This window comes from Arachis hypogaea, chromosome 9, assembly GCF_003086295.3.
Source record: "Arachis hypogaea cultivar Tifrunner chromosome 9, arahy.Tifrunner.gnm2.J5K5, whole genome shotgun sequence".
NCBI classification, from domain to species: domain Eukaryota; kingdom Viridiplantae; phylum Streptophyta; class Magnoliopsida; order Fabales; family Fabaceae; genus Arachis; species Arachis hypogaea.
The window spans coordinates 53,555,863-53,627,951 of record NC_092044.1 but is presented as its reverse complement, the minus strand read 5'-3'; positions in this window follow the sequence as shown (position 1 = coordinate 53,627,951).

Genomic DNA, 72,089 nt, shown 5'->3' with positions numbered 1-72,089 from the left:
CCAGTTGCGTTGGAAAGCTAACGTCCGGGGCTTCGATTTGATATATAATTTGCCATAGCTGCCCCAACGCCAAGCGACACGAACGCGTGACCTGGCAGGAACGCAACCCGTGCGGCCGCGTGAGCCATGCGGCCGCGTCACTTTTCCGCGACCTGTACGGACCAGAAAGCGCTGGAAGTGATTTCTGGACTGTTTCTGACCCAGTTTTCGGCCCAGAGGACACAGATTAGAGGCTATAAAGTGGGGGAATGCATCCATTCATAATCAGGCACTCATAATTCACTTCTCATGATTTAGATTAGTTTTGAGAGAGGTTCTCTCCTCTCTCTCTTAGGATTAGAAATTAGGATTTTTAGAAACTAGGATTTAGGACTTCTCTTGGTTTTTAAGAGTGACTCTCGATTCAGGTTCAATGTTCCTTTTTATTTATTTTTCCAATTAAATTTATGAACTCTTCCATGTTACAGATTACTCTTTTAAATTAATGCTATTTGAGATATTTCAGATCTATGATTGCTTTCTTTAATTTATGTTGTCGGTACTTATCCAAATTATTTTCATTCGAGTAGATAGTTTTCCTTTTGGCTCTGGTTAAATAACTGGCGACTCTTGAGTTATCAAACTCATTGTTAATTGAAAATTGGAATTCATCCACTTAACTTACCTTCATAGTTAGAGGTTAACAAAGTGGGAGAAAAATCCAATTCTCATTACAATTGATAAGGATAACCAGGATAGGACCTCTAGTTCCCATACCTTGCCAAGAGTTTATTTTACAGTCATTCATTTACTTTTATTGCTTTGAAAATATACCTGTGCCCATTGCCCAACTAACCTTTTACCTTGATCCAAAAACCCCAAACACACTTTTTCATAACCAATAATAAGAACATACCTCCCTGCAATTCCTTGAGAAGACGACACGAGGTTTGAATACTTTGGTTATCAATTTTAAAGGGTTTGTTACTTGTGACAACCAAAACGTTTGTACGAAGGGATTTTTGTCGGTTTAGAGACTATATCTACAACGCGACTATTTTTATGAAATTCTTTACTGGCAAAAATCCTAACGTCAAAATGGTGCCGTTGCCGGGGAATTGCAAACGTGTGCCTTATTATTGGTTATTGTAAATATTTTTCTAAAAAAATTATTTTTCTTTTACCTGTTTATTTGTTTCTCCTTTTTCCCCTTTATTTCTGATAACTACTATGAATTCTCACCCCTCTCGCTTTGAGTTTGGTTCTAACTTTGTTAAAGGAAATAGAAACCACAGTAGGAATATGCATCAAGGTCAGACCAATCAAGGATGGATGGAGCCAAGAGAATCTAATCAACCCTTTAGACAACAACACCATCCTAGATATCATGGACTACAATGCATCCCAAGCTGATAGATATGGTGGACCACCTTGTAGCTACCAACAAGCCCCACCCTATGCTCAGAGATCATCCTTTCAACACAACCTCAACCCACAAAACTCACAAGCCCCTTTCCGCCATTCACCTCCATATGACCCTAACCCTCAACCACCATACCAACCACCTTATGAGCCATATGAACCATATATAGAACCACCCCAATTTCAACCCAATTACTCACAAGTGGGAGCTCCTCGAACCAGGCTCCCTTTGCATCTTGTAACCTCTGCTTCAGCGCAGCCAGTGTGATTTTATTGGCCGCTTCGGCTTGTCCATTGGCTTGGGGATGTTCAACGGAGGTGAATTGTTGTCTTATATTCAAGTCGGCTGCTAGCTTTCTGAAGCCTGCATCTGTGAACTGAGTACCATTGTCTGTGGTGATGTAGTATGGAACCCCAAACCTTGTGACGATGTTTCTATATAGGAATTTTTGACTTCTTTGTCTATTCCCACTATGAGGAATTTGACTTGTCTTGATCCTTGAGGAAAGGGTCCGAGAAGATTGAGTCCCCATTTTACGAACGGCTGATGCCAGGGCATTTTGGCCAGTTTCACTGACCTTTTCTTCACTGTTTTTAAGGTAGTTTCATGTATTTTCTTAGGAAATAAGCTAGTTTTGGGTAGAATTTCACTTACTTCTTGATTCAAGTATACATTGTGCACTTTACGTGATTTCATGAGGATTTTGCATGAATTATATGATAAATTGGATGATGCATGATCCCATGATTAAGAGCAAGACTTTGATGCACTCTATTTGTTTGATTTCAGGCAAAAAGAAGCAAAGAAGAGCCACGTTAGTAGCTATGTTAGTTACACTAACGTGGGCACTAACGTGGAAGGAAGAAAAGTTGGAACGTTAGTGGCATTAACTTTGAAGAAAGGAAATGGAGCCAACGTTAGTGACACTTAACATTATCACTAACGTTGGACCAAGCTCATAAGTGGCCACGTTAGGGTCCACGTTAACTAGGTTAACGTGGCCTCTAACGTTAAAAGGGGGAAGGAAGCCAACGTTAGTGATATTCAACATCGTCACTAACGTTGGCCTAAGTGCAAAATGCAACGTTAACTCCCACGTTAACTTGGTTAACGTGGGAGCTAACGTAAGAGGCAACGGTGGTCAACAACGTTAGTGACACCTAACATTGTCACTAACGTTGAAAGCAACCACACAACCCCCAAGGAAGCCACGTTAACTTCCACGTTAACTTAGTTAACGTGGAAGCTAACGTGGATGAAAAAAGGTGATGGCCAACGTTAGTGACACTCAACATTGTCACTAACGTTGGAAGGAGCCACACAAGCCACAATGAGCCACGTTAACTCCCACGTTAACTCAGTTAACGTGGAAGTTAACGTGGGCAAAAGTCCCACCTGGCAACCTGACCATGCCTTCTTCAAACATGCATAACTTGAGCCACAAAGCTCCAATTGAGGTGATTTCAGTTGCGTTAGAAAGCTGACATTGAGAGCTTTCCAACGATAGATAATACTCTATAGTGGGCATGAAATTGGAGCACAAACAAGAGGCATCTTTTAAGCCCCAAAAATACCAACTGGGCAGCAAGTGCAACGTTAGCCACAATAACTTTAGCACTAACGCCACACTCGTATCGTTAGAGTGGCTAACTTTAGCACTAACTTTAGCACCTGGACCCAACTTGACTCACTTTTCTCTCAAGTCCACTTCAAAGCCCAAGCAAGCAAGCCCACAATTGTCAACCAATCAAGACCACAAGAAGCATCTAGAATAGGAATTTTCATTTAATTGTAATTTGCTTTTAATTTCATTTTGTAATTTAGGAGAGCCTATATAAAGGCCTTAGTCTTTACATTGAAAGCATCCTGGAATGGAGGGGTCTTCGGACTCCCTCCCCTCACAAACTTTTCTTTCTTTTCTTGTACTTTTCATTTTATGAATTTTGAAGTTTCAATTTCAGTTTTAATCTTCATCTCTACTTTTATGCACTTTCTTTCTTTTTTATTTTGTTAGAGCAATGACCAACTAACTCTTTTCATTGGGTTAGAGAGCTCTTTTTTGATTCAATGGATTAAGTGTAGTTCTTATTCTTCTTCTTCTATCTTTTCTCTTGATTTTACTTGAAAGCTTTCGATCTTCATCCAATTGGGTAGTTATCTTGGAAAAGAAGCTATTCATACTTGGATCTCTTTTGAACCTTGAAAGAGGAATGAAGGGATCAAGCTAGAAATGCTTTCTCATGCTGGACCAAATTGGGTTTGGATGGATATGTGACTATAATCCTCTCAACACTTGATTTGGGAAATGCATGTGGTATAATCAGTGACCATACTTCATCTCTTCTCATGAGCAATTGACCAAGGAATTGGCTAATGATCAAGATTTGAGAGATTGAATTACAAGAAATTGTAATTCAATCACTTAAGATTGCCAAGGAGATCAATGAGTGCATTGATTGAGGAAGAGATGAGAATGAACTTGATCCGGAGGATTGCAATATCTCTCGATCCCAATGTTCATCTTATTTTTAGTTCTTACATTTACTTTTCTTGCCATTTTATTTTTCTGCACTTTTATTGCTTTCTTTACTTTTCTGTAAATTTACAATTCCTGCTGCTCATCATCCAAATCTGAATCGTCTAACTAGGATAATCAATTAACCATTGATTGCTTAATCCGTTAATCTCTGTGGGATTCGACCCCACTCTATTGTGGGTTTTACTTGACGACAAATTCGGTACACTTGCCGAAGGAAATCTGTTGAGAGACAAATTTTCCCCCGATCAAGTTTATGGCGCCGTTGCCGAGGATTAACTGTGATTAACAAACTGCCAGTTGATTGATTTACTAGATTAGACACTTTTCTTTTATTTTTGTCTTTCTTTTGTTTCTTTATTTTCTTTTGCTAACCAACTGTTTGTGATATTGCCTTACTGGGAATTTCCTCATCTGTGACAAGGGAAATTCCAAATCTCCTTTATCTTGGTGATCGTTGTTGATACAGAATATTTTGTAGAAAAATGGAGTATAGATCATCCTTTGGTCAATCAAATTTCAGCGGAAACTCTCCACCACCACAGAATGATTCACTTTGCTATGCTCATGGTGGATGGGAGTATCAAGAACATGAAATAGGGTGCTTCCCAGGGTCACAAAATAGTCCATATTCTGATGACTTTGATCACTACTCAAGTTGTGCCTGTGAAGATCAAAACCAAAGAAATTTTACTTATTCACAGCCCATTCATCAAGAGCCATCATCCTTTAATTATTCAACCTCACCTCCTAGCTTTTCGCATCAAAACCCTTCACCACTTGGATATGCCTCAACACAAAATTCCTTCCCACATCTGTATAATTCATCTCACCACTCACACAATTCATGCCATTACACACAAAACTCTTCTCACAGTCCACAAGACCCATATCATTACCCACAAAAGTCATACCACTCTCAAAACATAAAACCACAAAACAACCAATTCCATTCACAAAGTAGCCACCCTCAACCTCCAAATTTCACCCCAGCTGCACACCCTCCCCTAGAGGATAAGCTATCAAGGATAGAGAACCTACTGGCAATGCTCTTGGAAGAATCTAAGGACACAAGGACTTTCCAAGAGGAAGTAAAAACCACTATGCAGAACCGATGGGTTGCCATTAAGAAGCTTGAGGCATAAGTTGGGTGTCTATCAAAGGAAATCACTACCCACAATTTTCTCAGTGGTACCATGGCAAACCCAAGGGAGGAATCAAAAGAACAAGAAAAAGAGGCACCCATACCAAGTGAGATTCATATGAAGGAAGAGGAGGTTGTGAGAATATATAAGCCTAAGGCTCCATACCTACAAAGGTTACTAGTGGGGACAAAGGAACATGCAAACTCACTCCCAAAAGACTCAATGCAACATCATGTAGAAGAAAGGGAGGAAGTCAATCAAGGGAGCCCACACTCCAATGAAACAGAGAGTTGCATAAAGGGTGAGTTCATTGAACCACCAATTCAAGAAGCTCTTGATGAAGAGGATGCTCCGACCATCATAAAACACCCAAGTACTGAAATTAAGGTGGTGAAGGCAATCAACATGAGCACTAAAAAGAGGATGGTGACCAAGAAAAGAAGGACAATATCCATGAAGAAGAAAAGGTCAACCAAAAGCCATCCCACCCCTACCCCAACAAGCAAGTTTACACAAGCTAACAACAAAAGAATGCTTGCTGGGGAGAGGCACTCAAAACAAGGGTCATTAACTGGCTCGTCTTTCCTCTTGAGGTCATTCCTCTTAACAAACTGGAAGAAGAGGAAGAAAGTCATGAACAACATGTCAAGCTAATGACATTAAAAGAGCACTTGTTGGGAGGCAACCCAACCGTAGGTAACATTTCCTTGCTTTGCTTAGTTTGCTTTCAATAATTTGGCATATGATTGCATTCTAAGTTTGGTGTTGCTATGCAACAATTTGATTTTCAATCTTCACTGGGTACTTGCAACATTCTAAATTGATAGTGGCACACTAAGTTTGGTGTTGCCACTTAACTTTCAAGCAAGTACCATGCCAACACCACTTATTAATGCAATCAAAATGTCTCTGTTTGTATCTCTTGTGTCTTTATTGTATCCTTAACCTTGCTTGCTGAAACACATGCATACTCACACTTCATTCTAAGACATTCATGATCCATCATGGACCCCATCACCACTGTTTTAATTGTTGCTTGAGTATAAGCAATCATTCTATGTCTGGTGTGGGAAGGGGAAGAATAGGAGGAAAAGGGTAACAACAATGAAGATAAAATACAAGGTGGTAAAGTTCCTTTCTCCTCTTACTTATTTCCAGCACTTTAATTTGCATGATTGTCTTCTAAGTTCTTTGTATGTATGTGTGCTTGCTCCTTGTGGATAAGCATGTCAATTCTGTCTTTTAAACATTTTATTGATTAAGGCTGTGTTTTCTAGTCTGAATTTCATTACTGCATCCTTACTTTGCTTACTTATATGCTTGTCCCTTTTGAATTAAATGAAAAGAGAATGAGTGTTTTATAAAAGACCAGAGTGGAGTTCATACTATGGAGTAAGTTCTTGAGTTTGTGGTGTGCTCATAAGTTGGCTAAGTTGGTTCAACCACAAGGTGGGATGACAACTATCTGTCATGAATACTATGCTGGAGACACACCCCATGAGACTAACTAAATAAGAAGATCCTAAGAAGAAAAAGGGAAAGAACAATAAAGGTTGAAAAACAAAAGAAAAAGAGTAAGCAATAAGGCTAGGCACCAATGGTTTTGAGCTTGAGGCATGTGTCTGTGGTGCTCATGTGTGAGGGATCTACTTGGATGAATAAGCTCTTTGGGGTGCCTTATCACTTGGTAACTTGGGTTAACTAACTCGGGATTATCAGCTGAAAGTCCACTATCAAGAGTAACCCTCACTACAGAGCATTTAGTAACCCAAAGAGGTGCTGGACACCAAGGTCTCAAGAAAAGAAAATAAATAAACTATATGCCTGTGGTGTGTATGTATGGGGGAGAGACTTGAGCAAGTAAGTCCTTAGGGGTGCTTCAACACCTAGCACCTTGAACCAACTGGTTCGGGAGTGTTGGCTAAAAGCTTATTTTAAAGAGTTGCCCCCTTACAGAACACCTAGCCCAAGAACACAAATAAATCCTGAATTGACAACAAAAGGATCAATTAATAAAAGTCTCATGGTATGCAGTCACAGTGAGTATTCTAGGACATGATAAAGGTCTGAAAGCCAGGAATGAACCTAAGTTGCTATGCATGAAACCACCATAAAACCAGGGACATGACTTCCACAAGAATGACTCATTACTCTTGGCATTCCATTCATCATTCTCTTGTTCCAGTACTTGCTTAGGGACAAGCAAGCTTTAAGTTTGGTGTTGTGATGCCAGGGCATTTTGGCCAGTTTCACTGACCTTTTCTTCACTATTTTTAAGGTAGTTTCATGCATTTTCTTAGGAAATAAGCTAGTTTTGGGTAGAATTTCACTTACTTCTTGATTCAAGTATACATTGTGCACTTTACATGATTTCATGAGGATTTTGCATGAATTATATGATAAATTGGATGATGCATGATCCCATGATTAAGAGCAAGACTTTGATGCACTCTGTTTGTTTGATTTCAGGCAAAAAGAAGCAGAGAAGAGCCACGTTAGTAGCTACGTTAGTTACACTAACGTGGGCACTAACGTGGAAGGAAGGAAAGTTAGAACGTTAGTGGCATTAACTTTGAAGAAAGGAAATGGAGCCAACGTTAGTGACACTTAACATTATCACTAACGTTGGACCAAGCTCATAAGTGGCCACTGATGTGTGGAAAGCGATCCAACACAAAACTCACCGGCAAGTATACCGGGTCGCATCAAGTAATAAAACTCACGGGAGTGAGGTCGATCCCACAGGGATTGAAGGATTGAGCAATTTTAGTTTAGTGGTTGATTTAGTCAAGCGAATCAAGTATTGGTTGAGTGGTTTATCATTAACAGAAACTAAATTACTTGGAATGTAAAGGGAGAGGGGAGAATTGCAGTAAATTAAAGAGCAGGAAAGTAAAAGATGCTGAATCTTAAAGAACAAGTAATTAAATGACTGAAACTTAAAGTGCAAGAAATGTAAATTGCAGTAACTTAAAGTGCAAGAAATATAAATTGCTTGAATGAAAAAGGGATTTGAGGACTGGGATTTCAGAATTCAAACGAGGAAAATTAATGTGCAACAATTAACTAAACAAAAGATGAATTGAAATAGACTAGATCTCAAACAGAAATGGAAATTAAATTGCAGCAGGGGTTCACAGAAGAACCAAAAGGAAAATGAGATCTCAGGGCTCCAGAGACTAGACAGCAAAGTCTAGATCTCAATTGTCTTCCCAGATCCAAGTTCACAAAGCAATTAACAAGAAATTGAAGAAGAAGTAGTAAAGGAAATGGAATTGGAATCAATTATGCAGAAGAGAAATTAAAGAGATCTTGAATGGAGATTGAGACAGAAATTCCTCAATTCTTCACACCCAATACTCAACCAAGAAAAATAAAAATGCTCAAACAAGAACGAGGAAGAAGAGAGATCAATTCTCCTCCCCAATTCTTCCAAATCTCAGTTCCTAGCTCTCAATGAAGTCTCTAAGAGAAGGTTCAAAAGCTCAAAGTAAAGTAAAAATTCAAAAGCTCAAAAGAAAGGTCCTAATTACATCAAACTATCTCCTATTTATACACTTTCTATTCTTGGATCTTGGGATTTGGATGGGCTTTTGATTTGGTGAAGAAATGAATTAAATTGGATTTTTAATTCAATTTTTAGCCCATGAAAAATTGGCTTCTAGAAGGCTGCCCTGCCCTTGTGGAGGGCAGGGCAGGAAATTGTGCGTGCGGCCTTGTGCATGCGTGTTTGGTGCGTGTGGTGCTGCAGGATGCTGCCCCGCCCTTGTGGAGGGCAGGGCAGAGTTTTTTGGTGCGCCAGATTCTGCCCGTGCGTGCGTGCTGTTGCTGCCGAGAGTCCTTGGTGCGTGCCAATCTGGTGCGCTGGCTGTGCACCACAAAATGCTGCCCTGCCCTCGCGGAGGGCAGGGCAGTGTTTCCAAAAGTGAAGCCCCGTGTTCGAAGCTCGTTGGAAGCACACGCTACTTCTTTTCCTTGGTTTTCTTGGCACCAAATTAAGGCCTAGTTCCTTGCTTCCTCATGGTGCCGAGTTCGATCCTTGTGGCAAGCATTGGTAAGCTTTTTCCTTGAATTATTCTTGATTAGAGCCCGATATTGCCCTTGAGGAGGGCAGGGCAGTGTTGCTTCTCAAGCTTGTTTCATTATGTTGCCCTCCTGGAGGGCAGTGTGCCCTTGTGGAGGGCAATGTTTGCTTCCTCCCTTCCATGCGCCACACTCTTTTCTCCTTGGGCCACGCTTTCTTAAGCCACGTTTTTCTTTTTTTTCTTTCTTCACCTACAAGAAACCAAAACAACCACTCAAAGTATCTCTAAATTCACAAGGTTTATAATTCATTAAAAATCAATTAATTCTTGCTCAAACCTCATGATTTAGCATCAATTTAATGGTGGTTGCTTGATTTAAAGAAGTTATGCATTTTCATTCCAAATCACTTACTTAGGATGCAAGAAAGTGCATAAAGACTAATAAAACAAGTGAAATTAGCTTGAAAAATGGGTATATGATGACTTGTCATCACAACACCAAACTTAAATCTTGCTTGTCCCCAAGCAAGAATCAAAACTAAGAGAAAATGAAATGAACAAGAAAAGAAAACATATCATTATTAGGCATATAGCAGAACTTGATTCATGGAGTCTTTATGCAGACAATGATAACTCAATTATTGTTGCTGTTACAAAGTATACATTTTTTCTTAAAGGCTTACTAAACTTGCTGTTATAAGGTTTATTCTTTCTTTGCTCCCTTGCTAACTTTTCTTTTCTCATGTTGCTTAACAAGCTTATTATTCTTTTGGAGGCTTGGTGTCTAATGTTGCAGTGGTAGCCTTTGGCTTTATTTTTACTCAACATCTTTCCACCATAGACACATAACTCACTATTTCTTCCTAGGATCATTGATGCCCAGCATCTCTTTGGATAACTAAATGTTCTGTATCTAAGTTGCTCTTTATTGTGGACTTTCAATTGGCCATCCCAAATCAGTTGATCTAAGTGACCGGGTTTTAAAATACCCCTCAGAATTTACTTATCCAAGAATATCCTAGTACAAGAACACCACAGGCATGTGTCCTAGGGTCCAAGCTATTGGTGTCCAGCCTTTATTCTTTGTTTTTCTTGCCACATTGGCTTTTTCTTCTTCCTTTTCTTTCTGTTTTATTTTCTTTTGTTCTCAAGGGTTTTTCTTTATTGATAAGAACTTTTATAAGCTAGCTCACACTTCAATGAAAATGATACTATGTAGCAATTATTTCATGAGTTATGCATTTAATCAAACACATACACCACCATTAACTTCCATTTTAACTTATGCAACATTGGATGTTTACTTTTCAATTCAAACAATTCTCTTTTTGTCAAGCTTATGGGAAACAAAACAAAATTCAGCTAGGTGATGGATGACAAGCAATATGCAGATTTATCATACTTAATCAAACAACTTCACTTGCAACTAGATAAACACTTTAGCAAGATATATAATGGTTTCCATGTTCAAAATAATTCACAGCAGCAAGGATTAAGTTTAGATACAACCTTTGAAGTTGTAGCCCTTTGATTCTTCCTTCTGCTGTGTTTTCTTTGAGTTAAGATGCACAATATCTTCAATTGTTGACTCATGTCCTGCATAATTCTCAAAGTTGCTTGCTTCTCAAGCCCTTAATTGCATGGTTAGTATGCATAAATTGAGTGTGGCTCTTGGATTTAATTTGGTGTGGGAACACCAAACTTAATTGTTTGCCACTGCCTCTGATGTAACAAGTTAACCATATGTGAAACCTTGTGTCCTTGCTAAAGGTTAATGAAATTAAAGCTAGAAAGCAGTTAAATAGTTGGATAATTTGTTTGATTGCTTAGAGCTAGCATCATGCAAGAGGTGAGAATGTGTTTTTAAATGAGATTTTTGGTGGAACACCAAACTTAGAATCTTTCATTCTCCCTTAAATTGTTTTTGATGTGCAACACCAAACTTAGCTCCTTGCAATCCATACCAATTATTCAACATTTTTATTGAAAAAGCTATGAAAAGAAAACTACCTCAGGTTGGGTTGCCTCCCAACAAGCGCTTCTTTATTGTCACTAGCTTGACATCCTCCATTCTGCTGATCATGAAGATTGAAAATCACAGTGCCTTAGCTTGTCTTTCTTCACGGTGAACTTCCTTCCGGTCTCCTCTTTGATGACCTCTATGAATTCCTGTGGAAGGATTTTAGTCACAATGTAGTGATCAGACAGCTGTGGGGACACCTTCATGGTTTGACTGTTTATCATTACTCTATCCCCTAGTGAAAATTTTCCAGTGGGGATTTTCTGCTTTTCTTTAATTCTATCCTCTGTCTCTCCTTGTAAGAATTCCTTGTTGTGTTTTTCTTGGCTGGTACTTTCTTTGTCCAAGGTTTTCTTACTTTCCTCTATGATCCTTTTCCATCCTTCCTTCTTTGCAGCATCTTCGTTGTTAGTTGGTTTGTCTTCAGTGGCTCTGGGGAGAGTATTTACCCTCTTCTCACCCATTTCTGCAAAGTGCTTCACTAGTTGAGCTATCTGCCCCTCAATTCTTCTGATTGAAATCTCTTGGTTCTTTGTTATCTCCTCTTGGTGTTTCATCATTCTCTCCATTAAGATCTCCAAGTTCGTGATCCTCTGAGAGTCTTGTGAGATTGGTTGGTTGTGGGATGTTAAAGGTTGGAGGGGTGGGTGTTGTGGTGGCATGTAGTGGTTGTTGTTACTATAATGATGTTTTTGTTGGTTTGTGAAGTTGGGGTTGTTATAATTGAAGTCCCTTGGTTCGTGATTTTGGTACTCGGTCCTTTTCCAGTTGGAATGAGTCTGGAAGTGTCAGTGTTGTGAGTATTGGCTTTGATTGGTATTAGTGGGTGAGTGATGTTGGTTGTTTGTGGTCATGGATTTGCCCTGGTTGAAACTTCCTTGTTCTTGGTGTTGAGACTCCCTCATTCTCAGATAAGAATGGGGTCTCCATGGTGGAAATTGGGCATTCACTGCAGCAGACTGCAGGCAATCAACTTTTCTATCTCTCAGCTCCATGTGTTGCTGTGTTTGATGGTGCATTTGTTTGTTCAGGTTCACGCATGCATTCACTCCTTCAAAATTCTTTACTTCTTTTTCTAGGATTGCATTTTGTGGTTTCTCATATGAGTGTTGGTTGTTGACTCCTTGGTCATTGAAATTTGCAATTCCTTGGGCAATTGTTGTTGCTTTGAGTAGGCCATCTGAGAAGTAGTCAACTGCTTTTCTTGTTTCTGGGGTTAATCCTTCATAGAAAGCTCGGAAGCCCACTTTATCAGTTGCTTTCTTGTATCTTTCCCATGCCTTGAAGAGTGGTTCTTCTTCTCCTTGTGTGAATGGACATTCCCCCTCTTCCAGCTTGATGATCTATCGGGGTGGGGAGAATTTGGCCAAAAATTTGGTGACCAAATCGTCCCAACTAGTGATACTTCCTTGGGGAAAAGCTTCAAGCCATTGTGCAGCTTCACCCCTTAATGAGAAAGGGAATAACAGGATCTTATAAGTGTCATGATCTAGACCATCAGTTTTGACAGCACTACAAGTCTTCAGAAAAGTGGATATGTGCTGTTGAGGATCCTCCAATGGATTTCTGTCGTAGGAACAATTGTTCTAGATCAGTGTAATGAGTGGTGGCTTCATGTCATGCTATTCTTCATCTGCAGAGATTTCTTTTCCAATGATAGTCTTTCTTCTGACTTCCCTATTTTCCTGTGGCATGCAAACAATCAAGAGGAACAAACAGCAGCACTCTTGAGAATTGAGTGCAGTTAGTTGAGACAAACTCTCAAACAGTTAGCGAGTTGATAGAGGCAAATTTTCAAACAGTTAGTGGGTTAGTCAAAAATTAAAGAAACAGAAAAGACAAAGTGCTTGATCTAGATCTCCACTTCACTTAATCATTGTCAATCTATTTCAATCCCCGGCAACGGCGCCAAAAACTTGATGTGTGAAAAGCGATCCAACACAAAACTCACCGGCAAGTATACCGGGTCGCATCAAGTAATAAAACTCACGGGAGTGAGGTCGATCCCACAGGGATTGAAGGATTGAGCAATTTTAGTTTAGTGGTTGATTTAGTCAAGCGAATCAAGTATTGGTTGAGTGGTTTATCATTAACAGAAACTAAATTACTTGGAATATAAAGGGAGAGGGGAGAATTGCAGTAAATTAAAGAGCAGGAAAGTAAAAGATGCTGAATCTTAAAGAACAAGAAATTAAATGACTGAAACTTAAAGTGCAAGAAATGTAAATTGAAGTAACTTAAAGTGCAAGAAATATAAATTGCTTGAATAAAAAAGGGATTTGAGGACTAGGATTTCAGAATTCAAACGAGGAAAATTAAAGTGCAACAATTAACTAAACAAAAGATGAATTGAAATAGACTAGATCTCAAACAGAAATGGAAATTAAATTGCAGCAGGGGTTAACAGAAGAACCAAAAGGAAAATGAGATCTTAGGACTCCAGAGACTAGACAGCAAAGTCTAGATCTCAATTTCCTTCCCAGATCCAAGTTCACAAAGCAATTAACAAGAAATTGAAGAAGAAGCAGTAAAGGAAATGGAATTGGAATCAATTATGCAGAAGAGAAATTAAAGAGATCTTGAATGGAGATTGAGACGGAAATTCCTCAATTCTTCACACCCAATACTCAACCAAGAAAAATAAAAATGCTCAAACAAGAACGAGGAAGAAGAGAGATCAATTCTCCTCCCCAATTCTTCCAAATCTCAGTTGCTAGCTCTCAATGAAGTCTCTAAGAGAAGGTTCAAAAGCTCAAAGTAAAGTACAAATTCAAAAGCTCAAAAGAAAGGTCCTAATTACATCAAACTATCTCCTATTTATACACTTTCTATTCTTGGATCTTGGGATTTGGATGGGCTTTTGATTTGGTGAAGAAATGAATTAAATTGGATTTTTAATTCAATTTTTAGCCCATGAAAAATTGGCTTCCAGGAGGCTGCCCTGCCCTTGTGGAGGGCAGGGCAGGAAATTGTGCGTGTGGCCTTGTGCGTGCGTGTTTGGTGCGTGTGGTGCTACAGGATGCTGCCCTGCCCTTGTGGAGGGCAGGGCACAGTTTTTTGGTGCGCCAGATTCCGCCCGTGCGTGCGTGCTGTTGCTGCCGAGAGTCCTTGGTGCGTGCCAATCTGGTGCGCTGGCTGTGCACCACAAAATGCTGCCCTGCCCTCGCGGAGGGCAGGGCAGTGTTTCCAAAAGTGAAGCCCTGCGTTCGAAGCTCGTTGGAAGCACACGCTACTTCTTTTCCTTGGTTTTCTTGGCACCAAATTAAAGCCTAGTTCCTTGCTTCCTCATGGTGCCGAGTTCGATCCTTGTGCCAAGCATTGGTAAGCTTTTTCCTTGAATTATTCTTGATTGGAGCCCGATATTGCCCTTGAGGAGGGCAGGGCAGTGTTGCTTCTCAAGCTTGTTTCATTATATTGCCCTCCTGGAGGGAAGTGTGCCCTTGTGGAGGGCAATGTTTGCTTCCTCCCTTCCATGCGCCACACTCTTTTCTCCTTGGGCCACGCTTTCTTAAGCCACGTTTTTCTTTTTTTTTTTCTTTCTTCACCTACAAGAAACCAAAACAACCACTCAAAGTATCTCTAAATTCACAAGGTTTATAATTCATTAAAAATCAATTAATTCTTGCTCAAACCTCATGATTTAGCATCAATTTGATGGTGGTTGCTTGATTTAAAGAAGTTATGCATTTTCATTCCAAATCACTTACTTAGGATGCAAGAAAGTGCATAAAGACTAATAAAACAAGTGAAATTAGCTTGAAAAATGGGTATATGATGACTTGTCATCAGCCACGTTAGGGTCCACGTTAACTAGGTTAACGTGGCCTCTAACGTTAAAAGGGGGAAGGAAGCCAACGTTAGTGATATTCAACATCGTCACTAACGTTGGCCTAAGTGCAAAATGCAACGTTAACTCCCATGTTAACTTGGTTAACGTGGGAGCTAACGTAAGAGGCAAGAGTGGTCGACAACGTTAGTGACACCTAACATTGTCACTAACGTTGAAAGCAACCACACAACCCCCAAGGAAGCCACGTTAACTTCCACGTTAACTTAGTTAACATTGAAGCTAACGTGGATGAAAGAAGGTGATGGCCAACGTTAGTGACACTCAACATTGTCACTAACGTTGGAAGGAGCCACACAAGCCACAATGAGCCACGTTAACTCCCATGTTAACTCAGTTAACGTGGAAGTTAACGTGGGCAAAAGTCCCACCTGGCAGCCTGACCATGCCTTCTTCAAACATGCATAACTTGAGCCACAAAGCTCCAATTGAGGTGATTCTAGTTGCGTTAGAAAGCTGACATTCAGAGCTTTTGCAACGATATATAATACTCTATAGTGGGCATGAAATTAGAGCACAAACAAGAGGCATCTTTTAAGCCCCAAAAACACCAACTGGGCAGCAAGTGCAACGTTAGCCACAATAACTTTAGCACTAACGCCACACTTGTAGCATTAGAGTGGCTAGCTTTAGCACTAACTTTAGCACCTGGACCTCAACTTGACTCACTTCTCTCTCAAGTCCACTTCAAAGCCCAAGCAAGCAAGCCCACAATTGTCAACCAATCAAGACCACAAGAAGCATCTAGAATAGGAATTTTCATTTAATTGTAATTTGCTTTTAATTTCATTTTGTAATTTAGGAGAGCCTATATAAAGGCCTTAGTCTTTACATTGAAAGCATCCTGTAATGGAGGGGTCTTCGGACTCCCTCCCCTCACAAACTTTTCTTTCTTTTCTTGTACTTTTCATTTTATGAATTTTGAAGTTTCAATTTCAGTTTTAATCTTCATCTCTACTTTTATGCACTTTCTTTCTTTTCTATTTTGTTAGAGCAATGACCAACTAACTCTTTTCATTGGGTTAGAAAGCTCTATTGTGATTCAATGGATTAAGTGTAGTTCTTATTCTTCTTCTTCTATCTTTTCTCTTGATTTTACTTGAAAGCTTTCGATCTTCATCCAATTGGGTAGTTATCTTGGAAAAGAAGCTATTCATACTTGGATCTCTTTTGAACCTTGAAAGAGGAATGAAGGGATCAAGCTAGAAATGCTTTCTCATGCTGGACCAAATTGGGTTTGGATGGATATGTGACTATAATCCTCTCAACACTTGATTTGGGAAATGCATGTGGTATAATCAGTTACCATACTTCATCTCTTCTCATGAGCAATTGACCAAGGAATTGGCTATTGATCAAGAATTGAGAGATTGAATTACAAGAAATTGTAATTCAATCACTTAAGATTGCCAAGGAGATCAATGAGTGCATTGATTGAGGAAGAGATGAGAATGAACTTGATCCGGAGGATTGCAATATCTCTCGATCCCAATGTTCATCTTATTTTTAGTTCTTACATTTACTTTTCTTGCCATTTTATTTTTCTGCAATTTTATTGCTTTCTTTACTTTTCTGTAAATTTACAATTCCTGCTGCTCATCATCCAAATCTGAATCGTCTAAATAGGATAATCAATTAACCATTGATTGCTTAATCCGTTAATCTCTGTGGGATTCGACCCCACTCTATTGTGGGTTTTACTTGACGACAAATTCGGTACACTTGCCGATGGAAATCTGTTGAGAGACAAATTTTCCCCTGATCAACGGCCAAGGTGAAGTCACGCTGATGAGTTTCTCTGGTGGGGTGATGTGGAAGTTAGCATGTTTCTGACATGATGAACATGTCTTTACAAATTCTACAGCTTCTTTTTGTAGAGTTGGTGGTGGACGAAATTGTGATTTGTACTCTTTATTGTTGTATGGAATTAATTCCCCAATAATGGCTCCAAAAACTTGATGCTCAATATCATGGTGTCTAAAATTTAATTCACAACTTCGCACAACTAACCAGCAAGTGCACTGGGTCGTCCAAGTAATACTTTACGTGAGTAAGGGTCGATCCCACGGAGATTGTTGGTATGAAGCAAGCTATGGTCATCTTGTAAATCCCAGTCAGGCGGATAATAATTGGTTATGGAAAATATAAAGAAATACTTGATTAGATAATAAAGGATAGAAATACTTATGTAAATTAATGGTGGGAATTTTAGATAAGCGCATGGAGATGCTTATCCCTGTTGAATCTCTGCTTTCCTACTGCTTTTATCCAATTTTATCACTCCCTTCTCTGGCAAGCTGTATGTAAGGCATCACCGTTGTCAATGGCTACATCCCATCCTCTCAGTGAAAACGGTCCAAATGCTCTGTCACAGCACGGCTAATCATCTGTCGGTTCTCAATCAGGTTGGAGTAGAATCCAGTGATTCTTTTGCGTCTGTCACTAACGCCCAGCCTTCAGAAGTTTAAAGCTCGTCACAGTCATTCAATCCCGGAATCCTACTCGGAATACCACAGACAAGGTTAGACTTTCCAGATTCCCATGAATGCCACCATCAATTCTACCTTATACCACGAAGATTCTAATTAAGGAATCCAAGAGATATGCGCCTGGCCTAAAGTAGAACGGAAGTGATTGTCAGTCACGCACGTTCATAGGTGAGAATGATGATGAGTGTCACGGATCATCACATTCATCAAGTTGAAGTGCAACGAATATCTTAGAACAGGAATAAATCGAATTGGATAGAAAATAATAGTAATTGCATTGAAACTTGAGGTACAGCAGAGCTCCACACCCTTAATCTATGGTGTGTAGAAACTCCACCGTTGAAAATACATAAGTTAAAGGTTCAGGCATGGCCGAATGGCCAGCCCCCATCTGGTCACAAGACCGAATGATCAAAAGGCTTCTAATAAACTAGTAAAAAGTTCTATTTATACTAAACTAGCTACTCGGGTTTACAAAGATAAGTAATTGATGCATAAATTCATTTTCGGGACCCACTTGGTGTATGTTTGGGCTGAGCTTGATGTATCCACGAGCTGAGCCTTCTCTTGGAGTTGAACGCCAAGTTGTAACGTGTTTTGGGCGTTCAACTCCGGTTCGTGACGTGTTTCTGGCGTTTGACTCCAGACAGCAACATGGAACTGGCATTGAGCGCCAGTTTACGTCATCTAATCACGAATAAAGTATGGACTATTATATATGGCTGGAAAGCTTTGGATGTCTAATTTCCAACGCCATTGAGAGCGTGCCATTTGGAGTTCTGTAGCTCCAGAAAATCTATTTCGAGTGCAGGGAGGTCAGATTCCAACAGCATCAGCAGTCCTTTGTCAGCCTTTTATCAGAGTTTTGCTCAGGTCCCTCAATTTCAGCCAGAAAATACTTGAAATCACAGAAAAACACACAAAATCATATTAAATTATAGAAATGTGAATTTAGCATAAAAACTAATGAAAACATCCCTAAAAGTAACTAGATCATGCTAAAAACTACCTAAAAATAATGCCAAAAAGCGTATAAATTATCCGCTCATCACAACATGAAACTTAAATTGTTGCTTGTCCCCAAGCAACTGAAAAATCAATTAGGATAAAAAGAAGAGAATATACTATAAATTCCAAAATATCAATGAATATTAATTCTAATTAGATGAGCAGGACTTGTAGCTTTTTGCTTCTGAACAGTTTTGGCATCTCATTTTTTTCTTTGAAGTTTAGAATGATTGGCTTCTCTAGGAGCTTAGAATTTCGGATAGTGTTATTGATTTTCCTAGTTAAGTATGTTGATTTTTGAACACAGCTACTTATATGAGTATTGGCCGTGGCCCTAAGCATTTTGTTTTCCAGTATTAGCACCGGATACATAAATGCCACAGACACATGACTGGGTGAACCTTTTCAGATTGTGACTCAGCTTTGCTAGAGTCCCCAGATAGAGGTGTCTAGAGCTCTTAAGCACACTCTTTTTGCTTTGGATCACGACTTTAACCACTCAGTCTCAAGCTTTTCACTTGGATTTTATTTCCTTGGGCCTTCCTATCCATTGATGCTCAAAGCCTTGGATCCTTTTTACCCTTGCCTTTTGGTTTTAAGGGCTATTGGCTTTTTTTTTCGCAAGCTTTTGTTTTTCACTGCTTTTTCTTGCTTCAAGAATCAATTTCATGATTTTTCAGATCATCAATAACATTTCTCTTTGTTCATCATTCTTTCAGGAGCCAACAATTTTAACATTCATAAATAACAAGATCAAAAATATGCACTGTTCAAGCATTCATTCAGAAAACAAAAAGTATTGTCATCACATCAATATAATTAAATTAAATTCAAGGACAATTTTCGAAATTTGTGTACTTCTTGTTCTTTTTGAATTAAAAAAATTTTTTATTTAAGAGAGGTGAAGGATTTATGGAATTTTATTCATAGCTTTAAGGCATATTTACTACATACTAATGATCATGAAGTAGAGACACAAAACATAAATAGACATGAAGCATAAAAATCGAAAAAAACGGAGAAATAAGAACAAGGAATGAGTCCACCTTAGTGGCGTCTTCTTCTTGAAGGACCAACAATGTCCTTAAGCTCTTCTATGTCCCTTCCTTGCCTTTGTTGCTCCTCCCTTATTGCTTTTTGATCTTCTCTTATTTCATGGAGAATGATGGAGTGCTCTTGATGTTCCACACTTAATTGTTCTACATTGTAACTCAAATCTTCTAAGGAAGTGTTGAGTTTTTCCCAATAGTTGTTGGGAGGAAAGTGCATCCCTTGAGGCATCTCCGGGATTTCTTGGTGATGAGCTTCCCCATGCGTCCCTTGGGCTCCATGAGTGGGCTCTCTTGTTTGCTCCATCATTTTCTTAGTGATGGGCTTGTCCTTCTGATAAACCACTATTTTATGGTTTATCTTGTGCTCAATTGAGTGGATTTTATCAACTCTTTACCCATTTATTCATAATATTTGCATAGTTTTATATTTCCTTCCTGATTTTGTACTATGATTGAAAACGTGCTTTTTTTATCTTATATTTGCTTATTATTAATCCTCTCTTATTACCATTAGATGCCTTGATATGTGTGTTAAGTGATCTCAGAGATTACAGGGTAGGAATGGCTCAGAGGATGGAAAGGAAGCATGCAAAAGTGGAAGGAATACAAGAAGTTGGAGAAATTGCTAAGCTGTCCAACCTGACCTCTTTGCACTCAAACGGCTATAACTTTAGCTACAGAGGTCCAAACGATGCAGTTCCAGTTGCGTTGGAAAGTTAACATCCGGGGCTTCGATTTGATATATAAATTGCCATAGCTGCCTTAATGCCAGGCGACGCGAACGCGTGGGTCACGTGGACGCGTGACCTGGCAGGAACACAACCCGCGCAGCCGCTGAGCCATGCGGCCGCGTCACTTTCCCGCGACCTGTACGTACCAGAATATGCTGGGGGCAATTTTTTGGCTGTTTTTAACCCAGTTTGTGGCCCAGAAAACACAGATTAGAGGCTATAAAGTGGGGGAATCCATTCATTCATGAGGAGGCTCTCATAATTTACTTTTCATGTTTTAGATGTAGTTTTTAGAGAGAGAGGTTCTCTCCTCTCTCTTAGTATTAGGATTTAGGATTTCTCTTAGTTTTAGGAGTGGCTCTCAATCCCAGTTTCTTTATTTATTCTATTATTTTATTTCAGTTTGTTAATGTTGGTTTACGAACTTCATGTTAGAATTGATTTCTTTTATTAATGCATTTTGAGGTATTTCAGATTATGATTGTTTTATTCTGTTTAAGATTGCTTTCAATTCAATTTAGATTTATTTTTCCCTTTTGGCTTTGGTTAAATAATTGGTGACCCTTGAGTTATCAAACTCATTGTTGATTGAAAATTGGAATTCTTCAAAAAATTAATTCAAGTTCCAATAACTCTAGTCTTTCCCAAGGAAAGACTAGGACCTGAGAAATCAGAATTAATTCATCCACCTAACTTACCTTCATAGTTAGAGGTTAACAAAGTGGGAGAAGAATCAAATTCTCTTTACAATTGATAAGGATAACCAGGATAGGACTTCCTGTTTTCATACCTTGCCAAGAGTTTAATTTATAGTTATTTATTTATTTTATTTCTTCTTATGCAACATACTGCTCCCTAATTTCTAAAACCCCTAATTTACAAACTCATAACCAATAATAAGAACATACCTCCGTGCAATTCCTTGAGAAGACGACCCGAGGTTTGAGTACTCGGTTATCAATTTCAAGGGGTTTGTTACTTGTGACAACCAAAACGTTTGTACGAAGGGATTTATGTCGGTTTAGAGACTATATCTACAACGCGACTGTTTTTATGATATTCTTTACTGGCAAAAATCCTAACGTCAAAATGGCGCCGTTGCCGGGGAATTGCAAACGTGTGCCTTATTATTGGTTATTGTAAATATTTGCTTTTTGATTTGTTTTTATTTTTTATTTTTATTTGCTTTTTCGTAAATTAAGAGGCTATTGATTTTTATTTTAAAATTTTTATCTTAACTTATCTTATTTCAAAAATCAAATTTAAAAATTTTCAATTTTCAAATTTCAAAAAAAAGAATTCAAATTTCAAAAATTAAAAATTCAAATTTCAAAATTTAAAATTCAAATTTCAAAATTTAATTTTCAAATTCAAAATTTAAATAACCTTTTAATTTCAATTTGTTTTTATTTTTGTTTTTAATTTTTTTTATTTGCTATCATGAACTCTCACCGCTTTGCCTATGAGTCTGGTTACAATAATGTTGCAGGAAGAAGAAATTACAATGAGAACAGGCATCAAGGTTGGAACAATCAAAGATGGGAGGAGCCACAAGGACTTGATCAATCCTCATGGCAACAACCACCTCCAATGGACTATCAACAAGAACCACCATATGCCTATGAACCCTTTCCTCAACATAACTTTGGACCACCAAACTCACAAGCTCTTTTCCGCCATTCACCTCCATATGACCCTAACCCTCAACCACCATACCAACCACCTTATGAGCCATATGAACCATATATAGAACCACCCCAATTCCAACCCAATTACTCCCAAGAACCACCACTTCAATATTCATCATCTCCATATCCATCAATCCAAGAGCACTATGATCCTACTTATGAAAGTCGAGTACATCAAGAGACAAAGGATCATTTCAAGGAAACAGTGGATCGATTTTAGGAAACCATTCAACAACTGGAGCAAGTAGTAATTCAATGGGTTTCTAGGTGCTTGTATAACTCCATGTGGACAGTCTACTGAAGAGCGTAGCATGACGGAGATACCAGAAACCCCAGTGGACAAGACAGAGAATGAATTCGTACTAGAACAAGTAGAAGACGCTGTCATTGTTCAAGAAGAAGAAGAAGTGGTTGAACACTTAGGAGATGCAGAACCTTCATGGGAAAGTCAAGACATAGAGCCTCCTTCCAAGACGGTTGAAATTGATGCTGAGGAGGGTGTACAACCTCTAAAGCATATCATAGTTGAAGACTTGGAAGAGGTTGATCAAGAGATGGAGATTCAAGAAGAAGAAGCACAACCTACCATGCCCTTGGAAAGCAATGAAGAGGAGATTGAATTGAAAGAGAGCTACCAAGAGGAAGAGGTTGAAATTGAAGAAGCTTGCAAAGAGGTGGTAATTATCAGAGAGGAGCACAAGGGAGTGGAGCTTGCAATTTCATTAAAAATACCTCCCCCTAAGTTGCCATCATCCTTCACAACATTCAAGTGGGTAAAATTCATATCCCTTAGCTTTCTAATCCCACTTGAATATGGGCTACTGGAGACGGATGGTCAACTTAGAGCTCTTTGTGGCATCAAGAGTAAGAGGAAGATGGTCAGTGGTAAGAATTGTCTTGCAAGGTTCATCATGGTTGGAAGCTTTAAGTTTAAACGCGAAGGTTGGTATAAAGCTCAACTGAATGGGTCTAGGAAGCTGTTTGGTCGCTGCAGTGAGAATTTAGATCACCTTTCACCCGGCTGGAAAAATGCAGATCGAGACAAAAACAGATGTAAAAGTAAAGTTTGGGATCCTGGAATCTGTTCTGGCATTTGTCACCCCGGGAGCCTAAGAATCTGTTTGAAGCTTCTTAAGGGCTTTACATGCTTAGTTTGGGATCCCGGAGGACACTGGAATCACAAACATTGGTGGAGATTCCTGGATGAGTTCAAGCACAAGCCACCATAACAGGAAGCTCACCAAATGTCCAACTTAAGGACTTTAACTAAAAGTGCTAGGTGGGAGACAACCCACCATGGTACGATCGTTCATTTTTCATTTTTATTTTGTTTTATTTGTTTTCTAGTTTTATTTTATTTTATTATATTGAACCTGGAGTTTTGCGTCACATTCATATTAACATTGCATTCTTCATTTTTCAAAAAAAAAAAGGGATTTACGCACGCGACGCGGCAGCGTCGCTGACGCGTCCGCGTTGTATGTGCGTTAGGAGGAAAAGAAATTGAACAGAGAGTTACGCAGGAGCAGGGCTGGAGGCGTGCCAAGGGCACAAATCGTCCCACGCGATCGCGTCACTGACGCAACCGCGTCATATGGGAATAATGGTATCCCATGCGACCGCGTCACCCACGCGACCACGTGACCTGAAATCAGCGTAAAAAGGGTGTATGGCCGAAAGTTGAGCTGGAGGTGGGCTGGACCCGTGCTAGTAGCACAAGCCCTGCCACGCGAACGCGTCACTCACGCGTCCGCATCATATTGGAAATAAGGCCACCCGCGCGACCGCGTCGACCACGCGACCGCGTCACCCTGGATTTTGGCAATACTAAGTTTTGAACAGAGAGTTGTGCGACCGCGAGGCTGCACTCGCGCCACTAGCACAAATCAAGTCATGAGATCGCGTGCCCCACGCGTCTGTGTCGCCTAACCTTATTGCGCACCACGCAACCGTGTCACCCACGCGACCGCGTCGCCAGCGTCGCACAACCTCTCCAGATTAGTGCCAATTTTCGTATCTTTTCTTCTCCGAATCCTTATTCTTCTTATCTTTTCTTATTTCTTTCTTCTTCCTTTCTTATTTTCTCTCACTTCCATTCTATTTTATTTAATTTATTTGCATACTTTCATTCATTGCATTTTTTTTATTTTGTGCATATTTTTATTTTCTTTTCTAAATTTGTTATTTTGGTGTTAAAAATTTAATTGGGAAATTATTTTCTTGTAAATTATTATGAAATTGTTTGAGAATTATATATTACTTTTTGAAGGGTTGCTTGCATGTTCAATTTCATACTTTCAATAGCTTATTTACCATACATGCTATGTGTTTGTGAAAAAGCCCATATGGCATTATGCACTTCTCTATTATACTTTATACTATTCAATGCTTGCTTTTCATAAACTCCCTTTACTATTTTATTAATTGAATATAATTGTCAATACAAACATGGTGATTTATTACAAGTGATGCTTGGTCTATGCTACTCATGCCCTTTGCCGGCATGCCAATAAACACCTTGCATTCACTTGTCCTTATATGCACTAGCTATTTTCAATTGATGGCTTTTCACATGTACTCGCGAGCATGTGTTAATGTCAATTACATCCTAATGTGCATCCATCACCACTCTTCCGTTCTCTTCCTTGCTATATATCTATTTGAATTTAATTTACTTTCTCTTCCCTTCTTCAGGATGGCCACCAAGGAAGGAAAGGAAAAAGCTACTACCAAACCGCCAGCAAGGAAAGGAACAAAAAGAGCTCAGCTGAGAAACCACAACCCCCATCCACTTGCACATCTCATCATGCACCGAGGACGGTGCAATCTTTAAGTGTGGGGAGGTCGATACCGATCTCCATGGGTTAGTTATTTCTTGACTCAACACCAAAAATTTTTTATTTTATTTGTTTGTTCATTGTTGCATTTGCATAATTGATTGCATATTTGTTTGATTTTTTGCATATTTTACCACTTGGTTGAAGTAATATTTTCTTTTCCAAGAAACCTTTTAAAGTATTTCACTAATTTGGATAAAATTTTTTGTTACACTTGTTTGAAGAAATATTATATTGGAACATGGTTTAGAGCTCGAACACACAAAACCTGTAAGATTTTTTAGCCTAATTGATTGGTTGCATTTTATCAACCAATAATTTATTTTTGATGTGTGTTTTTCTCTCTAAAATTGTGATCTTTGTCTTGCTTAATTCTATATTTCCATTATTTGATGTATACATGCACTTACATGATTGAGGCCTTTGTTTCACTGAGCTCACATACCCATATGGCCTTACCTTTCATTATCCCTTGCAAACAAATTTTGAGCCTATTATACCCATTTGTTCTTTATTTTAGCACATCATCAACTCTAAGCGAAAAACAATAATGTCCTTAATTTGAATCCTTGGTTAGCTTAGACTAGTGAAAGTGCTTATGATTTAAGTGTGGGAAAATTGTGTTTGGAAACATTTGGTTTGAGAATTGAGTATGTTAGAAATTTCTGAAAATGTGAAAGAAATGTTTAGGACATGTTTATGCATTCAATAATTTAATCATATGCATTGAGAAAAACAAAAGAAAAAATAATATAAAAAAAGAGAGAAAAATAAAAGAAAAAGAAAAGAAAAGAAAAGAAAAAGAGCAAATAAAAGGGGACAAAATGCCCCAAAGTGAGTGGTGAAAGCAATGCATATGAGTTGTACTTGAAATTAGAATGTATGAATATGTGGAAAACATAGTTAATGGATGGTTAGATGTTGTATTATGATTACATGGATTGTCTAAGTTCGGTGGAAAAGTTTAAGTTAATTAAGGATTAAGATTTTTAGTCCACTTGGCCAAATACAATCCTACCTTAACCCTAACCCCATTACAACCCTTAAAAGACCTCTTGATATGTGTATTTATGCATTAAATTTTTGTTGATTATTAGATGAAGAGCAAGCCTTAGAAAGCAAGGTTAGTAGAGAATTGAGAGAGTCCAATCTTAAACACTTTAATGATTAGAGTGTATACACTTCCAATGAGGGTTCGATGCTCGATTCTTTGTTCCCGGCTTTCATGAGCTATTTTCTTCTACAAGTTTACTTTTACTTCATTTTTATGATTTGAATCAGTGAAAATCCAGTTCATATATGCTCTTGAAAGATTTATTTATTTATAACCAAGTAGGTAGAAACATTCTGCATGTAGTTGCATTCATATAGATAGGATTGCATTTCATATTAATCTACCATTCCTCTTCATCTTTATAGTTTCTCTTGAGCTTAGCATGAGGACATGCTAGTGTTTAAGTGTGGGGAGGTTGATAAACCACTATTTTCTGGTTTATCTTGTGCTCAATTGAGTGGATTTTATCAACTCTTTACCCACTTATTCATAATATTTGCATAGTTTTATATTTCCTTCCTGATTTTGTACTATGATTGAAAACATGCTTCTTTGATCTTATATTTGCTTATTATTAATCCTCTCTTATTACCATTAGATGCCTTGATATGTGTGTTAAGTGATCTCAGAGATTACAGGGCAGGAATGGCTCAGAGGATGGAAAGGAAGCATGCAAAAGTGGAAGGAATACAAGAAGTTGGAGAAATTGCTAAGCTGTCCAGCCTGACCTCTTTGCACTCAAACGGCTATAACTTTAGCTACAAGGGTCCAAACGACGCGGTTCTAGTTGCGTTGGAAAGATAATGTCCGGGGCTTCGATTTGATATATAAATTGTCATAGCTGCCTCGACGCCAGATGACGCGAACGCGTGGGTCACGCGGACGCGTGACCTGGCAGGAACACAACCAGCGTGGCCGCGTGAGCCATACGGCCGCGTCACTTTTCCGCGACCTGTACGTACCAGAATACGCTGGGGGCGATTTCTGGGCTGTTCTTAACCCAGTTTGCGGCCCAGAAAACACAGATTAGAGGCTATAAAGTGGGGGAATCCATTGATTCATGAGGAGGCTCTCATAATTCACTTTTCATGTTTTAGATGTAGTTTTTAGAGAGAGAGGTTCTCTCCTCTCTCTTAGTATTAGGATTTAGAATTTCTCTTAGTTTTAGGAGTGGCTCTCAATCCCAGGTTCTTTATTTATTCTATTATTTTATTTCAGTTTGTTAATGTTGGTTTACGAACTTCATGTTAGAATTGATTTCTTTTATTAATGCATTTTGAGGTATTTCAGATTATGATTGTTTTATTCTGTTTAAGATTGCTTTCAATTCAATTTAGATTTATTTTTCCCTTTCGGCTTTGGTTGAATAATTGGTGACCCTTGAGTTATCAAACTCATTGTTGATTGAAAATTGGAATTCTTCAAGAATTAATTCAAGTTCCAATAACTCTAGTCTTTCCCAACGAAAGACTAGGACCTGAGGAATCAGAATTAATTCATCCACCTAACTTACCTTCATAGTTAGAGGTTAACAAAGTGGGAGAAGAATCCAATTCACTTTACAATTGATAAGGATAACCAGGATAGGACTTCCTGTTTTCATACCTTGCCAAGAGTTTATTTTATAGTTATTTACTTATTTTATTTCTTCTTATGCAACATACTGCTCCCTAATTTCTAAAACCCCTAATTTACAAACTCATAACCAATAATAAGAACATACCTCCCTGCAATTCCTTGAGAAGACGACCCGAGGTTTGAATACTCGGTTATCAATTTCAAGGGGGTTTGTTACTTGTGACAACCAAAATGTTTGTATGAAAGGACTTTTGAGGGTTTAGAAACTCTACTTGCAACGAGGATTTATCCGCAAATTTCTAGACCACGCAAAAGTTCTCTCATCACCTTCTCAACGAGGATGTCTCCTTCTATGATAACTCCAGCTGAGTAACATAGATGGCAATTAAGATGAGAAAAAGCTAGCCTTGCCAAAGTAGAGGACTTATCGGCTATTTTGTAAAATTCATGGGAGATAACTTCATGAACTTCTACTTCCTCTCCAATCATGATGCTATGAATCATGATGGCCCAATCCACAGTAACTTCAGATCGGTTGCTAGTGGGGATGATGGAGCGTTGAATGAACTCCAACCATCCTCTAGCCACAGGCTTGAGGTCCAGTCTTCTTAGTTGAACCGGCTTGCCTTTGGAGTCTCTTTTCCATTGAGCTCCTTCCACACATATGTCCATAAGGACTTGGTCCAACCTTTGATTAAAGTTGACCCTTCTAATGTAGGGGCGTACATCTCCTTGCATCATGGGCAAGTTGAATGCCAACCTCACATTTTTCGGACTAAAATCTAAGTATTTCCCCCGAACCATTGTAAGATAGTTCTTTGGATTCGAGTTTATACTTTGATCATGGTTCCTAGTGATCCATGCATTGGCATAGAACTCTTGAACCATTAAAATCCTAACTTGTTGAATGGGGTTGGTTAGAACTTTCCAACCTCTTCTTTGGATCTCATGTCGGATCTCCGGATACTCATTTTTCTTGAGCTTGAAAGGGACCTCAGGGATCACCTTCTTCTTGGCCACAACATCATAGAAGTGGTCTTGATGGGCTTTGGAGATGAATCTTTCCATCTCCCATGACTCGGAGGTGGAAGATTTTGTCTTCCCTTTTCCTTTTCTAGAGGATTCTCCGGCCTTGGGTGCCATCAATGGTTATGGAAAAACAAAAAGCTTATGCTTTTTCCACACCAAACTTAAAGTATTGCTCACCCTCGAGCAAGAGAAGAAAGAAAAGAAGAAGAAGAAGAAGAAAATATGGAGGAGAAAGGGAAGTGTAGGTTTCGGCCATTTAGGGTGGGTTTGGGTGGGAAAGATTTTTGAATTTTGAAGGTAGGTGGGGTTTATGGGGAAGAGTGGATGGATGTGAGTGGTGAAGGGGGTAATTGGGAAGAGATATTGAGGTGATTGGTGAAGGGTTTTGGGGAAGAGTGTTTATTGGAAAGAGAGAATGAATGTTGAGAAGAGGGGAGAATATGTTTGGTGGGGATCCTGTGGGATCCACAGATCCTGAGGTGTCAAGGATTTACATCCCTGCACCAATTAGGCATGTAAAATGCCTTAGCATACCATTCTAGCGTTTAAACGCCGAAGTGGTGCACGTTCTGGGCGTTCAACGCCCATGTGTAGCATGTTTCTGGCGTTGAACGCCAGTTCCATGCTTGTTACTGGCGTTCAGCACCAACTTTCCTCAGGGCACATTCCTGGCATCCAAACGCCAGGATGTTGCTTATTTGTGGCATTCAGCGCCAGATCCATGCTCTGTTCTGGCGTTGAACGCCAGCCAGATGCACCTTATAGGCGTTTAAACGCCAGTAAGTCCTTCCTCCAGGGTGTGATTTTTCCTCTGCTGTTTTTGATTCTGTTTTTAATTTTAATATTTTTTTCGTGACTCCTCATGATCATGAACCTACTAAAACACAAAATAATAATAAAATAAAATTAGATAAATAAAAATTGGGTTGCCTCCTAACAAGCGCTCTTTTAATGTCACTAGCTTGACAGTGGGCTCTCATGGAGCCTTAGAGAAGTTCAGAGCATGATGAAGGTTTCCCAACACCAAACTTAGAGTTTGAATGTGGGGTCTTCTCAACACCAAACTTAGAGTTTGGTTGTGGCCTCCCAACACCAAACTTAGAGTTTGATTGTGGGGGCTCTTTTTGACTCTGTACTGAGAGAAGCTCTGCATGCTTACTCTCCCTTGTTACATAAGGATAGCCGTGTGCCTTAAACACAAGGTAGTCCCCATTCAATTGAAGGACTAATTCTCCTCTGTTAACATCAATCACAGCACCTGCTGTGGCTAAGAAAGGTCTTCCAAGGATGATGCATTCATCTCCTTCCTTCCTAGTGTCTAAGATTATGAAATCAGCAAGGATGTAAAGGCCTTCAACCTTTACTAACATGTCCTCTACTAATCCATAAGCTTGTCTTACTGACTTGTCTGCCAATTGTAATGAGAATAAGGCAGGCTGTACCTCAATGATCCCCAGCTTTTCCATTACAGAGAGTGGCATAAGATTTATGCCTGACCCCAGGTCACACAGAGCCTTGTTAAAGGTCATGGTGCCTTTGGTACAGGGTATTAAGAATTTGCCAGGATCTTGTTTCTTTTGAGGTAAGATTTTCTGAACCCATGTATCTAGTTCACTAATGAGCAAGGGAGGTTCACCTTCCCAAGTCTCATTACCAAACAACTTGGCATTCAGCTTCATGATAGCTCCTAGATATTGAGCAACTTGCTCTCCAATCACATCTTCATCCTCTTCTGAGGAAGAATAGTTTTCAGAGCTCATGAATGGCAGAAGGAGATTTAATGGAATCTCTATGGTTTCTATATGAGCCTCAGATTCCTTTAGGTCCTCAATGGGAAACTCCTTCTTGCTTGAGAGACGTCCCAGGAGGTCTTCCTCACTAGGATTTTCGTCCTTCTCCTCCCTTGTGCATTCGGCCATATTGATTACATCAATGGCCTTGCACTCTCCTCTTGGATTTTCTTTTGTATTGCTTGGGAGAGTACTGGGAGGAGTTTCAGTGACTTTCTTACTCAGCTGGCCTACTTGTGCCTCCAAATTTTTGATGGAGGACCTTGTTTCACTCATGAAACTTAGAGTGGCTTTAGACAGATCAGAGACTATGTTTGATAAGTTAGAGGGGCTCTGTTTAGAATTCTCTGTCTGTTGCTGAGAAGATGATGGAAAAGGCTTGTTATTGCTGAGCTTGTTTCTTCCACCATTATTAAAGCCTTGTTGAGGCTTTTGTTGATCCTTCCATGAGAAATTTGGATGATTTATCCATGATGAATTATAGGTGTTTCCACAAGGTTCACCCATGTAAGTGACATCTGCCATTGCAGGGTTCTCAGGATCATAAGCTTCTTCAGAAGCTGCCTCTATAGTACTGTTGGATGCATTTTGCCATCCATTCAGACTTTGAGAGATCATGTTGACTTGTTGAGTCAACACTTTGTTCTGAGCCAATATGGCATTCAAAGCATCAATTTCAAGAACTCCCTTCCTCTGAGTCGTCCCACTATTCACAGAATTCCTATCAGAAGTGTACATGAATTGGTTATTTGCAACCATGTCAATAAATTCTTGAGCTTCTGCAGGCATTTTCTTTAGGTGGATAGATCCACCTGCAGAATGGTCCAATGACATTTTGGAAAACTCAGATAGACCATAATAGAATATATCTAATATGATCCATTCTGAAAACATGTCAGAAGGACACTTTTTGGTCATTTGTTTGTATCTTTCCCAAGCTTCATAGAGGGATTCACCATCTTTTTGCTTGAATGTCTGAACATCCACTTTAAGCTTGCTTAACTTTTGAGGAGGAAAGAATTTATCCAAGAAGGCCGTGACCAGCTTATCTCAAGAGTCCAGGCTATCTTTAGGTTGTGAGTCCAACTATGTCCTAGCTCTATCTCTTACAGCAAAAGGGAAAAGCATAAGCCTGTAGACTTTAGGATCTACTCCATTCATCTTAACAGTCTCACAAATCTGCAAGAACTCAGTTAAAAATTGATAAGGATCTTCAGATGGAAGTCCATGAAACTTGCAGTTCTGTTGCATTAGAGCAACTAATTGAGGTTTCAGCTCAAAATTATTTGCTCCAATGGCCGGAATGGAGATGCTTCTTCCATCAAATTTGGAAGTTGGTTTAGTGAAATCACCAAGCATCCTCCTTGCATTATTGTTGTTGGGTTCGGCTGCCATCTCCTTTTCTTGTTCGAAATTTTTAGAAAGGTTGTCTCTGGATTGTTGTAATTTAGCTTCTCTTAATTTCCTCTTCAGAGTCCTTTCAGGTTCAGGATCAGCTTCAACAAGAATTCCTTTTTCCTTGTTCCTGCTCATATAGGGAAGAAGAGAACAAGAAAAGAAAGAGGAATCCTCTATGTCATAGTATAGAGATTCCTTTTATGTTAGTAGAGAAAGAAAGGGAATAGGAGTGAAGAAGAATGAATAGGTAGGGGTAGTGATTTGAGATGAAGAGAGGTGAAGAGAAGTGTTAATAAATAAATAAATAGAAGAAGGGGAGAGGGAAGAAATTTCGAAAATAAATTTGAAAAGAAGTTAAATGATTTTTGAAAATAAAAGATAAGATAGAATTAAAATTAAAATAATTAATTGATTAAAAATAATTTTTGAAAAAGGGATGAGATATTTTCGAAAATTAGAGAGGGAAAAGTAATTAGGTGGTTTTGAAAAAGATAAGAAACAAACAAAAAGTCAAATAGTTAGTTGAAAAAGATATTAAAATCAAATTTGAAAAGATAAGATAAGAAGTTAGATAAGATATTTTGAAAATTTTTTTGAAAAAGATAAAATTTTGAAAAAGATATGATATAAAAGATAAGATAAGATAGATTTAATTTTTAAAATTAAAATTAATTACTTAACTAACAAGAAATTAAAAGATAAGATTCTAGAATTTAAAGATTGAACCTTTCTTAACAAGAAAGTAACAAACTTCAAATTTTTGAATCAATCATATTAATTGTTAGCATAATTTTCGAAAATTTGAAATAAAGTTAAGAAAAGATTTTTGAAAAATATTTTGAAAAAGATTTTTGAAAATTTTCGAAAAACAAAAGATAAAATTGAAAAGATATGATTTTTGAAAAAGATTTTGAAAAGATAAAATTTTAAAATTGAAAATTTGGCTTGACTTGTAAGAAACAACTAATTTTAAAATTTTTTGACTAAGTCAACTCAAATTTTCGAAAATTTGGAGAAAATTAAGAAAAAGATATATTTTTTGATTTTTTTTGAATTTTTAATGATGAGAAATAAAAAAAACAACAAAAATGACTCACAACATGAAAATTATGAATCAATACTCATTATGCATGCAAGAACACTATGAATGTCAAGATGAACACCAAGAACACTTTGAAGATCATATTGAACATCAAGAACATAATTTTGAAAAAAAATTTTGATGCAAAGAAAACATGCAAGACACCAAACTTAGAAATCTTTAATGCAAGGACTCTAACAAACGAAAAATGCATATGAAAAACAACAAACAACACAAAACAAGAAATCATCAAGATCAAACAAGAAGACTTTCCAAGAACAACTTGAAGATCCTGAAGAACACCATGAATGCATGAATTTTTCCAAAAAATGCAAGAACAATATGAATATGCAATTGACACCAAACTTAAAAATTGACTCAAGACTCAAACAAGAAACACAAAATATTTTTGGTTTTTATGATTTTATGATTTGTTTTGGTATTTTCTTTATTTATTTTCAAAAAAAGGAAAAAAAATTTTTAAAAATTTTTGAAAACAAAACAAAAAGAAAATTACCTAATCTGAGCAACAAGATGAACCGTTAGTTGTCCATACTCGAACAATCCCCGGCAACGGCGCCAAAAACTTGGTGGACGAAATTGTGATTCATACTCTTTATTGTTGTATGGAATTAATTCCCCGATAATGGCTCCAAAAACTTGGTGCTCAATATCATGGTGTCTAAAATTTAATTCACAACTTCGCACAACTAACCAGCAAGTGCACTGGGTCGTCCAAGTAATACCTTACGTGAGTAAGGGTCAATCCCACGGAGATTGTTGGTATGAAGCAAGCTATGGTCATCTTGTAAATCTCAGTCAGGCGGATAATAATTGGTTATGGGAAATATAAAGAGATACTTGCTTAGATTATAAAGGATAGAAATACTTATGTAAATTAATGGTGGGAATTTCAGATAAGTGCATGGAGGTGCTTGTCCCTGTTGAATCTCTGCTTTCCTACTGCTTTTATCCAATTTTATCACTCCCTTCTATGGCAAGCTATATGTAGGGCATCACCGTTGTCAATGGCTACATCTTATCCTCTCAGTGAAAATGGTCCAAATGCTCTGTCACAACACGGCTAATCATCTGTCGGTTCTCAATCAGGTTGGAGTAGAATCCAGTGATTCTTTTGCGTCTGTCACTAACGCCCAGCCTTCAGAAGTTTGAAGCTCGTCACAGTCATTCAATCCCGGAATCCTACTTAGAATACCACAGACAAGGTTAGACTTTTCGGATTCCCATGAATGCCGCCATCAATTCTAGCTATACCACGAAGATTCTGATTAAGGAATCCAAGAGATATGCGCCCGGCCTAAGGTAGAACGGAAGTGGTTGTCAGTCACGCACGTTCATAGGTGAGAATGATGATGAGTATCACGGATCATCACATTCATCAAGTTGAAGTGCAACGAATATCTTAGAACAGGAATTGGATAGAAAATAATAGTAATTGCATTGAAACTTGAGGTACAGTAGAGCTCCACACCCTTAATCTATGGTGTGTAGAAACTCCACCGTCGAAAATACATAAGTTAAAGGTTCAGGCATGGCCAAATGGCCTGCCCCCATGTGGTCACAAGACCGAATGATCAAAAGGCTTCTAATAAACTAGTAAAAAGTTCTATTTATACTAAACTAGCTACAAGGGTTTACAAAGATAAGTAATTGATGCATAAATTCACTTTCGGGGCCCACTTGGTGTATGTTTGGGCTGAGCTTGATATATCCACGAGCTGAGGCTTCTCTTGGAGTTGAATGCCAAGTTGTAACATGTTTTGGGCGTTCAACTCCGGTTCGTGACGTGTTTCTGGCGTTTGACTCCAGATAGCAACATGGAACTAGCGTTGAGCGCCAGTTTACGTCATCTAATCACGAATAAAGTAGGGACTATTATATATTTCAAGAAAGCTCTAGATGTCTACTTTCCAACGCCGTGAAGAGCGCGCCATTTGGAGTTTTGTAGCTCCAGAAAATTCATTTCGAGTGCAGGGAGGTCAGATTCCAACAACATCAGCAGTCCTTTGTCAGCCTTTTATCAGAGTTTTGCTCAGGTCCCTCAATTTCAGCTAGAAAATACCTGAAATCACAGAAAAACACACAAACTCATAGTAAATTCTAGAAATGTGAATTTAGCATAAAAACTAATGAAAACATCCCTAAAAGTAACTAGATCATGCTAAAAACTACCTAAAAATAATGCCAAAAAGCGTATAAATTATCCGCTCATCAGTTGGCCAATAAAATCCTGCCCGAAGTACCTTTTTGGCGAGTGCCTGTGCTCTAAGGTGATTGCCACAAATGCCACTGTGTACTTTTTCTAGGACGTCTTTTGTGTTGGAAGTCGGCACGCATTTTAATAATGGTATTGAAATCCCTCTTTTGTATAGAGTATTATTTATGATAGTATAATATTGTACCTCCCGTTTCAACCTCTTTGCCTCTTTTTCCTATGCGGGGAGCACTTCTGTCTTGAGGTAGTTTATTATGGGGGTCATCCATCCTTGATCCTGACCTGTTATAGTCATGACTTTTTCTTCTTCTGAGATTGATGGATTTTGTAAGATTTCTTGGATAAGGCTTCTATTGTTGCCCCTTGGCTTGGTGCTAGCTAGTTTTGAAAGTGCGTCAGCTCGGGTATTCTGTTCTCGGGGTATGTGATGAATCGTATATTCACCGAGTTGTCCAAGCTGTTCTCTAGTTTTGTCCAAGTATCTTTGGCTTGGTAGCTTCCCATTATTTGTGAAGTGACTACTTGTGAGTCGCTGAAGATGATAAGTTTTTGAGCTCCAACCTCCCTAGCCAGCTTCAAACTAGCTAGTAGTGCCTCATATTCCACTTGATTGTTTGAGGCAGGGAACCCAAATTCAAAGGAGAGTTCGATTTGGGTTCCCTGGTTGCTTTCAATTATCATTCTACGCCGCTTCCAGTTTTGTTTGAGGAACTGTCCACGTAGAGATTCCATTTTGTGGGGATTTCTGGTGTGTCGGCCAGGTGTTGTGATTTGATTGCTGTCAGAGCTTCATATTGGAGATCAAATTCGGACAACTCGACTGCCCATTGCAAGATTCTGCCCGCCAAGTCTATTTTCTGTAAGATCCCTTTTATGGGCTGGTTGGTCCGAACTCTAATGGTGTGAGCCTGGAAATATGGGCGAAGTCATCATGATGTTAGTTTGAGAGCGTAAGCGAACTTTTCTATTTTCTGGTAGTTCAGCTTGGATCCTTGTAATGCTTTGCTGATGAAGTATATGGGTTGTTGCTCGCTGTTGTCTTCTTGGACTAGCGCTGAGGCTACTACCCGATTTCCTACCGCGAGGTACAATATGAGTGGTTCTCCTTCCTGTGGCTGAGTTAGTATAGGTGGCTGTCCAAGGAATCTTTTGAAGTCTTGAAAGGCTTGCTCGCATTTCGCTGTCCATTCAAACTCCTTTTCCTTCCTTAGAGTGGTGTAGAAGGGGAGAGATCTTATTACTAATCCGGCCAGGAATCTGGACAAGGTTGCTAACCTCCCGTTGAGTTGTTGTACCTCTTTGACACAAGTCGGACTTTTCATGTCGAGTATGGCCTGCCATTTATTCGGGTTTGCCTCGATTCCTCTCTGTGTGATCATAACACCCAAGAATTTACCAGCTTCTACTTCGAAGGTGCATTTTGCGGGATTGAGTCGCATGCCATGACGTCTTATGGTGTCGAATACTTGGGTCAGGTCGGATAATAACATCTCATCATTTTGTGTCTTTATTAGCATGTCGTCCACGTAAACTTCCATGATTTTTTTGATGTGATTCGAAAAAACCTTGTTCATTAATCTTTGATAAGTGGCTCCCGCGTTTTTAAGACCGAAGGGCATGACAATGTAACAGTAATTGGCTTTTGGGGTTAAGAATGATGTTTTTTCTTGGTCAGGTGGGTACATTAGGATTTGGTTATATCCCGAGTATGCGTCCATAAAGGAGAGGTATTTATATCTAGAGGAGGCATCTACCAGTGCGTCGATGCTTGGGAGTGGATAAGGATCTTTTGGGCAGGCTTTGTTGAGATCGGTATAGTCAGTGCATATTCGCCACTTCCCGTTTGACCTTTTTACCAATATGACATTAGTAAGCCATAGTGGGTATTTGACTTCTCCTACAAAACCTACCTCCAGTAGAGCTCGCACCTGTTCTTCTACAGCTCGAGAGCGTTCTGGTCCTAGCTTTCTACGCTTTTGTTGTACCGGCTGAGATCCTGGATATACTGCTAGCTTGTGGCACATTAGCTTGGGATCTATGCCTGGCATGTCTGCGGCCTTCCATGCAAAGAGGTCGACGTTGTCTCGTAGAAATTGTATGAGTGATTCTTTTATGTCTCCTTTCAAGAGTGTGCCGATATTGGTCGTTTGATTCGGGGTATTCCCGATCTGGATTTTCTCTATTTCACCTTCAGGTTGTCGGCGGAGCTCTTCCCGCCTCTGAACTCCACCGAGCTCGATTGTGTGGAATTCTTCTCCTCTGCCTCTGAGGTTTAGACTTTCGTTGTAACAGCGGCGCGCCATCTTCTGATCTACTTTTATCATAGCTATCCCTCCTGCAGTTAGGAACTTCATGCATAGATGCGGAGTCGAGACTATTGTGCCGAGCTGATTTAACATTGTCTGACCTATTAGAGCATTGTAGGCTGAACTCACGTCAACTACGATATAGTCTATTTTGAGTTTTCTTGACTGACTTCCTTTTCTGAAAGTTGTGTGGAGCGAGATGTATCCTAACGGTTGAACTGGGGTATCTCCTAGCCCGAACAGGTTGTCCGGATATGCTCTGAGTTCTTTTTCTTCCAGGCCGAGTTTGTCGAAGGCAGTTTTGAATAAGATGTCGGCGGAGCTCCCTTGGTCTATCAATGTGCGGTGAAGATTTGCGTTTGCCTGGTCATCACTGTTATATTGGCAAACGCAAATATCCACCGCACGCTGATAGACTAGGGGAGCTCCGCTGACATCTTGTTCAAAACTGCCTTCGACAAGCTCGGCCTGTAAGAAAAAGAACTTAAAGCATATCTAAATAGCCTGTTCAGACTGGGAGACACCCTGGTTCAACCACTTGAATACATCTCACTACACACAACCTTCGGAAAGAAAATCAGTCAAGAACACTCAAGATAGACTACGTCGTTGTCGACGTGAGTTCAGCCTACAATGCCCTAATAGGTCGGACAACATTGAATCAGCTCAGCGCAATAGTCTCGACTCCACATCTAGGCATGAAATTCCCAACTGCAGAAGGGATAGCTATAATAAAAGCAAACCAAAAGATGGCGCGCCACTGTTACAATGAAAGTCTGAACCTCAGAGGCAGAGGAGAAGAATTATACACAATCGAACTCGGCAGAGTTCAGAGGTGGGAAGAACTCCGCCCACAACTCTGCAACAAAGGAACCCAAATTGAACTCTCCTTCAAATTCGGGTTCCCTGCCTCATATAACCAAGCGGAATATAAGGCACTACTAGTTGGCTTGAAGCTGGCTAGGGAGGTTGGAGCTCAAAAGCTTATCATCTTCATTGACTCACAAGTAGTCACTTCACAAATAGCAGGGAGCTACCAAGCCAAAGATCCCACCATGAAAAAGCACTTGGACAAAACCAGGGAACGGCTCGGACAACTCGGAGAATACGAGGTCCGTCACATACCCCGAGAACGACCTCATCCTAATCCGAAATGACATCGGAACAACTCGACCTGGAGAAGGAAAGTTGGCAGCAAACTGGAAATGACCCTATCGAGTCATAGAAGTACTTGGAAAGGGCTACTACAGACTGTCTGAACTCGATGGGTGAGAGCTTCCTAGGTCAAGGCACGCCTGCAACTTAGGAAGGTACTACAGTTAGGGATGATAAAGGATCTTAGGATAAGGCGCACTCTTTTTCCTGAAAAGTTTTTTTAATGAAGCGCCAAGCCAAGACCGACAAATCACCCGACATAGAGGGATAAAACACCCACATGTATATATTCTCATTTTCTTTTGAATAAAATCTGCTTAGATCTTCTACAAATTCTCAAGCCGCATTAATCTGAAATATTCATCGTCCGATTATAAAGCGACAGATCGGCAGAAAGTGAAAATCAAATTCACTACACGATCACGATAAAGACCAACAGAGATGAAAAACAAATTCATTAAAAGGTCGACCAAACGAGGATTAAACCCAATTTCTACGAAATCGGCAAATATGAAAATAGAATAATGCAAGAAGTTATCGAAAGTTATCCATAGAAAGGACCTAACGAGGTCTTAATAAAATGGATTGCTAAAAAATAACTTAAAGACTGGCCGACATAAAGAAGTCAGACCAGTCGCAATAACCAAAGTTATAAGTAAATCCCTGGAAAGAGGTCTGGCCATCCCTATAAAAGAGGATTACTATAACTTAGAAGGGCTCGACATGATGAAGTCGGCCCAAAACATAAAAGTTATAAAAGTAATCCCTGAAAGAGACCTGAACAAGGTCCAAGAAAGAGGATTACAAAAATAACTTAGAAGGGCTCGACATGATGAAGTCGGCCCAAAACATAAAAGCTATAAAAGTTATCCCTGAAAGAGACCTGAACAAGGTCCAAGAAAGAGGATTACAAAAATAACTTAGAAGGGCCCGACATGATAAAGTCGGCCTAAAACATAAAAGTTATAAAAGTAATCCCTGAAAGAGACTTGAACAAGGTCCAATTTGCCCTCCAACTCCTTCTCCAGCTTGGTCACTTTTACCTCAAGCTCCTCCTTCAAACCTTTCATCCGATCAAACTCCAATTTAGCTTCCTCCATAAAAGCTTTTGTAGGATGAATATGAAGATCTTGGGCTGTCCGATATAAAGCCACACCCATGTGTGCCATCTTGACACTGCTCCGAGTAATGAAATCCAAATGATGTAGAAGAGAAACATTGTCAGTGGGCATGGTACCATAAGGGTCGATCTGCTGGTCCACAAACTCGACGGCGTCAAAATCCGGAGCATCAAGGTTAAAAGGCTCTGCAATTTTTTGCTTTTTCGGAGGAGGAGCGCCGGTAGAAGAAGAGGTAGCTGCAAAAGTCTGTGAAGTATCGGCCAAACGAACCCGAGGAGTAGGGATCATCCTCCTCGGTCCAGGAGAGTTCAGAACAGATGGCTTCGACAAAACCTGGGAGGACCCCTCCCCAGCCACCTTGGCCGGGACATTCTGAGCTGTAGTAGCCTTCCTCGCCTTCTTAAAGGCCTTCATCGAGTCATTATTTTTGGACATCTCTGAAGAATAAAAATACAGCAGTTTACAAGCCAGAAAAGATGGCAGAAAACAAAACAAAAAGGACGCAGTTTATAATACCCAGCACGGTACGGATTAGGGATGAATCCCCCAAAAATTTCTTGGTCTTAAGATGGGGAGGCTCCCCCAAATATCCTCTAAGACAGCCACAAAAGCCTGCTCAACCTCGTCCAACATTTTCCATGTATACCTAGATACCACTACATTCCTCTGCCATTCTAAAGGGAAACGAGGCTCGCCATTCTCATCCAAAAAGAAAGGACGAGCTCCTTTAACAGCTCGGATCTTAAAGAAGTAATTCTTAAAATCTCGGAAAGACTCATCATACATGGAAAAAACCTTATGTCCCTGGGCCGACCTAAAAGAAATCCAAGAAGCTTTCTTTTTGGTAGTTCCAGGCTTGGTCAACACAAACACGTATAGAAAAAGAGTTAAAGGGGGCATAACACCAAATTCATGACAAACCAACTGAAAAATCTTAATGAAACCCCAAGAATTCGGATGAAGCTGAGATGGGGCTACATTACAAGACTATAACAGGCCGGTCTCGAAAGAAGTAAAGGGAAGGGTAATGTTCATCTGGCTAAAAAAGAAATCATATGCGTAAAAAAAGGGACGCTCCCCCTAGGTCGGACCAGGAAAGCAGACCCTTTCATCAGAATCAGGTGCTATCAATTCATAGTTGCTTTCTTGATTCTTACTAATACATATTTGATGATGTTTCCTAAGCTCCACACAGAATTCCGAGTTAGCTAGATATACACACAGCAACACAAGGGAGTCCAACCAGTCGGACATCCCCTCAAGAACCTTAGAAGACGCCTCGACAATATTTTTGCGAGAAGACATGGCCAACTAATCCTACAAACAAAGAAAAGGAAACGGATTACTAACCCAAAAACAAGCTCGGGCAATATGGAAACAACTCGGATAACATGACTTTGAGCATACAAACAGTAAAAGGAAGACCCCAAGACGCACAACGAAGTCCAGAGGCATCCTTTGGAGGCAGTGACAGAGTAAAGGCTCGGAAAAAATCTACAAGGCTATCATCCCAATAAAACTCTCAGCAAAGAAAATAACTCTCTTCCAACAAGCAATGTCCTGAGAAGAAAAAGACGAAAATCAAAGGAAAGTCATCAAAAAATCATCGTCTCTATCAAAGAAAACTATCATCTTCTGTACTAGTCGGAGCTGTCACGTCCGACTTGATGGACTTGGTGATGGTGCTAATCCTTCATCACCGGAGGGTGGTGGTACCTGCAAGGGACTTCGATGCTTAAGTTAGCAAGGGTATTAAGCAGGTTTTTAGTAGTATCAGAGTGTGAGTTATATCTGGGTACTCCAGCATATTTATAATGGTGTAGAGAGACCTTCCTTGGATAAGATAAGTTAGTTATCTTATCTTATCTTTATCTTCGAGCGAGGTCATCTTATCTTTAAGGGAACTGCCTTTATCTCTATAGGCTTGGGCTGCCCTTGGATTCGGGTCGTGTTCCTCTGTTTGGGCCCTTTATTGGGCTTTCCTGGTAGTTTGGCAGAGCTCTTTGAGAAGAGGTCGAATTGTCCTTGACCTGAAGAGGTCGGTCGCTTTGTCGGTAGAACATCCCGGGTCAGACAGCTCGACCCAGGGTATGAACAGTGCCCCTTCTCGAGCTCAGTCTTCCTTTTGAGGTCGAGTCTTTAGTCTGTCAGACTTCGGACCTTCTCGGGTAAAGCCGAACTCGAGAATTTTGTCAATTTCTTCTTTGTAGAGTTCTCCTTTGAATGCGGAACATTTCTTTTGAATTTTATTCTTTTGAAAACGCACGTCTCCCTGCTTTGGGAATGCGCGAGGGTTTAATAACCTCCTTAATTCTTTTAATGCTCCGTCTCTTCGTTCATTTTGAACTTTTTCACAAAAACGGTTTCTCTTCTCTTGCTTCTTTGCTGTAACTTCCCCTTTTCTTTCTCCCTTTCTGTTTTCATCTAAAATTTGCCTTTTTGCATTTCTGTTGTGACGTCTTTTGGTAATTGTTGATGCTTTTTCTTTGAGGAACGTCTTTCATCGCTTCGTCTTTCAGCCTTTCCAAGCTTTTCTCCTTTCTCCAGGTTGGTTCTGCTTTCTGCTCCATTACTTCTTTTGTTGTTTTACCTTCGATTTTTTATAAAGCTTTGATTTTTAAATACACGCTAGAAAATTTGATCCTTTTCGTATCATTGTACGCCTGCTTGTTTATTGTTCGGGGGTTTTTTCTTGCTTTTGAGATGGTCCATCTGTATTCTAGGGTTCATACTGCTTGTTTTTCTTCTTTTGCGAACTGCGTGAACCTGCTTATTTTTCTGGAAGGTTGCTCCTTTGATGTTTTTCGTCATGCTGAAAGCTTTCTTTGCTGATGAATCCTGTAAAAGAACTTTTTCTTTTGGTGGGTTATTTGATTTTCTTCGTGTTGTTTTGCTTTTTTTTGTTGATAAGCTAAGACTGTGAATTTGGAAGGTAGCTATCTTGATGGCCTTCTGGTGGTAATGACTTTCTTTTTTCTTTTTGGGATGTTGCTTTCTGAGAAATGATTTCTCTTTTGTTCTTGCTGCGAGTTTTTGTTGGGACATTAGCCTTGTAAATTTTCCTGAATCTTTGTTCCCTGATTTCCTCCAAAGGATGCCCCTAGACCATTTTGGTGTGGGTCCTGGGGTTTTCTTTTGCTGCTTGTACTGTGTTGGACTGTGCTGGCTGAGTTGTTTTGATTTCGTCCGAGATATTTTTAGTAATCCAATCTCCTTTTCTTGTTTGTATGACTAGTTGGCTATGTCTTCTCACAAAAATATTGTAGAGACGTCCTCTAAGGTTCCTGAGGGTATGTTCGATTGGTTGGACTCCCTTGTTTTGATGTGTGTTTCTGTGGTCAATGCCGAATTCTGTGTGGAGCTTAGGAAACATCACCATCTTTGTAAGAGTAGAGATCAAAAGAAGAATTATGAGTTGGTGGCACCTGACTCCGAGGAGAGGGTTTGCTTCCCTGTCCTGACCTAGGGGGAGCGCCTTTTCTTTTATGCTTACGACTATTTCTTCAGCTAGTTGGACATCACTTTTCCTTTTACTTCGTTTGAGACCGACTTGTTGTGGTCGTGTAATGTAGCTCCGTCCCAGCTTCATCCAAACTCCTGGGGCTTTATTAAGATTTTTCAACTTCTTTGTCAAGAATTGAATGTTACCCCTTCTCAAACTCTTTTCCTTTATTTGTTTGTTTTAACTAAGCTTGGGATTTCTTCAAGAAAGAAAGCCTCGTGGGTTTCTTTTAGATCTGCGCAATGATATAAGCTTTTTACCATGTATGACGAGTCCTTTAGGGACTTCAAGAATTATTTTTTCAAGGTTCAAGCTGTTGAGGGAGCTCGTCCCTTTTTTCTGGAAGTGAATGGTGAGCCATCCTTCCCTTTGCATTGCCAATAGACTGTAGTAGTATCCCGATATACGTGGGAAATGCTTGATGAGATCGAACAGGCCTTTGTGATAGTTTTGGAGGATCTTTGGGGGGAACCTCCTCATCTGGATACCAAAAAATCTTTGGGAGACCCCTCCCTCGTCCGAGATGTATTGGGTATTGCTTGATATATACAATTTCTTGTTTTTGCTTTTCTCCTTTTTTCCTAGTCTGTAAAATTGTTGTTTTCATTTTTCAGAGATGGCTAAGAAAAATGATGCAATGAAGGCCTTCAAAAAGGTGAGAAAAGCTACTGCAGCTCAAAACACCTCGGCCCGGGTGGATGGGGAAGGGTATTCTCAGGTCCCATTGAAGTCGTCTGTGCCGAGTTCTCCTGGCCCGAGGAGAATGATCCCTACTCCCTGGGTTCGTTTAGTGGATCCTCCACAGTCTTCCACTACTGCTGTGGTTTCTTCTTCGGCCGTCGCTTCTTCCAAAAGACCTCGAACCGTTGAACCTTTCAATCTGGATGCCCCTAATTTTGATCCCATTGGCTTTGTCGACCAGCAGATTTCTCCTTATGGTGCCCTCTCCATGGATGATGTTTCTCTCCTTCATCACTTAGATTTTATAACTCGAAGTAGCGTTAAGATGGATTACATGGGAGCTGCCCTGTACCGAACTGCTCAAAATCTTCCTCTGCATGCTACCAAAGACTTTATGGAGAAAGCAAAGCGAGAGTTCGATCGGATGAAGGTTCTGAAGGAGGAGCTCGAAGTGAAGGTGACTAAACTGGAGAAGGAGCTGGAGGGGGAGAAGGCCAGCTCTCTTGCCTTGGTAGCTTCTGTGCAGTTGGCTGAGGATACGGTATTGAAGCACAAAGACAGCTATGTCACGACCTACCGAGAAGTGATGCGTCTCACGGGGAAGTTAGAGTCGGCCCGGGTTGATTATTCTGAGCTCTAGCGTAACTGTTGCTTATGAGAACCTGAAGGAGCAGGTTCAAGTTCTTGCCCCGGAGGTCGACCTTGCTTTATATAGTTTGGATAATGTTGTGAAGGATGGCAAGATTGTCCCCGATGATCCTGATGATGATGATGTTGAGCCTCCCTCTGAGCCTGTCGCCAAAGCTTCTGTTGTGTCGGCTTCCTTAGCTCCTGCTCATCCCGAATTAGATCCTGATTGCCAAATATTGAATCGGAATGACAGGACAGTGGACACAGTGCCTCTCTAGACTCGCCCTCCTTCACCCTGTGCTGATGCTGCCGAGAAGCCTTCAGGTGTTTAACTGATTTCTGTAATTACTTGTGTAGATACCCCGGCTTGTGGGCTTTTGAACTCTTTATTTTGCTGACTTTTGACAATTTTTTAGTTGCTTGTTTAGCAACTTTATTTTGATAAACAAAGTAGTTTTCAAGATTTTTGGGCTGAACTTGGTGGCCTCTGAAGCTGGCTATTATTATAACTTTGTGTTTTTATATCATGTCTGTCTATGCTTGTCTTGGTATCTTCGTAGGCTTTGGGAGTGTTGGAACTTTGTCTGACATTATCGGCTTGATTCCTTTACCTGATGTTGTTTTCAGCAATTCATTTTATTTGAACTTTGTTCAGGTCTTTGTTAGGAATTATAATCTTGAGGTTCCCGATTACTTCATGTCGGTTTTTGTCCGAGTTGTTGTTTGTAACCCTCTTTTTTGGACCTCTTTTAGGTCTCTTTCAGGGGTTACTTTTGTGGCTTTATGTTTTGGGTCGACTTCATCATGTCGGGTCCTCCTAAGTTATTTTGTAATCCTCTTTCTTGGACCTTGTTCAGATCTCTTTCAGGGATTACTTTTATAACTTGTATACTTTGGGCCGACTTCATAATGCCAGGTCCTTCTAAGTTATTTTGTAATCTTCTTTTTTGGGCCTTGTTCAGGTCTCTTTCAGGGATTACTTTGATAACTTGTTTTGTGGGAGTCCGACTCCATCATGTTGGGCTCTTCTAAGTTATTTTTGTAATCCTCGTTTTTGGACCTTGTTCAGGTCTCTTTTAGGGACTACTTTTATAACTTGTTTTGTAGGAGTCCGACTTCATCATATCGGGCTCTTCTAAGTTATTTTTGTAATCCTCTTTTTTGGACCTTGTTCAGGTCTCTTTCAGGGACTACTTTTATAACTTGTTTTGTAGGAGTCTGACTTCATCATGTCTGGCTCTTCTAAGTTATAGTAATCTTCTTTTATAGGGCTGGCCAGACCTCTTTCCAGGGCTTTACTTATAACTTCGGTTTATGCGACTGGTCCGACTTCTTTATGTCGGTCAGCGTTTAAGTTATTTTATAGTAATCTATTTTATTAGGACCTCGTCAGGTCCTTTCTATGGATCACTTTCTATAACTTCTTGCAATATTCTGTTTTCATCTTTGCCGATTTTTTAGAGATTGGGTTTTAACCCTCGTTTGGTCGACCTTTTAATGAATTTGATTTTCATTTTTGGTCTTTATCGTGATCGCATAGTGAATTTGACTTTCACTTTCTGTCGATCTGTAGCTTTATAATTGGACGATGAATGTTTCAGATTAATGCGGCTTGAGCATTTGTAGAAAATCTGAGCAGATTTTATTAAAAAAGAATGCAAATATATATGCGGGGGGGGGGGGGGGGGGTCAATTCCCCAAGTCGAGTGATTTGTAGGTCTTGGCTTGGCGCCTCGCTAAAAAACCCTTTCAGGAAAAAGAGTACGCCTTATCCCAAGATCCTTTATCATCCCTAACTATAATACCTTCTTAGGTTGCAGGCGTGCCATGACCTAGGGAGCTCCCACCCATCGAGTTCAGACAGTCTGTAGTAGCCCTTCCCAAGTACTTCTATGACTCGGTAGGGTCCTTTCCAATTTGCTGCCAACTTTCCTTCTACAGATCGAGTTGTTCCGATGTCATTTCGGATTAGGATGAGGTCATTCTCAGCAAAAGCTCACTGTATTACCTTTTGATTATATATTGAAGCCATTTGTTGTTTTAATGCTTCTTCCCTAATATGGGCTCCTTCTCAGACTTCCGGAAGTAGGTCAAGCTATTCCCTTTGAAGTTGGGAGTTGGCTTCTTTGCTATAGTGGATCACTCTAGGCGACCTTTATTCAATCTCTACTAGGATCATTGCCCCCATTCCATACGCTAATCGGAAGGGTGATTCCTTTGTGGTGGAATGTAGCGTTGTTCGATATGCCCATAAGACTTATGGGAGCTCCTCGGCCCAGTCTCCTTTTGCGTCATGTAATCTCCGTTTCAACCCAGCCAGTATGACTTTGTTGGCAGCTTCGGCTTGTCCATTGGCTTGGGGATGTTCTACGGAAGTGAATTACTGTTTTATATTCAAGTCGGCCGCTAGCTGTTGATACGTAAAATTAAGAATTCACGTATTTACCAGCAAGTATACCGGATCGTATCAAGTAGTAAGACTCACTAAGAGTGAGGTCGATCCCACGAGGATTGGTAGACTAAGCAACTTTAGTTAAATGGTAAGTTTAGTCAAGCGAACATGATTTTGATTTTATGAGCAATGTGACTTTTGAACATAATTACAAGAATTTAAATGGCAATTAAGAACAAGAATATGGGAATAAAATGGAAGTAAATAACTGAAACTTAAATTGCAAGAAACTTAAATAACATCAAAGATAAATGGCAAGAAATTAAAGGGTGTAGAAATTTAAAGAGCATAAGGGTAAGTGGCAAGAATTAAAAGAACAAAATGTAGATGACAAGAATAATAAATTGACAGAACGTAAAAGGGAATTGGGTTATGGGTAATCAAACAACTAGAAGTAAAAGAAATAAGAGTTGATGATGGAGAAGATCATTAGGGATCAGAGATGCTAGTGTTCATGAATTGGTGTTGGTCAAATCCTTCTCAATCATGGGTATAGATCCATGGCAATTGGGTAATTGAATCCCAATCTCTTGGTGATTCAATTTCTCTCAACATAACCAAATGCCACTCTCGTGATCTATTTGTTCATGAGAAGAGATGATGCTCAAACTTAATCCAGCCACACAATTCCCATTGTCTCAACCAAGGAGAGTTACATCTCACATACTAACCAAGGTGTGTTGATCAAGGAAATTATGAAAGGATGAACTCTAAACTGAATTATGTGGCTCATTCCTCAAATTCACCACACAATTCACATAGATTAACCCCTCTCTCGATGGTGGTTGAATCTTTGAAGAACAAGAGTTTCCTCTTTAGATCAACCACTAGAATTGAGGAGGAGAAGATGAATTCACCAACACATTTTAACTAGCAGAACTCTTCCCCCTAATGAAAATGGGGTTTAGTGAGTCATTGCTCCAATTTCAACAACAAATGCCATTAACAAAAATTAAACTAAGTGTAAAGGAAGATGATGAAGAAGAAGAAAAATGCTTAAAGCTTAAAGAAAATGAAGAAGAGAAGTTCCAAGATGAACCAAGCGTAGCTCTCTGGGTCCTCTCTCGGAAGTACCAAAAGAGTTTCCAAATACAAGTGCTAAAAAGTGTAAAAATAACTAAGTGTAAAAAGTAAAGTAAAAGTGTAGAAAAATCCAAAAGTCCCCTACAAGTACATCAATCTCTTCTATTTATACTACTCCTAAAACTCTTCAGAGATCTTCAATTTGGGTTAGCAATGTGGGCTTTCTCATTGTTGAATTCTTGGCTCAATTGGAAGTGTTGCTAGACTTGGAATGGAAGAGTTCATTCATCCTGTTTCTGGCCCATTGGCTTGGCGTTATTGGCACTAACTCCAGGCCAAATGCACGTTGGCAACGTGCTTGACATTTTCCTGGAAGTGAAGTATGAGACTTGGGCGTTGCTAGCCCAAGTTGTTGCCAACAACTTGCTTCTCCTCTTCTTAGCTCTACTTTCATGCTAAATGTAGCCCAGAATTTGAGTGTCAACCTTCTGCTTCAATATGGACTACTATACATCATTGGAAAGCTCTTGATGTCTATTTTCTAATGCCACTGGAATCACTTCATTTGGACTTTCCTAGCTCAAGTTATGCTTCCTCAAAGAAGGTAAGGTCAAGCTGCCAAGTTGTTGCCAAGTTGTTGCCAAAAACGCACCTTAAACCCCAAGTTGGCAACGTGCTCGTGCCTAGCCTCCCAAGGCAGGGGCTTGGGGCTGGCGTTGTTGCAAAACACGCCCCCTATCCAGCACGTTGGCAACGTGCTCGAGCCACACTCCAAGGCTAGTCTCTAGCCTCCTTGAATTTCACTTCATGTTCTTGTTTTTAGGGCCTAAAGATGACTCTGGTTTGGCTTCAATTTTGTGCTCCACCATAGACTATTATATATGGTTGGAAAGCTCTGAATGTCAGCTTTCCAATGCAACTGGAAGCACTCAATTTGGATCTCTGTAGCTCAAGATATCTTCCATTGAAGAGGACATGGTCAGGCTGCCTTGTTGGAGTTGTTGTGAATAACGCCCATACATTTCAAGTTAGCAACGTGCACCACAATTTCCTGGCGTTGTTGTGAATAACTCCTTCTCTTTAGCACGTTGGCAACGTGCTCGAGCCTTTCTCAAGGCTCCATGCTTGCTTCCTGGCGTTGGCAACGTGCATGGCAAGGCCAATGGGCGTTGGCAACGTGCATGGCATGCTTGTGGGCGTTAGCAACTTGGTTGGCAAGGCTTGGGGGCGTTGGCAACTTGGTTGGCAAGGCTTGGGGACGTTAGCAACTTGGTTGGCAAGGCTTGGCGTTGGCAACTTGATTTTGGCGTTGGCAACGTGAATGGTGCAACTCATGGGCGTTGGCAACCTGGTTGGTGCGCCATTGGGCGTTGGCAACCTGGTTAGTGCGCCATTGGGCGTTGGCAACCTGGTTGGTGCTGCCATTGGGCGTTGGCAACTTGGTTGGCACCAAGACTTGGTGCCTAGCCAAGCAACCATTCCTGGCGTTGTTGCCAAACACTCCAATGCTTCCTAGCTTCAACAACGTGCTCGAGCTCCTCTTTGGTGCCAAAATTGCTTGTGTGTGGCGTTGGCAACGCCACTCTCAAGTTGGCAACGCCAACTTTGCTTCTTGTCTTCCTCCAGGGCTAAACTTGCTTGTGTGTGGCGTTGGCAACGCCCTTCTAGAGTTGGCAATGCCAACTTTGCTTCCAGGGTTGCCAAGCTTGCTTGGTGTGGTTGTGTGTGGCGTTGGCAACGCCCTTCTAGAGTTGGCAACGCCAACTTTGCTTCCAGGGTTGCCAAGCTTGCTTGGTGTGGTTGTGTGTGGCGTTGGCAACGCCCTCCTCAAGTTGGCAACGCCAACTTTGCTCCTTGGTTGCCTCCAGGGCCAAGCTTGCTTGTTTGTGGCTTGTGTGTGGCGTTGGCAACGCCAGCTTCAAGTTGGCAATGCCAACTTTGCTTCTTCCAGGGCCAAGCTTGCCTTGCGTTATCCATAAAAACGCACCACATTCCCAAGTTGGCAATGCCAACTCCTCTTCCTGGCGTTGGCAAGAATAACGCCCATTGTATCCAAGTTGGCAACGCCAACTTCTTGCCCAGCTTGCATTATTCTTGCTTCCATGCTTCCTTGTCTCATCACCTATCATCAACAAGGGAAATAGCTTCAAAGTCTTACCAATTCATGCAATAGATTTCATGAGATTCATTCATACTCATTCATATATGCATTCCTTAAAACATTTGCATGAATTTGGCTAGAATTAACATGTTCCTTGATATCATCATGCATGGAAACAAAACTCATAAAAGGACTTGTTTATTTAGAGAAAATGAGTGAAATTAAACTAAAACTAACTAAGTCAACTAACTAATAAAGCAAATATGCACTTGCATCACAACACCAAACTTAAAGTATTGCTTGTCCTCAAGCAAAATATAAAGGACTTTGTCACAAGAATTTAAGATGTAAGACTTGAATGTTCTCCCAGAGAGTAATTTCTCATTGAGCATGTCATCCTCACTTGTGTGGTCATTAATTTATTGTAATTGAACACAACTATTCAACTTTTTCAATTAAAATGCTTGCTTCACTACTAAATTGGTTAACTTTACTAGACTTCTTTCATACCTTAGCACATGATCCTTGAACCAAATTTTTTCTGCTTATTTCTTTTTCCTTCTTTTTTTTTTTTCAATTAAGCTTGAAATCTTGTCTTAAGGCGGCTCTTTAGCATAAGCTTTCAATCAACAATCCCAAACCAGTTGGTTCAAGTTGTTAAGTGTTGAGACACTCTTAAAGATTTACTCACTCAAGCCTCTTTCCTTAACACATTCAATCACAGGCATATAACATTGAAATTTTGTTTGGATAGTGGTGTCCAGCACCTCTTTGGGTTGCTAAATGTTCTGTTGTAGAGCTACTCTTGATTGTGGGTTTCCAATCGATAATCCCGAGTTAGTTAACTCAAGTTACCGGGTGATGAAGCACCCCTCGGATTTACTAGCCCAAGTATATCTCTTAACATCAATCACCACAGACACATATCCAAATTTTGTCATTGATGCCTAGCCTTTCATTCTTTGTACTCTATTTTCTTTATTGTCAAGGTTATTTGTGCTTTTACTGTTAAAGTCTTTGTGATCCTTAACCAAACTAGTCTTGTGTAAGCAAGCACTCTTTTGAAATCATTGAGCCTTGATTCTTTCACAATAAATCTACTAGCACTTTTCTATGGGACAACATGATCCTTTTTAAGCTAGATTTCTCTCTGTTCTTGCTCAAACTACATCTTTTATTCCAATGACAAGTAAAAGTATTAAAGACAAGCAACCATTCCAAATCTGTGAGTGGTGATGCATGGAATGGGCAACATAAAAGACAATGCTTCAAAAAGAAAATGCATCCTAGAAGGTATATCATATTTCAGACATACATCTTCTTTATTTAATAAAACATAAAGAAAAAACATAGGAACTTCACCACCTTTAGTCTTCATGTCCCTTTTCCCTTGCTTGATTCTCCTTGCTTTCCTTTGCCCTTTGGGTCTTCTTTCTTTTTGCTTCTCCGTTCTCCTTGTTGTTGTGTTGTTGCATCTCCCTTTGGATCTTCTTTCTTTTTGCTCCTCCTTTCTCCTTGTTGTTGTGTCGTTGCATCCTTCTCTTTTCTTTGCCAAATTCCTGAGCTTATCATTGTCTCCTGTAGCCTCTGTTGATTGAATCTCACCCTTGCTAGTTCCTGCTCTTCAAATATCTTGCGAGCTTCATTGAAGGTTTTAATTTGTGGGTTGAGTAATGGGGGTGTGGAACAGAGGTAACTGAGCTTTTCTTGGGTGCATATATCATAGTCAAGTCTGTCCTTATGCCTGGCTTCCCTGAACATTCTGTTTTCATTGAAATCTCTGTAGAGTGTTTCATGTCTAGCATCCAACCTATGGAGAAGTTCTCTTTGCTGAGCTTGCTCTATCCTTAGTTGAGCTTGTTCTTGTATCACTTTCTCCATGGCTTTTTCATGTTCCATAGTTGAATTGTTGATGGCTTCCTGCATCTTGGCATATTGTTCTTGTTGTAGTTCCATCATGTGTGCTTGGTACTCATTTTGTTGGTTCATCCATTGAACTTGAACCCCTCTTTGTTGGTCCATCAATTGCCACAGGTCCCTTTGTTGTTGTGCTTGTTCCTCTTGGCTTCTTTGAATTTGTGAATATTGCCCAGAAATCCTTCCAAGGCGGCTTGGAGTTGGTTCATGTTCAAGGTGTGGATTCATCCATTTCTTGAGGCTCCTCCTCTTGTCTTACTTCTTCCTTTTCTTCCTTCTTGCTAAAGGTTGCCTTTCCAATTGGGTTGTGGTGATGAACTCCAACCTTTCTTTGGTGAGAGGTTTCCAATGGAGACCAAATCAGTTTCTCCAAATTCTTCAGAGGCACTCCAGCTTCTTCACATAGGCGCAGAATAGTACTAGGATATCCTAGCCAGCTGTCCTGTTTGACCTTTTGAGCTATTTCAATGATGTTCTTGGCTATAATGTCTCCAACATTGATTTCCCCTCCTTTCATTATGCAATGGATCATTATAGCTCTATTCACCGTTACCTCAGAGTTATTTGAAGTAGAGCTCAATGACCTCCTCACTATGTCATGCCATCCTTTTGCTTGAGGTATGAGATCACCTCTCCGAAGTTTGAGTGGTCGGCCATGTGAATCCAATACCCAATCCGTGCCTATCTGCATAAGTCACTCACCACATCCACATATCTTGGGTCATTTTCAACCCTTTCTTCATAGCTAGGTCGTTTGAACTGTTTTGCTTGACCTTAGCACCCTATTGATGGTGTCCGGGCTAAAATCAACATCCACACCTCTTACATAGCTCATGTAGGTTCTTCATCATCATATTCTCTTATCACATTAGTGAAGAATCATGGATGAGAAGCATGCTCACTTCTTGAGGTTGGTCACAGAGAAGCTCCCATCCCCTTTTTCTGATTATTTTTTGTATTTCAGGATATTCATCTTTTTTAAGCTTGAATGGTAGCTCTGGAACAACATCTTTGCTTGACATCCAACTAAAGATCCGCTCATTGTGTTTGGATTTGAATCTTCTTTCATCAAATTCATCTTCTCTCCTATCCCTTGATGATGAGGCCATTGAGATTCACTTGCAAGGTTGAATCTCCCCAACACCAAACTTAGATGAATGCTTGTCCTCAAGCACAAGGAAAATGATTGTGAATGAGAGATATAAGATGAGCACGGTGACTTATGAAATAGATGATGGTGAAGGAGTTGAGTGTTTCGGTTATGTGAGAGATGTGATGCTCAAGAGTTTTGTTGGGTAGAGTGAGGTTCAAGGCTAGAATTTGTGAAGCATGGATAGGTTGGAGGTTGAGTGTGAGTTCGGTATGAAATGAGTTATGGGGTAGAAGAATGAGTGATGAAGGATGAGGTTTGATGATGTGGTTGAAGTATTTAAAGTGAAAGTTGGTGGGGAGGCATTTAAGGCTCGGTCATGGCATGTTTTGTGCCAATGCATGTTGATTTGTTTTTCCATGCATAAAGTTCAAACTCATGTGACTTCCCTTCCTTGTGTATCCGTGACCTCCTCCAAGATTCCCCATCATTTCTTTCTTTCTTTCATTATATGCTTCCAAGATTCCCCATCACTTCTTTCTTTCTTTCCTGCAACAAAATGCCAAAAGCTTAAGATTCTTAAAGTGACATTAATAGCTAAAAGCTTATGATGATTTCCTATGCAAACTTGACTAAATTAGATTCCCTAATCTATTTTTTTAGCATTAATAATGCAAGTAAAGACACCAAACTTAGTTTGTGACTAATGTTCTATGGAATTAATTCAAAGATAGCCACCTCAAACTTAGTAATTTACCTACATTAGATGCTATTTCACGTTTTTTTTTTTTTTTTTATAACTAAAGTAGATGACAATACTTTCATAGCCTAACATTTTCGTGTATATATGGACACCAAACTTAGTTTGTGGCTAAGTGTTGTAGAACACACATTTGCCATTACTTCAAGATTGGCCACACCAAACTTAGTGCCTTGCATACACCATGTACTAGTCTACTTGATCATTATTGGTTACTAAAACATGAAAATAAAAGACTCCCTGTGCATGGGTTGCCTCCCATGAAGCGCTTTGTTTATTGTCCTTAGCTCGACATTGCAGCTTCTTTGCTCATGTTAAGAGTTGTACACTCTCTTCCTTGCTCCAAGGGCCACCAAAATAGTGCTTCACCCTATGTCCATTGGCTGTGAAGGTTTGCTTTGAGGCTTCATCAAGCAATTCAACATAGCCATGAGGTGATACTTTAGTGATGGTGTATGGACCAGTCCATCTAGACCTCAGTTTCCCAGGGAAGATCTTCAATCTTGAATTGAATAGCAACACCTTTTGGCCTGGTTCAAATGTTCTTTGAGAGATCCTCTTATCATGCCATCTCTTTGCTCTCTCTTTGTATATTTTGGCATTATCATATGCCTCCAATCTGAACTCCTCAAGTTCATTGAGTTGTAGCAACCTCTTCTCTCCTGCTGCTTGAGCATCTAAATTCAGAAGTTTGGTGGCCCAAAAGCCTTATGTTCAAGCTCCACAGGGAGGTGGCATGCCTTTCCATACACCAGCTGAAATGGAGATTTTCCTATGGGTGTCTTGAAGGCTGTCCTATATGCCCAAAGTGCATCATCCAGCTTCCTAACCCAATCCTTTCTTGTTGTTCCCACAGTTTTCTCCAAGATCCTTTTTAGCTCTCTGTTGGCAAGTTCAGCTTGTCCATTGGTTTGTGGGTGATATGGGGTAGCTACTTTGTGTGTAACACCATACTTGTGGAGTAAGGAATTTAATTGCTTGTTGCAGAAGTGGCTTCCCCCATCACTTATAAGTCCCTTGGGCACTCCAAATCTAGTGAAGATGTTCTTCTTGAGGAATTGCAAGACCACGTTGGTATCACATGTGGTGGTGGCTATTGCTTCTACCCATTTGGAGACATACTCCACTGCTACCAGGATGTATTTGAACGTGTAAGATGGAGGAAAAGGTCCATGAAATCTATTCCCCACAAATCAAAGAGTTCCACTTCCAAAATGAACTTTTGAGGCATCTCATTTTTCTTTGACAAACCCCCTGCTCTTTGACATTCATTGCATTGGCTCACAAACTCCCTAGCATCCTTGAAGATTGAAGGCCAATAGAAACCACTTTGAAGGATCTTTGCAGCAGTTCTTTCAGCCCCAAAATGGCCACCATAGCTAGAGTTGTGACAATGCCATAATATGTCCTTCATCTCACCTTCTGGCACACATCTTCTTATCATTCCATCTGGGCATCTTTTGAACAAGAATGGTTCATCCCAGAAGAAGAACTTAGCCTCATGTAGCAGCTTCTTGACTTATTGTTTGTGTACTCTTGTGGAATGATTCTCCCCGCCTTATAGTTGGCCATATCTGCAAACCAAGGGACATGTTGAATGTGCAAGAGGTGTTCATCTGGAAACTCTTCGTTTATTGATGGAATGTTGTCTTGGCATGCATCTTGTGGTACCCTTGATAAGTGATCAGCAACTTGATTTTCACTGCCCTTTCTATCTTTGATCTCAATGTCAAACTCTTGTAGGAGTAGCACCCATCTGATTAGCCTTGGTTTGGCATCCTGTTTTGACATGAGATACTTAATAGCAGCATGGTCAGTATACACTAAGACTTTAGATCCAATCAAATATTGTCTAAACTTATCAAAGCATATACCACGGCTAGTAATTCTTTCTCTGTTGTGGTGTAGTTTCTTTGAGTTTCATTCAATACCTTACTTGCATAGTAGATAACATGAAGCTTCTTCTCCTTCCTTTGCCCCAACACAGCACCAATTGCAAGGTTACTTGCATCACACATGAGTTCAAAAGGTAGTCCCCAACTTGGGGGTGTGATGATTGGTGCTGTGGTGAGCTTAGCCTTTAGAGTTTCAAAAGCATGTTTGCATTCATCATCAAAGATAAAAGGATTGTCTACCACCAACAAATTGCTTAGTGGCTTTGCTATTTTGAAAAATCTTTGATGAATCTCCTATAGAAACCAGCATGCCCCAAGAAACTCCTAACGGCTTTCACATTAGTTGGCAAAGGAAGTTTTTCTATAATTTCTACTTTTGCCTTGTCAACTTCTATACCTTTTCTTGAAATTTTATGACCAAGAACAATGCCTTCGGGTACCATGAAATGGCATTTCTCCCAATTCAAAACTAAGTTTGTTTCTTGGCATCTTTTCAAGACTAAGGTAAGATGGTGCAAGCAAGTATTGAAGGAATCACCAAAAACAGAGAAATCATCCATAAAGACTTCAATAAATTTTTCTACCATGTCTGAGAAGATTGATAGCATGCACCTTTGAAAGGTAGCTGGGGCATTGCAAAGTCCAAATGGCATTCTCCTGTATGCAAAAACTCCAAAGGGACAAGTGAAGGAGTCTTCTCTTGATCCATGGGGTCAACCACTATCTGATTATATCCAGAATATCCATCAAGAAAACAATAGTAGGCATGGCCAGCCAACCTTTCAAGCATCTGATCAATGAAGGGAGAGGAAAGTGGTCTTTTCGTGTAGCATCATTCAGCCTTCTATAGTCTATGCACATTCTCCACCCTGTCACTGTTCGTGTTGGGATAAGCTCATTCTTTTCATTAACAATGACAGTCATGCCTCCTTTCTTGGGTACTACTTGCACTGGACTAACCCATGGGCTGTCAGATATAGGGTAGATGATCCCAGCCTTGCACAACTTCAGAACTTCCTTTTGAACAACCTCCTTCATTGTAGGATTCAATCTTCTTTGGGGTTGTACCACCGGTTTGGAACCCTCCTCTAAGAGTATCTTGTGCATGCATACAGCAGGGCTTATGCCTTTCAAGTCATCAATGGTCCATCCCAACGCCTCTTTGTGAGCTTTCAACACCATAAGGAGCTTTTCTTCTTCCTCTGCATTCAATGTGGAATTGATGATCACTGGGAAGCTATCCTTCTCACCAAGAAATGCATATTTAAGATGAGGGGGTAGTGGTTTCAACTCTTGTTGTGGTGCCTCTTCTTTGGTAGCTTCACTTGGTTCCTTTGATGCTTCCAATTTGTTCCCTTCTTGATCCTTGATGTTATGGACTTCCTCTTGTTTCATTTGATGATTTGTGTCAAGCACTTCTTCAACCAAAGAATCTACTACATCAATCCTCATGCAATTTTCTTTCTCAACAGGGTGTTGCATTGCTTTGAAGACATTTATGGTCATTTGCTCATCATACACTCTGAAAATCATCTCTCCTTTTTCCACATCAATGATTGTTCTAGCTGTAGCCAAAAAGGGTCTACCAAGAATGACTGAATTGTTTCCCTCTTCATCCATGTCTAGGACCACAAAATCAGCTGGAAATATGAAGTTTCCCACCTTCACCAAGAGGTTCTCAACTACTCCATTTGGTACTTTGATGGATCTGTCATCAAGTTGAAGTGACATCCTTGTGGGTTTAAGCTCTTCAATCATCATTTTCTTCATCATGGTAAGGGGCATTAGGTTAATGCTTGCTCCCAGGTCACAAAGTGATTTGTCAACTGCCATGCTCCCAATCGTGCAAGGTATGAGGAAGCTGCCAGGGTCTTTGAGTTTTGGAGGTAGCCCTTGTTGAATGATGGCACTACACTCTTGATTGAGAATCACCGTTTCTTTTTCTTGCCAACTTCTCTTCTTGGTGATCAATTCCTTAAGAAACTTTGCATATAGTGGCATCTGTTCCAGAGCTTCTGCTAATGGGATGTTGATTTCAAGTTTCTTGAAGATTTCTAAGAACCTTGGGAATTGTTGGTCTTTGGCTCCTTTGTGTATCCTAGTTGGGTATGGAAGCTTGGGTACATAAGCTTTCACTCCTTCATTTTTGTTTTCTTTTTGTGGATTCACACTCTCCTTGCCATCACGGTTGCCTCCTTGACTTGGTGGATTGCCTTGTGGCTTGACAACCTCCTTGCCTTTGTTAGATGTTGAAGCCTTTTCTTTATCTTGCCTCTCCACTGTATCTTGCTCTTTGGGTTTTGTTGCTTCTTTATTTGAACTTTCACCAACTACCTTGCCACTCCTTAACTGCAGAGCCTTACATTCTTCTCTTGGGTTGGGTATTGTGTCACTTGGAAGGACATTGGTTGGTCGCTCGGCTTGTTTGGCTAACTGTCCCACTTGTCTCTCAATGTTCTTCATGATGACCTCATGTTCTTTGTGTCCCTTAGCTAAGGCTTGAGTGGTTTGAGCAAGTGCTTGCAAGGTTGCTTCAAGACTTGAGATTCTAGTTTCATGATGGTTAATTGGGGGTATGATGGGGGTTGATTGTTGTTGGAAGTTGTTGGGTGGATTAGTGTGGTAATTTTGTGAGTTGGATGATGGTGCAGAGAAGTTATTTTGGTGATTTTGTGAGTTATGATGGGGTGGTTGATATGTGTTTTGTGGTTTTCTATATTGGTTAGTGTTGTTGGCATGGTGATTTTGGTTGCTTGTGTGACGATTTTGATTGTGGTTGCTATTCTTTTGCCAATGATTTTCACCCCACTTAAGATTGGGATGATTTTTCCAAGATGGGTTGTATGTATCACCATGAAATTCATCCTGAGAATTTGAAGTGTTCTGCATGTATTGAACTTGTTCTTGTGGTTGTTCAACATTGGTCCCTTCACCTTGGTTCCATTCAAGCAATGGTTGATTTGTTGTGTTCACTGCTGCAAGTTGCAAACCATCCATTCTCTTTGTTATCATCTCCATTTGTTGTTGGATTTGTTGGTGCATTAACTTGTTTTGTGCCAAGATAGCATCAACACCTTCAAGCTCCATTACACCTTTCTTTGGGGGTGGATTGTGCTGCCTCTCTGATGAGTAATAGTATTGATTGTTTGCCACAATCTCAATGAGGTCTTGGGCCTCCTCGGCAGTTTTCATCATGTTGAGTGATCCTCCTGATGAGTAATCTAGTCCCTTCCTTGCTTCGAAGCTTAAGCCTTCATAGAAATTTTGGAGCTTAACCCAATCACTAAACATGTTAGGGGGACATCTTCTCATTAGTGCTTTATACCTTTCCCAGGCTTCATACAATGACTCCCCTTCCATTTGCCTAAAAGTCTGGACCTCTGTCTTCAACTTGATGATCTTTTGAGGTGGGTAGAACTTTGCTAGAAATTTGCCCATCACTTCATTCCAATCATTGAGGCTTTCCTTGGGGAATGATTCTAGCCATTGAGTGGCTTTATCCCTCAAAGAGAACGGAAATAGCAACAACTTGTAAACATCTGGATGCACTCCATTTGTCTTCACTGTGTTGCATATCCTCAGAAAAACAGAGAGATGTTGATTTGGGTCTTCAAGAGGTCCCCCTCCATAAGAGCAATTGTTCTGTACCAAAGTGATGAGCTGAGGTTTTAACTCAAAGTTATTGGCCTGAACATTTGGTGTAGCAATACTGCTCCCACAATGTCTTGGATCAGGGATAGTAAATGAGGATAACACCCTTCTAGCTTGTCCACCATTATTGTTGGCCCCTCCAGGAGGATTTTGCATCTCATCATCCATGACTTGATCTTCTCCCTCTGATTCCTCTGACCCTTCTTCACCAACTATGAACTTTCCTCTTTCTGCTCTCCTTATCCTTCGGCGGGTTCTCTCGTCCTCAATATTATGTCTATTAGCTCCTGACATACACAAACAAAACCAAAATCACAAGTGCAATATTCTAGAACTAGAGTGAAATTGGGGTTAGTGAAACAAAGTATCAAACAGTTAGTGGGCTTAACAAAAACACAAAGAGAAATGCTTAATCTAAACCACCTTTCACTTAATCATTGTCAATCTTTCCAATCCCCGGCAACGGTGCCAAAAACTTGATACGTAAAAATTTGATTTTACGTACAACCGGCAAGTATACCGGGTCGTATCAAGTAATAAAACTCACTAAGAGTGAGGTCGATCCCACGGAGATTGGTAGATTAAGCAACTTTAGTTAAATGATAGATTTAGTCAAGCAAACATAGTTTTAATTTCATGAGCATTTTGATTTTTGAACATAATTGCAAGAATTTAAATGGCAAGAATGTAAAGAACTAGAATTAAGAAATAAAGTGCAAGTAAATGACGGAAACTTAAAGTGCAAGAAATTAAAGCTTGCAGAAATTTAGAGAACACAAAAGTAAATGGCAAGAAGTAGATGAACAGAATGTAAATAACAAGAGTAGTAAATAGACAGAATGTAGAAAGGGATTGGGAATTGGGTAATCAAATAACTAGAGCAAGAGAAATGAGAATTAATGATAGAGAGGATCATTAGGGGTTAGAGATGTTAGTTTTCATGAATTGATGTTAGTCAAATCTTCCTCAATCATGGGTATAGATCCATGGCAAATGGGTGATTGAATCCCAATCTCTTGGTGATTCAATCTCTCTTAACATAGCCAATTGCCACTCTCGTGATCTAATTGTTCATGAGAAGAGATGAAGATCAATTTTAATCCAGCCACACAATTTCCAAAATCTTAACCAAGGAGAGTTACATCTCACATACTAACCAAGGTATATTGATTGCGGAAATCATGAGAGGATGAACTCTAAACTGAATTATGTGGCTCATTCATCAAATTCACCACATAATTCATATAGATTAACCCCTCTCTCGATGGTGGTTGAATCTTTGAAGAACAAGAGTTCCCTCTTTAGATCAACCACTAAAATTGAGAAAGAGAAGATGGGTTCACCAATTCATTCCAACCAACAGAGCTCCTCCCCCTAATGAAAGTGGGGTTTAGTGAATCATAGCTCCAATCTCAACAACAAATGCCATTAACAAAAATTAAACTAAGTGGAAAGGAAGAAAAAGAAGAATGAAGTGCTTAAAACTTGAAGATGAAGAAGAAAAATTCCAATAGAAAACCAAAGATGAGCTTTCCGGGGGAGTACCCGGAAGTTCTAATAATAAGCTAAGTAAAAGTGCTAAAAATTCTAAGTGTTCAAAAGTATTCAAAAGTCCAAAAGTCCCCTACAAGTACATCAATCTCTTCTATTTATACTACTACTAAAACTCCTCAGAGATCTTCAATTTGGGTTAGCAATGTGGGCTTTCTCATTGTTGAATTCTTGGCTCAATTGGAAGTGTTGCTAGACTTGGAATGGAAGAGTTCATTCATCATGTTTCTGGCCCATTGGCTTGGCGTTATTGGCACTAACTCCAGGCCAAATGCACGTTGGCAACGTGCAAGACATTTTCCTGGTAGTGAAGTATGAGACTTGGGCGTTGCTAGCCCAAGTTGTTGCCAACAACTTGCTTTTCCTCTTCTTGGCTCTACTTTCATGCTAAATGTAGCCCAGAATTTGAGTGTCAACCTTCAGCCTCAATATGGACTATTATACATCATTGGAAAGCTCTTGATGTCTATTTTCTAATGCCACTGCAATCACCTCAATTGGACTTTCCTAGCTCATGTTATGGTTCCTCAAAGAAGGTAAGGTCAAGCTGCCAAGTTGTTGCCAAGTTGTTGCCAAAAACGCACCTTAAACCCCAAGTTGGCAACGTGCTCGTGCCTTACTCTCCCAAGGCAAGGGCTTGGGGCTGGCGTTGTTGCAAAACACGCCCCCTATCTAGCACGTTGGCAACGTGCTCGAGCCACACTCCTAGGCTAATCTCTAGCCTTCTTGAATTTCACTTCATGTTCTTGTTTTTAGGGCTTAAAGATGACTCTGGTTTGGCTTCAATTTTGTGCTTCACCATAGACTATTATATATGGTTGGAAAGCTCTGAATGTCAGCTTTCTCAAGGCTCCATGCTTGCTTCCTGGCGTTGGCAACGTGCTTGGCAAGGCCAATGGGCGTTGGCAACGTGCATGGCATGCTTGTGGGCGTTAGCAACTTGGTTGGCAAGGCTTGGGGACGTTGGCAACGTGAATGGTGAGGCTTGTGGACGTTAGCAACTTGGTTGGCAAGGCTTGGCGTTGGCAACTTGATTTTGGCGTTGGCAACGTGAATGGCGCTGCCATTGGGCGTTGGCAACCTGGTTGGTGCGCCATTGGGCGTTGGCAACCTGGTTGGTGCTGCCATTGGGCGTTGGCAACCTGGTTGGCACCAAGACTTGGTGCCTAGCCAAGCAACCATTCCTGGCGTTGTTGCCAAACACTCCAATGCTTCCTAGCTTCAACAACGTGCTCGAGCTCCTCTTTGGTGCCAAAATTGCTTGTGTGTGGCGTTGGCAACGCCACTCTCAAGTTGGCAACGCCAACTTTGCTTCTTGTCTTCCTCCAGGGCCAAACTTACTTGTGTGTGGCGTTGGCAATGCCACTCTCAAGTTGGCAACGCCAACTTTGCTTCTTGTCTTCCTCCAGGGCCAAACTTGCTTGTTTGTGGCTTGTGTGTGGCGTTGGCAACGCCCTCCTCAAGTTGGCAACGCCAACTTTGCTCCTTGGTTGCCTCCAGGGCCAAGTTAGTTTGTGTGTGGCGTTGGCAACGCCAGCTTCAAGTTGGCAACGCCAACTTTGCTCCTTGGTTGCCTCCAGGGCCAAGTTAGTTTGTGTGTGGCGTTGGCAACGCCAGCTTCAAGTTGGCAACGCCAACTTTGCTTCTTCCTGGCGTTGGCAAGAATAACGCCCATTGTATCCAAGTTGGCAACGCCAACTTCTTGCCCAGCTTGCATCATTCTTGCTTCCATGTTTCCTTGTCTCATCACCTATCATCAACAAGGGAAATAGCTTCAAAGTCTTACCAATTCATGCAATAAATTTCATGAGATTCATTCATACTCATTCATATATGCATTCCTTAAACATTTGCATGAATTTGGCTAGAATTAACATGTTCCTTGATATCATCATGCATGGAAACAAAACTCATAAAAGGACTTGTTTATTTAGAGAAAATGAGTGAAATTAAGCTAAAACTAACTAAACTAACTAACTAATAAAGCAAATATGCACTTGCATCAGCTAACAACCAATATTTCTTTGCTCATCAAAGACAACGCCAACCATCACAAAGAAGATGAGTAATGGAGTTGGAAGGAGTGGATTCAATTCTAGCTCAGAACAAGATAATGCAGCAGCAGATTCAACAACAGTTTGAGCAAATGGCCAAAAGGATTGATGGCTTGCAAGTTGCATCAGTAAGTGCCACAAGCCAACCATCAACTACTTGGGGGCAAAATGAAGAAATTCAAGAGGAGCAACAGCAAGAGCGAGTCCAATACATGAACAACCAAAATCTTGGAACTAATGAAGTCTATGGAGATACTTACAATCCTTCTTGGAAGAACCATCCCAATCTCAGATGGGGAGACAACCACAATCAAAGCCAACAGCCATGGCAAAGGAACTCAACTCAAAACAATTGGAAAAACACAAACAACAACCAGCCAAACACTAACCAAAATACATACAGAAAACCACAAAACACTTATCCCAACTCTAACCATTATCCACCCAATAACCACCCAGCAAACCAAAACACTCATCATCATCCATCAACACCCCAAAACCAACCAATCTCACAATACTCTCAGAGGATCACTAATCTAGAAATGCTCATGGAAAAGATGATGAAAAACCAAGAAATGACAACAAAGAACCAAGAAGCTTCCATGAAGAACCTGGAGAGGCAGATTGGGCAAATCTCCAAACAAATTTCTGTTGAAAAACCATCAAGCTCACTACCAAGTGACACCATTCCTAATCCAAAAGAGGAATGCAAGGCAATACAGTTGAGGAGTGGAAAAATACTGCTGAAAGATGAAGAAGCCACCAAGAAGCCTAAAGAGAGTGACGAGAAACAGGTTGAAAAAGAGGTAGCCAATGATGAAGATGCAACAGTAAGCAATCAACCTCAGAATCAGCCTCAAGAAAAAGAAGATAGGCCACAGAATCTAAAAAAGGGAAAGCAGATCATGGAAGAACCAATTCCAAAAAATTTCAAGGGGAGAAAAGCTTGACACCCCCACTGCCTTATCCTCAAAGATTCCATCAGGAGACTAAGGACCAACACTTTTCTAAATTCCTAGAGACTTTCAAGAAACTGGAAATCAACATACCTTTAGCTGAGGCATTGGAGCAAATGCCTCTGTATGCCAAGTTTTTAAAGGAACTCATCAACAAGAAGGGAAGTTGGAATGAGAAGGAGACTGTAATGCTTAGTGAAGAATGCAGTGCACTCATCAAAAAGGGACTCCCTCCCAAGCTTGAAGATCCTGGAAGTTTCTTCCTACCCTGCACTATTGGAAGCCTATTCATCAACAAGGGGATGTGTGATTTAGGAGCAAGCATAAATCTAATCCCATCTTCTTTTGTGAAAAAGCTTGGCATAGAGGAGGTGAAACCAATACAGATGTCCTTGGAGTTGGTGGACCAATCAGTAGTATATCCTAAAGGGCTGATTGAGAACCTTTTAGTTAAGGTTGACAAGTTCATCTATCCGGCAGATTTTGTGATCCTGGATTCTTCAGAAAATGGAAATGACTCCATAATACTTGGTCGACCATTTTTGACCACTGCTAGAGCCATTGTGGATATAGAGCAGGGAGAGCTAACCCTCAGGATGCACGAGGAGAGCATCACGTTGAAAGTCTTTCCAGAATTACAAAGGAATGAAGAAACAAGCAAGACAAGTAGTGACTTCCTCCCTAAGCAAGCAACCGACAAGGCAGTAGAACAGAAAAACAAGCAGATGCAAGAAGAAAAAGGAATTCAAAAAGAAGCTGGGATGATAAACAAGAAGGAAGGTATCACAACCCAAGTCACTGTCAAGAAAGAAAGATCAACAAGAAAGAAAAAGAAGAAAAACAAGAAAAGGGCCTACAAGGGGTGGAAGAATAAGAAAATCCCAACTGAAGGATTTGCCAAAGGTGAGAAGGTGCAACTAGTGTATCAACAGCTTAGAACAAAAGATTATTACACTGTCAACCAAGTACTTTCTCTGGAGCATATTGAAATTGAGCATCAAGGCACACAGAGAAAGCTTACAGTAAGAGGTGACAAGTTGAGACACCACCCAACATCAACAAAAGATTTATAAGCCTTGTGAATTTAGTGATACTTGGAGTGGTTGTTTTGGTTTAATGTAGGTGAAGAAAAGAAGAAAAGAGGAAAGCGTGGCTTAAGGAAGCGTGGCCCAAGGAAAAAAAGGCGTGGCGCATAATGGAGGAAGCAAGCATTGCCCTCCACAAGGGCACACTGCCCTCTAGGAGGGAAACATAAGGGAACAAAGCTTGAAAGGCAACTCTGCCCTGTCCACTACAAGGGCAGAGCACAAATCTGTGCCTTGGAAGCAAGAAGATCAAAACATTGCCCTGCCCTCCTCAAGGGCAGTATCGGGCCTTCATGGAAAATAAATCAAAGGAAAATGCCTACCAATGTGTGCCACAAGACTTGAACACGGGACAATGAGGAAGCAAGGAACTAGGCTTCATTATAGTGCCAAGAAAGCCAAGGAAAATGAGTAGCGTGTGTTTCTGCCATGTCTCGAACGCGGGACTTCAGTTTGGAAACACTGCCCTGCCCTCCGCGAGGGCAGGGCAGCATTTTGTTGTGGCACGGCCAGCACACCAACCTGGCGCACCAAAGCATCGTTCGACAGCACCAGCAGCGCACCAAGGCACCAATCTGGCGCACCAAACTTTTCTGCCCTGCCCTCCGCGAGGGCAGGGCAGCATCCTGCGCACCAAGCTCGCACGCCACGCCCACACCATGGCCGCATGCACCAAATCCTGCCCTGCCCTCCACAAGGGCAGGGCAGCCTCCTGGAAGCAATCTTTCATGGGCCAAAAATTGAATTAAAAATCCAATTTAATTCATTTCTTCACCAAATCAAAAGCCCATCCAAATCCCAAGATCCAAGAATAGAAATTGTATAAATAGGAGCTAGTTTGATGTAATTAGGACTTTTACTTGACTTTTGAATTTTGCACTTTCTTTGGAGCTTTGAATTTTGCAACTTTTCTTTGAGAGACTTGACCGAGATTTCAGAGAATTGGGGAGGAGAATTGATCTCTCTTCTTCCTCGTTCTTGTGTGGGCATTTTAATTTTCTTGTTTGAGTTTTGGGTGTGAAGAATTGAGGAAATTCTGTCTCCATCTCCATTCAAAATCTCTTTAATTCCTCTTCTGCATAATTGAGTTTAATTACAATTTCCTTTACTGTTTCTTCTTCTATTTCTTGTTAATTGCTTTGTGAACTTGGATCTGGGAAGGCAATTGAGGTCTAGACTTTGCTATCTAGTATCTTGAGTCCTGAGATCCCATTTTCCTTTTTGGTTCTTCTGTGAACCCTGCTGCAGTTTAATTTCATTTTCTGTTTGAAATTTAGTTTATTCCAATTCATCTTCTACTTTATTAATTGTTGCAATCTACTTTCTCTTGCTGGAATTCTGAATTCCCAATCCTTAATTCCCATTTTATATTCAAGCAATTTACATTTTGTGCCATTTAAGTTACTGCAATTTACATTTCTTGCACTTTAAGTTTCAGTCATTTAATTTCTTTTCCTTTAAGATTCAGTCTATTTTACTTTCCTGTCCTTTAATTTACTGCAATTCTCCCCTCTCCCTTTATATTCCAAGCAATTTAGCTTCTGTTAAAACTAAACCACTCAACCAATATTTGATTCGCATGACTAAATCAACCACTAAACTAAAATTGCTCAATCCTTCAATACCTGTGGGATCGACCTCACTCATGTGAGTTATTATTACTTGATGCGACCCGGTACACTTGCCGGTGAGTTTTGTGTTGGATCGTTTTCCACACATCAGAGAATACATCATGAAAGTAAAACTAGAAGTTGCAGAGAAAGTAAAATACAGGGAATAGTTCTATTCCCAAAGCTCCTAAAGTTTTCCAACCCCCCATCTAATTCAAAGCTACTCCTATATATACTACTCTTCTGATCTTCTAGTTGGCTCTTCAAGTCTTGGGTATGGGCCTCTGGATCTTGAGTTTGAACTAGTTATCCGCTTTATTGGGCTTAGCTTTGCTTGCAGAGAGAAAATGTGAAGTAGGCAGGGACTTTGGCTCAGGACGTTAGTGGTGTCAACGTTAAGTGAAAGTGTGGGTTCGAGAACATTAGTGACAATCACCTTTTTCACTAACGTTCCTAACCTAAATATGATCACGTTGACTTCAACGTTAGTGGCACTAACGTGACCACTAACGTTGCCTCTTGGCCCTTCGCATACGTTATTGGGACTTACCTTTCCCAATACGTGGTGAGTCACCCCTTCTCCTTACATTAGAGTCCACGTTAACTAGGTTAACGTGTCTTCTAACGTAGTAATGCCAATTCTTCAAGAGTGTTAGTGACACTTACCTTTATCACTAATGTTCCAATGTGCCCCTACTTCCCACGTTAGAGTCCACGTTAACTAAGTTAACGTGGCTTCTAACGTAGTCATGCTGGCCATCTCCAACGTTAGTGACAAAGGTGAGTGTCACTAACGTTGGCTAATCATCTCTTTATCCACGTTAGCTTCCACGTTAACAAAGTTAACGTGGGAGTTAACGTTGCTCATAGTGGCTCTTGGAGGTTCACCACAATGTTAGTGACAAAGGTAAGTGTCACTAACGTTGGCGATCAATTGCTCTCTCCACGTTAACTAAGATAACGTGAGAGTTAACGTGGCTCATGGAGGCTTGGCCAACGTTAGTAACAAAGGTGAATGTCACTAACGTTGGCTTCTCTTTTGCTTTCCAACGTTAGAGTCCACGTTAACTAAGTTAACCTGGCAACTAACGTGGCCAATTATGAGCTTGGTCCAACATTAGTGACAAAGGAGAGTGTCACTAACGTTGGCCTTGTTGTCTTCTTCCACGTTAGAGTCCATGTTAACTTAGTTAACGTGATTCTTAACGTGTGCTGTGATGGCTTCGAGGGCGTTATTGGCGATTACCTTTCTCACTAACTTTGCAAGCTAGCTCCCATTCCACGTTAGAGGTCACGTTAGTTGAACTAACGTGATGCTAACGTGGTTCTTCTTTGCTTCCTTTGTCCTGAAATCAAGCAGCAAAGTGCATCAAAGTTCTAATCCAAGTCATGAGACATGCATCATCCAATTTGTCATATAAACTAGCTTATTTCTTAAGAAAATGCATGAAACTACCTTAAAAACAGTAAAGAAAGGTCAGTGAAACTGGCCAAAATGCCTTGGCATCACAACACCAAACTTAAAGTTTGCTTGTCCCTAAGCAAGTACTAGAACAAGAGAATGATGAATGGAATTCCAAGAGAAATGAGTCATTCTTGTGGAACTCATGTCCCTGGTTTTATAGTGGTTTCATGCATAGCAACTTAGGTTCATTCCTTCACTGGCTTTCAGACCTTTATCATGTCCTAGAATACTCATTTGATTGCATCCCATGAGACTTTTATTCATTGATCCTTTTGTTGTCATTTCAGTGCTTATTTGTGTTCTTAGGCTAAGTGCTCTGTAAGGGGGCAACTCTTTAGAATAAGCTTTCAGCCAACACTCCCGAACCAGTTGGTTCAAGGTGCTAGGTGTTGAAACACCCCTAAGGACTTACTTCCTCAAGTCTCTCCCCCATACATACACACCACAGGCACATGGTTTGTTTATTTTCTTTCCTTGAGGTCTTGGTGTCCAACACCTCTTTGGGCTACTAAATGTTCTGTAGCAAAGATTGCTCTTAATAGTGGACTTTCAGCTGATAATCTCGGGTTAGCTAACCCAACTTACCAGGTGATAAAGCACCCCTGAGAGCTTAGTAATCCAAGCAGATCCTTGGTACAAGAACACCACAGACACATCCCTCAAGACTCAACCCCTTGGTGCCTAGCCTCTTTTCTTGCTATTTTTCTTTTATTCTTCAGTTTCCTTTTTCTTTCCCTTTTTCTTATTAGGATCTTGTTATTTAGTTAGTCTCATGGGGTGTGTTAAAAGCATAGGATTCAGGACAGATAGTTGTCTTCCCACCTTGTTGGTGAACCAACTTAGCTAACTTATGATTACACCACAAACTTAGGAACTTACTCCATAATATGAACTCCACTCTGGTCCTTTATAAAACACTCATTCTCTTTTCATTTGATTAAAAAGGACAAGCATACAATTAAGTAAGGAAAAGATGCAGTGACATTCAGACTAGCAAACATAGACCTAAGCTGTGAGAAACTTAAAAATAGAATTGAAAAGGTTCCAACTAATGAGTAGCTATTAATCCAAGGTGCATTTGGACTTCCAATTTTAACATTCTCAGTACATGGAATTAAGTAACAATACAACCTTCGGGTGATGGTTTCTAGTTGTCCTCCTCTTTGTCATCATCCATAGTCTTTGCTACTTTACTTCCTTGGATAAAGGTGCACCATTTCCTCATAAGGTTCCTGCAAATTTATTGGAAGTTGCTTGTTCCCGAAACACTTGAGAAATAGTTAGCTTGCATGTATGCTTGTGAACTTCTGAACTGAATTTGGTGTGTGAACACCAAACCTAGTTCCTTGCCCAGTACAAAAGTTTGCATACATGCAGAGAACCTCATATCATGTTGTTAACAAAACCATTATTAACTAAAGACTATACTACAGCTAATTGGTTCCCCCGATTGGTTGGAGCTAGCAATGTGTTTTGGGGGTGTAGTGAGACTCTAACTAATATCTTTGGTGGAACACCAAACTTAGAATTACACTTTCACTCTTGGATTGTTTTGGTGTGGAACACCAAACTTAGCTCCTCGCAATACCGGGGAAACAACTTGTGATCTTTATTGAAATAAAATGAAAACGAAACTACCTCAGGTTGGGTTGCCTCCCAACAGAGTGCTCTTTTAGTGTCGCTAGCTCGACGATTCCTCCATTACTTGAGATGATACTTTACTCTGGGGTTTTCCCCCATGTTGCCCATATAATGCTTCAGCCTTTGTCCATTCACAGTGAAAGTCCTGTTTGATCTTTCATCCATGATTTTTATGTGTCCATATGGCGAGACTTTTGTGACAAGAAAAGGTCCGGACCACCTTGATTTGAGTTTTCCTAGGAACAGTCTCAATTTGGAATTGTAGAGGAGTACTTGTTGCCCCTTTTCAAAACTCCTAGGTGCAAGATGCAGGTCATGTCTTCTCTTTGCCTTTTCTTTATAAATCTTGGCATTTTCATAGGCTTGTGATCTAAATTCCTCCATCTCTTGCAGCTGCAAGATCCTCTTTGCGCCAGCAGCAATACTGTCAAAATTTAGTACCTTGAGAGCCCAGAGAGCTTTGTGTTCCAACTCCAGTGGTAAATGACACGCTTTCCCATACACCAGTTGATATGGGGACATTGATAAACCCCATTTGTAGGGTTTATCTTGTATTGATTTTAGGGGATTTTATAACCTTTTACCCACATTTATCCATTGAAATAGCATGGTTTTATAACTTCTCCTTTAATTGTGCTTAAGAGTGAAAACATGCTTTTTAGGTCTTAAAATAACTAAATCTAATTCTCCTTGATTCTATTAGATGCCTTGATATGTTTGTTAAGTGGTTTAAGGTTTAGGAGGCAAAGATCAGATCAAGGGAATGAAGAAAGAAGCATGAAAAGTTGGAGAACTCATGAAGAAATGAAAGAACCGGAAAGCTGTCAAGCCGACCTTTTCGCACTTAAACGACCATAACTTGAGCTACAGAGATCCAAATGATGCGGCTTCAGTTGGGTTAGAAAGATAACATCCGGGGCTTCGAAACGATATAAGATTTGTCATAGTTGCTACACGTATGGTGGCGTGCACGCGCATAGTACGCGCACGCGCCGTTGCTGCCACCTGGTTCACTTAAAGCAAAACGTGGCCAGCGAATTCTAAAGCCTTTTGGGCCCAATCCAACTCATTTCTGATGCTATTTAACCCAAGGAATGAAGAGGAAAACATATGTTAGTTACTATTAGTCATACTTTAGTTTTAGAAGTAGTTTCTAGAGAGAGAAGCTCTCACTTCTCTCTTGGATTAGGATTAGGATTGGTTCTTAGATCTAGATTTTAATTCATCTTCTTCTACTTCTATCTTCTCAATTCCTTGTTGTTACATTCATTCTTCTTCCATTCTTTTATTGTAATTACCTTTATGTTGTTCTTACACTTTGTTGTAGATCTACTATTGTTCCTTCCATTTTCTTTCAATTCAATAAGAGGTAATTCATAATAATTGTTCTTCTTTGCTTTTCTATTGTTGATCTCTTGCCTTTGTAGTTAGATCTCTTTTTAATTCTTACAATTTATGTTGTTTACTTTTATTGCCTTTTATGTGTTTGATGAAATGTCTCTTATAGCCATTAGTTAGATTTTGTTCCTCTTGGCCTAGGTAGAGTAATTAGTGACACTTGAGTTATCTAATCCCTTTGTTGATTGGTAATTGGAGAGATTGCTAATTGGTTTAGAGTGCACTAAAGATAGTCTTTCTTTGGGAGTTGGCTAGGACTTGTGGCTCAATTCAATTCATCCACTTGACTTTCCTTTATTTAGTAAGGGTTAACTAAGTGGTAGCAATGAACAATTCTCATCACAATTGAGAAGGATAACTATGATAGGACTTTTAATTTTCATACCTTGCCAAGAGCCTTTTATAGTTGTTAGTTTATTTTCATTGCCATTTACTTTTCATGCTTCTTATCCAAAACCCCAAAACACATCACAACCAATAATAAGACACTCTATTGTAATTCCTAGGGAGAGCGACCCGAGGTTTCAATACTTCGGTTTATAAATTTAGGGGTTTGTTTTAGTGACAAACAACTTTTTGTATGAAAAGATTATTGTTTGGTTTAGGAACTATACTTGCAACGAGAATTCATTTGTGAAATTCTAAACCATCAAAAATCTAATCATCAGACATTCCAGTTGGTGTTTTGAATGCTGTTCGGTATGCCCAAAGAGCATCATCCAGTTTCTTCGCCCAATCCTTTCGTGATGCACCCACAGTCTTTTCCAAAATCCTTTTTAGCTCTCTGTTGGATATCTCAGTTTGCCCACTTGTTTGGGGATGGTAAGGTGTGGCAACCTTGTGTTTTACCCCATATCGTAGGAGGAGAGCTTCTAGTGGTCTGTTACAAAAATGACTCCCTCCATCACTGATGAGTGCTCGGGGGACTCCAAAATGGCTGAAGATATTCTTCCTGAGGAAGTTTATGACCATCTTGTTATCATTCGTTGGAGTGGCAATAGCCTCTACCCACTTGGAAACATAATCCACTGCTACCAAGATGTACTTGTTTTAATATGAGGTTGGGAATGGTCCCATGAAATCGATTCCCCACACATCA